At 32.5% G+C, this 72089-nt stretch overlaps 1 long non-coding RNA gene across 1 annotated transcript; it reads left to right on the forward strand.

Moving 5' to 3' along the window:
• The first annotated feature begins 26335 nt into the window (after window positions 1-26335).
• On the forward strand, window positions 26336-51399 carry LOC149408858 (uncharacterized). Its single transcript, XR_016305358.1, has 3 exons — window positions 26336-26468; window positions 39301-39349; window positions 51349-51399. It is a non-coding gene; the product is annotated as an uncharacterized LOC149408858 (long non-coding RNA).
• The last annotated feature ends 20690 nt before the right edge of the window (window positions 51400-72089 follow it).

The following is a 72089-nucleotide window of genomic DNA, read 5'->3' on the forward strand; positions in this document are numbered from 1 at the left end:
TAACGACCCCGTCCGAACCTTGTTTCACCTCCCTTATCCTGCCGAGCGGCCATTTTAAAGGAGGACTCCTGGTATCCTTAATGACTACCAGGTCATTTACTTGGAGGTTACGTGTAGCCTTGTACCATTTAACGCGATTTTGTAACTCTTGCAAGTACTCGGTATTCCAGCGCTGCCAAAAATGTTGCGTGATTTTCTGCAAGTGTTCCCAGCGATTGAGTCGGTTGGTCTTAACCTCGGAAAAATTATATTCGGGAATTGAAATTAGCGGTTCACCTATTAAGAAATGACCTGGAGTGAGAGCTTGAATGTCTTCAGGGTCTGATGATAAGGAACACAGCGGTCGCGAGTTTAGTATGGCCTCAATCTTGGTTAAAATAGTAGTAAACTCCTCGTACGTTAACGAACTATCTCCTAATACCCTCTTTAAATGATTCTTTACCACTCTTATGTTACCTTCCCATAGTCCCCCGAAGTGGGGACTGGAAGGAGGATTAAAATTCCATACTATTCCCCTTTCCGAACATGTGCGCATTATAAGTTCATCATCACGACATTTATTTAAGAATTTTTGTGCTCCAATCAAATGGCGTTTAGCCAGAGGCGGATTTGCCCTTAGGCCTATGTAGGCCCGGGCCTAGGGCGGCCAGATATTAGGGGCGGCCAATCGTGACAAAAAAGTCACAGATGATAACAAGAAATTACTTCCTAAGTACCTAAATATTGTACGTACGAAATAGCGATATGCAAGAGCGTGTTCACACACAGCACACAGCGCGCCCCCACGCCCCGCAGCCGCCCTCGCCACACCTATCATGCTCCGTCGCTCGCCCGCTCGCGTATTTCCAATCCCTACCGTGATTCAGTTGCGCTAGTGACTGAACCGCGTTAGGTATTGTTATTCATAATGGCGTGTTCACACACAGAGCTATAATATGCGTGGGATGGCGTATTTCACCATATTGTAACTGCCAGATTTTTGTTTTGAGTTCAGTTTTATTTTTATGTTAGATAATGCTTTACGTAAATTTTTTTACCAACGTTTTAATTTGTATTTTAAGTTTAGTTATTATATTCGAATATGTACCTTAAGTTGATTTTTATTTAAAAGAGGTGCTGATTTCTTTTATTTGTTTGGAGACTTAATAATAACTTTTTATCCAGCCCGTATCTGGCAACCCTAATTGTAACTGTGAAACACTTATATATTATTGTATGAGAATAAACCTGAAACTAGTTAAATAAATTAAACCTAAAACTGTTTTAAATGTTTTATTCAAATCCTTGAAACCTTAGGAAGTATTACAAACTAGCAGCTATTATAGTTAACTAAATTTCTGAATCGATTTCAATAAAAGTTGTCAATAAAGTAAATTCATTATGTTGTCTATAGTCTATATCAGGGGTCTCCAAACAACGGCCCGCCAATGTCATCAATCCGACCTGCGACAATCGACAATTATACAGTAATTGAACTAGCGAATTTAGCAAGCGTATTTTTTTACATTAATTCCACACAGGAGGCTTTGAGGAAAATATTTTCCCTCACGACCTATGTCATCTTAGGTGATGCTGTGTGGAGGGTCTTTTTAAGGAAGGGATGGATAGGAAGTTCTGAAAAGGAAAATGTATGAGGGGTGGGTAGGAATCTGGGGATTAGTGTGTCCAGGAGTGACATACGTATGAATACAATTCTTGATGACCGTCAATATGGTTTTAGACCCCAGATGTCAGTAACATCAAACCTCTTATGCATCTCAGATTTCTTATCACAAACTCTCGACAATCGGGGACAGGTGGATGTTGCTTATTTCGACCTGGAAAAAGCATTCGACAAGGTTGACATCGACATTCTTCTAAATAAGCTAGCTTCATTTGGTTTTTCCAAAAGACTACTCTGTTTTTTTGCTTCATATTTTCGAAATCGTAGACAGTTTGTTTATTATAATGGTTCCAGTTCTTTGGAATTCATAGTTTTTTCTGGAGTTCCTCAGGGGTCCATCCTTGGACCACTTCTGTTTCTGATTTTTATTAACGATATTGGTTCAGTCATCACACATTCGCTGTATTTACTATTTGCAGATGACTTGAAACTATATCGCTCAATAAAAAATCATCTTGACTGTATTCTCCTTCAATGTGATATTGACTGCGTCTCAAACTGGGCCAAAATAAATGGCTTGAACTTCAGTACACCCAAGTGCAATATCGTCTCGTATACAAGATCAAAGAAACCGCATGTATTTGAATATACAATCAATGAAATTATTCTCCAACACCTAAACCAAATCAAAGACCTAGGAGTTATTTACGACAGCAAACTAACTTTTCACCAACACATCGATGATTTAATAAGCAGAGCATACAGGCTTCTCGGCTTCGTAATTAGAAACTCATATCCGTTTCGTAACACAAAAACACTGACGTTATTATATAACACACTAGTCCTAAGTGTACTTGAATCAAACTCGATCATCTGGGCTCCACATGAATTAACATACACTTTACGCATTGAAAGAGTCCATAAAAATTTTTTAAGGTTTTTATTCTCGCGGCTCTATGGACGTTACCCTTGGCTTTACCCATCGATTTATATATTAGGCATGACCAATTACCACTCCCTAGAGACACGTAGAGGTATTGCTTTGCTTAAATATTTTTTCCAACTAATAAACGGTCACTTATCTAATAATGAGATACTGGCCCAATTAAATTTTTTTGTACCAGAGTCTCACTCTCGAGGACGTCATCACAATCTTCTATATAGTAGAGCAAGCCGCACTAATTTATTAATGAACTCACCTGTAGGGAGAGCTACGTACTTTTTGAATGCGGTAGATAAAAAATTAGATTTTTTTTTTGTGTCCTATAGCGCATTTGCGAGATTTTTGGCATTGCATATACACTGCATAAATGGTACAATTATAACGTCTTAGGCTTTATTACCTGTAATTGTTATAAATAAATGTACAAATTATATATAAATAAATAAATAAATAAATAAAACATCCCTCCAACTGCGGTGCAAGGCGATGGGTCAAGATAGTCCGGCTGGAAAGGTCAAAAGGCCTCCCTCACCCAGTCTCTCTCGATCCGGCCCGCCACGCAGCAGGTGGGCAGACGTATCCGCCGCCAAGACCTGGACAAATCTCACCCCATGAACCATGAATGATAATGGCAGGAAAATTAAAACGGTTTTCACCCTAGGAACTTACTGAAAAGTTTGGATACTCCTGGTCAATATGATGGGTACTGAGAAAGGGGCGGCTACATGGTCTGGGGCCTAGGGCGGCCAAGACTGCAAATCCGCCTCTGCGTTTAGCCCCAACGAAATTTGTACCACAATCAGAATAAATGGCTTGACAGATACCCCGTCTTGAAACGAATCTATTAAATGTAGCGATAAAGGCCTCAGACGAAAGATCCGAGAGTACCTCGAGATGTATCGCCTTCGTTGACATGCAAACAAAAATCGCAAAGTAAGCCTTGTATGTTTTAGCACCTCTGCGTTTTCCTTCCTTTATGCTATATGGGCCCGCTAAATCCACCCCTACACAACTGAATACGCGACTCGGTGTGACACGAGCTTCTGGCAGACTGGCCATGAGAGGAGTTGCTGGTAAGGCTCGCAATCGTGCGCATCTCACACATTTTGAGACTAAATTCTTTATTTTATTGCGGGCAAATATAATCCAGTAATTTTGCTGAATCAGGAACTGCAAGGTTCGTGATCCGGCATGCAAATATATATTATGGTAATATAATATAAGAAGCTCAGCTATTTTACTATTCTTCGCAAGGATTATTGGAAACTTAGTATTGTAATTTAAACGAGAATTGCAGAGCCGCCCGCCAACGCGAAGTAAATTCTCGTTGTCAATGAAAACATTTAATTTTTGAAAAGCCACTGTGGTCACCCCATCTCCTTTGAGCTTTCGGAATTCAGCAGGAAAATGAAACTGTTGATCGCATTTTAACAAGACCATAGTCGCGTGGTTTATTTCTGAGCAGGTTAGAATTCCACGCTTACAACCGCTCTTGCTCTGTTGCCTAGCATTGTTTATAAATCTGAGGGACCAAGCAACCACATTCACGAGACGTGTCCAAGATGAAAACCGGAAAAATCCTAGGCCCTTTAAATAGTCATGCGGCTCATAAACCGTTGAGACGTGAGACTTTACCTCTGGCAATTGTTCAACCCTTAATGTTTCCGGTAAAGCTAACGGCCACTTCTGTAACGACTGAACTAGCCACGGAGGGCCTTGAAACCATAATTCATTATCTATTATTTGAGGCGGATATAAACCGCGAGAAGCTAAATCTGCTGGATTCTCCTTTGAAACAACGTGATACCACCTTGCGTCCTCGACTTGATCGAGTATTTTAATTACGCGGTTCGCGACAAATGTTTTTAAGGTATGAGGAGGTGCCTTAATCCATGATAAAACAATTGTAGAATCCGAAAATAATATTATATCTGTAATTGGTATAAGAGTTTCAATCGACGATTTCGTCATTTTTATCAGTTTCGAAAGCAGATGAGCTCCCAGGAGCTCAAGGCGCGGTATTGACAATGTCTTCAGTGGCGCAACTTTAGATTTACTAGTAAGTAATGTCACTTTAGGGTGTGCTTCCTTCGTAACCAAATATACACAAGCAGCATAACCCAACTCACTAGCATCTGAAAATCCTACTAAAATACAGTTTGACTGTTTAATTGTATTGCAATGTCTAGGTATTTGTAAAAAACGTAACGATGGTAATCCATTTAAGAAATTTTGCCACAAAATGACAATATTTTCAGGGAGCGAGTCATCCCAACCTATCTTGATTTTCCATATTTCTTGCAAAAGGCATTTTACTTTGAAAACCACAGGGGTTATTAATCCAATAGGATCGAATATGCGAGCAACACAGCTTAGTATTGCACGCTTTGAAAATACCGTTAACTTTTCTTCCACGGAGTATGAAAAGGTATCCTTTTCTGGATCCCAAATTAAGCCTAAAATTTTTAACGAACCAGATGTTTCATCATTAAATACAACCTGACCACTTGAGTGGATCCGATGTTCACTCGGGATGTCCTTTAATACCGGCAGCGAATTACTCATCCATTTTCTTAATTGAAAGCCTCCTTTCGCAAGTAGTTCTTTCAGCTCCCTCTGAAGCTGAAAGGCGCTGTCTGGCTCCCAATCACCAATAACAATATCGTCTACGTATGTATCCGACAACAGTGCCTTGGAAGCTTTTGGGAATTGTGCACCCTCATCCTGCACTAGCTGATGTAAAGTTCTGATTGCCAAATAGGGCGAAGAAGTCACACCAAACGTGACTGTGCTAAGTGTGTATTGCCCTACCGGCTGCAAAGGAGAAAAACGCCAAAGAATCCTTTGATAGCTAGTGTCTTCTTCTCTTATTCGAATTTGCAAAAACATTTTTTGAATATCCGTAGTAAATACTACCGGGTATATACGAAACTTTAGTAAAATTTGTCCTATCTCATTTTGTAATTTGGGACCTGAATATAAACAATCGTTTAAAGAAATTTGTCGGTCTGATTTACAGGAAGCGTCAAAAACCACTCGAATTTTAATATCATTACTAATTTTTTGCACGACCGGATGATGGGGAATGTAATTGGTATTCCGTATCTCAGTCGATTGGGTAACTCTTGACATGAAGCCTTGATCTATAAAATCCTTCATATATTTACGATAATGTTCCGCTAAGGTTGGATTTAACGACAAACGTTTTTCCAAATTATATAATCTCTTAAGAGCGATATCATATGTACTTCCTAAATTTACTTCCGATTTATTTTTAAAAGGTAGCGCTACTACATATCTGCCACAAATATCCCGTTTAACCGTTGCCTTAAATATCTTTTCGCATTCACTGTCATCTTTATTATGAATAATTTCGTTAGAAATCTCTTCGACTTCCCAGAAACGTCTTACCGCGTAATTTAAGTCGTTGTTTTCGACTGCAGTTAAAGCTGACGTCACAAAAGCCTGTGTTTCATCTTTCATTTGTGCTACACATGAACCCATGACTACGTATCCGAATATTGTATTCACGGCCAGCAAATTACATTTACGGCTTGAAATACATCCTGGTCTCCATATTTTTGATATCAAGTCAGTTCCCACTAAGAAGTCGATATCGCCTGGAAATTGAAAATCTGGATCCGCCAGCTTCAACTGTTTGAATTCTTCAAACGGTTCATGCATATTAACGGGCGGAAGCTTGGACGTAATATTTGAAATAACTATCGCTTGTCCTGACACAAAAGAATGATTCTGAATGGGATATATTTTACAAGTAACTAAACCTTGCACATTGTTGACTATTGCATTATTGACCCCAGTGACAGTACCTAACCATTTCTTCGATTTTAATCCCAAAGCATTATATAATTTAAAGACATGAACGAAATTTCACTGCCCGAGTCAATTAATATTCTGGCGCGTTTTCTGTGTCCTGAAATGTCAAGGAATTCTGCCAGCGCGGTAGGTAAAATAGAGCGTTTTGTCACTGTGTACGCAGCATTACAGTTTGCTGAGTTATAGTTTTCAGAATCGCGGTTCGGTGAAGGTGACCTTTCGTCACTATGTAAAAGGGTATTGTGTGACTTGTTACAACTTCTACATCGAAATTTAGATCGGCAATTTTTAATTAGATGTGGATTTAAACAATTGAAACATAATCTTTCTCTTTTGACGAAGTCCCTCCTACTGTCTACTTGTAATCCAAGAAATATTTTACATTTTGTAATGTGGTGATCGGCTTTGCAATGATTGCAAATAATTTTCTTCGTGTAATCATTTTTAACAAATAGAACCCGTTTAGACTTACGATTTTCTTTTAAATCTGAAAGCATATTTACGCGGTTTTGCGTTGCCAAGAAATCAATTAATTTTTCGACATTCGGAATTTCATCCTTCTCAATTCTAGATTCAAAGGATCGCCGCGTATTCAAATCTATTTTTTGTAAAACAAAATGGCAAATAAATTCCTCGAATAATTTGTGTCGTTTTAGTTCGTATAGACCGGAAAGATTTTCACGTAAACCATTTAATATCTCCACATTGCTAGTGAAATCGCAATTTAAAATAGAGTTTGCATAGTGTATAAATAATGCTCTCGACTCCGAAAATTGATTTAATAATGTTTCCCAGGCTAATTCATAGTTTTCTCGTATTATTGGAATTGTTTTAACCAGGGATAATGCTGTGCCCTTCAAAGAACTTAGTAGGTAGTGAAATTTTTCAATATTAGTGAGAACTGTATTTTCGTGAACGAGACTCCTAAATAAATTAAAAAACGGAGGCCAATCTCTAATGTGGCCACTGAAAGATGGTATTTTTATTTCTGGGGCCAGAAAACTTCGTCCCGGGCGCTGCAATTCCTCGCCTGATGAGTCATTATGACCATTCTTATTCGCCTCGAGAGTATCACGCGCCGACGTGACCTCGAAGTACAGTTCATCAAACACACGGGAAACTTCCAAAATATCATTTTTTGACTCAAATTCGGGAAGTGAAACCAGGTCCGACAGTTCGCATTGTATGTTTTGAAATTCCTCATATGTCGACTCGATTTTATCCATTCTAGCCTTAAATTGACATAACTTTGAACTTATATTTAAATCTTTAATAAGATCATATGCGGCTTGTATACGCCCAAATAATCTTTGCCTTTTTAACTTTAAAGAACCAATCTTGGATTCATTCTTGTCCATTTTGAAATATGTACTGAAATTACTACCCACCTATGAAATGCAACCGCGGCGCGCGGTAAGAAATAATTACTACTTGAAATAATCTTTTAATCGTACGATTATTGAACCATTTACTATTTGAATACATGTTATGTTCATGTTATGTGCATATTATGATATGTTCATAGTATGTTTGTGTTATGTTTTTCTTTATGTTTTATAATCACATTTGTTTACTCCCATATGCTGTGTTTGTTTATAAGATTGCCAATTTCATAATTCTATTTTAAAAAACGCTACTAATTTTAGAAAAATCTTTGGTTTAATAACGAAAAGCGCCCACTTATATTGTACACAGGTTCCTATTTTTATAATTTTGTGATAATCTACTGTTACCAGCTCTGTACCGTTTATGTTAAGTATGTTATGTTTATGTTATGTTATGCTTATGTTATGTTTATGTTATGTTTATGTTATGTTATATTTATGTTATGTTTATGTTATGTTTGGTTTATTTATGTTACGTTATGTTATGTTATGTTGTTTTATCAATGTTGTTTTGTCAATTATGTCAATTTTATCCTGTAATTTGTTGTATTTATTAATAAGAAAAATGTTGTAATGTATGGCCAAGATCACTCTTAATGGGTGAAAGCCAAAATAAAGAATAAAAAAAATAAAAAAATAAAAAATTTTCTACGCAAATCTTATCCGGCTGAAGACCAATGTTTCGATAGCTCTTGAAAAACTTTAGCGTCTTGTCGGGTGCAATTGATCGATATACGGGAACGGGAATAGGAAGTTGAGGATGCCACCAGAATTAAGAGAAAGTCTTACCTTGTACTGGTATCTCCTTACAGCCTCCGCAGTAGCACCAAACTCACACAGTATTAATCTATTTCCGTCACTAGATATCGACCACGAAAGAAATGTCCATTGAAATGTATGACCCGAGACGCGTATGGGTAGGTGGTAGAAATTGTACTAGCGAGCGCCGGTCAGATCAAATCCCTATATCCCGATGGCAAGGTGGGAACAATAGGATGTAGGTAATAAAATAATTATAATTTCTTCGCGTTATGCCCGAACAATAACGATTATTTTTATAAGCAATAATTATTAGCCTGAAACACTCATCTACATTGAAAAATCTCCTGATAAAAGATACATGATGCCAACGGGACTTGAACCCGTGTCCTTTCGATTTCCAGTCGACAGCTCTGACCACTGAGCTTTTTTTTTTTTGTTTTAAATTGCCGGAAACCCGGGCGTTTATTGCAATTACATGTTTAATATAACAAATGTGAAAGTAACCCGCCTCACTAGAAGGTTTCTGTTCTGAGGCGGGTACATATATTTGTTTACACATACACATACATTTTTTATACAAATATAGACATATATCAATATATACATGGAGCTATAGCGGCTTATCTCTTATCCGCGAAATAATTCAATATATACTAGTGTTTCATTCAACAATTACTGCTTATTACATTTTATTCACCTGAAAACAACCAACTTTATTTTATATGAGAAAGGCATTGTAAGTGCTAACTCTCTCACTAGATGGCGTCGAGACAAATTGTCTACATTTTTTGGTGAAGATACTTGAACTTGTCAAATATTAATTATTATTTTTTTTGGTAAACTAATGTTTAAATCTCTTGTCACTGGGACGGATTTCTGTCTTACCGGAACAACACTTAATTTTTAATTAATTGCAAGATGATATTGTTAATTTGAAATTGGAATATAAGATCGACAAAAGTGAGGCATAATAATAAGGTCCCATTGGTCGAGCGGTTCAATACGTTGTTGTTGTTATTGTTTATTAAACCGAAATTTTCCATATTCCTTTCCAGAGAACCAACTTAAGCTTCTCCAAACCTATTGTGCCAATGTGTCGACTATATAACATCCACCGACTATATATTTGTAAAATTCCTTGAATCTCTTGTGCGACATTCAGTATCCATGCATAAATAAGCCTTTATCATTTCTTATTGCTGATCGTTGTTCAATATCAACCCAACTTGTTAGAAGTATTAGTTTTATCAATCAATCCTCTGTCGACTTCATCCGAAGACAGGAGAGAGTATTTGGTTGGATAAATTAAGATTAATTAATTTGTAGAAAATATATGCATCCGAAAATTTCAGGTCCGCGTTTTCGGTAAGAGAAATGGACTCTCATTCATACTTCGCTAGCGTCAAAAATGTACTAATCTAATTACATACATAACTACCTACTAATTAATTACTCTACTCCTCTCTTGTGAGATCGCACCTAGAATATGCATCTCCTGTATGGTCTCCGATTTATACCTGTAACTCACACCGCTTGGAGAAAGTACAAAGAAAATTTCTTCGATACGTTCAATTCAAATTGAGACAGCCTGTAATTGATATCTGCTATAATACATTAATGTCTGGTCTAAATCTACCACTTCTTTCTACCCGGCGAACTATTAATGACATTCTTACACTTTTTAAATTACTGAACAATCTCATAGACTGCCCTCAAATGTTACCTAAGTGTTATAAATTTTCGTGTCCCTGTTAAATCAACTCGACTCCACCATCTTTTCCACAGTGACAATCATAGCACTAACTATTTGTATCATTCACCATTGGCGCGTTTTCACCGCACTGCCAACACGTATACAGACCTTTTTGATATTTTCAAAACCTCACCGTCTTGCATCAAGGCAAAAATACTTGGTTGTGAATGTAACTGATATGTTTGTGAAATGTTAAATGTCTGTTTGTACTGCATCATACTGACATGTTCTTATTTATGTGTAACATATGTATGGTGTTCTATACATATACATTCCCCATATATACATATATGTGAAATGTATATGTATAGCATCAATATAAACTGCTTGCTTCAGATGTCTTATGGTGTTGGCTAACGGATGTATTATTTTAAATAAAAATGTTATTTTTAATTGTAAAGTCTCTTACAGCCCTGAACTGTGTACTTATAATCTAATGTTTCACATGACTGTAAAAGCCTTTTATGGCGTTTAATAAATAAATAAATAACCTAAATAACTGCCCGTTGGGGGATCTGCTATATCTAAGTACATACATAATCTAAATAACTGCCCGTTGGGGGATCTGCTATATCTAAGTACATACATAACCTAAATAACTGCCCGTTGGGGGATCCGCTATATCTAAGTACATACATAACCTAAATTACTGCCCGTTGGGGGATCTGCTATATCTAAGTACATACATAATCTAAATAACTGCCCGTTGGGGGATCTGCTATATCTAAGTACATACATAACCTAAATAACTGCCCGTTGGGGGATCCGCTATATCTAAGTACATACATAACCTAAATAACTGCCCGTTGGGGGATCTGCTATATCTAAGTACATACATAACCTAAATAACTGCCCGTTGGGGGATCTGCTATATCTAAGTACATACATAACCTAAATAACTGCCCGTTGGGGGATCTGCTATATCTAAGTACATACATAACCTAAATAACTGCCCGTTGGGGGATCTGCTATATCTAAGTACATACATAATCTAAATAACTGCCCGTTGGGGGATCTGCTATATCTAAGTACATACATAACCTAAATAACTGCCCGTTGGGGGATCCGCTATATCTAAGTACATACATAACCTAAATAACTGCCCGTTGGGGGATCTGCTATATCTAAGTACATACATAATCTAAATAACTGCCCGTTGGGGGATCTGCTATATCTAAGTACATACATAACCTAAATAACTGCCCGTTGGGGGATCCGCTATATCTAAGTACATACATAACCTAAATAACTGCCCGTTGGGGGATCTGCTATATCTAAGTACATACATAACCTAAATAACTGCCCGTTGGGGGATCTGCTATATCTAAGTACATACATAACCTAAATAACTGCCCGTTGGGGGATCTGCTATATCTAAGTACATACATAACCTAAATAACTGCCCGTTGGGGGATCTGCTATATCTAAGTACATACATAACCTAAATAACTGCCCGTTGGGGGATCTGCTATATCTAAGTACATACATAACCTAAATAACTGCCCGTTGGGGGATCTGCTATATCTAAGTACATACGTAACCTAAATAACGCCTTTGATTGAAAATTTCAATAGTTTTGATGTACCAAATGTACAAAAAATATATACCAAAAATGTACTTTTGAAACAATTATCTCAAAATACGGAATCCACACTAGATAGAATCTACGTAAAGTGCGCGAATGGGATTAGTCATGTGCCCGTTGGAAAATATGTTCAGTTCTGAAAAGCGGTAGATAGGCGCACCCACAGATTATAGATTAAACCATATTGATTTATGTGGAGAAATATGATGGATGATTATTTAACAATGACATCGAATAATTTTATAAAATAATATCATCAAATTGTTTACGTTTACTCAATGAATCAAATTTTGGTAAAAACAAAGTTGCAACAAGATAATTAATTATAAGATCAATTGTAAGATTTTTAAGAAATGTATTTCAAGATTTACTTTCTGATAAGATTCTATTTCATTAATATAATATATTATATTTTAATATATAATGTATAGAAGAAACCGACATAGTCGATGCATAATCTTACTTCATGCATATGCAAAGTATAGTTTATTTGAAATGACAATGTTTGTGAAGCCTTTTGTATTTGTTGTTTTTGATCCAGGTATTTTATCTGCCTTGTTTATTATATGATTGTGTTACATTTATATTTTCCCATACTAAAGGTCTCACTTAAGGGATTATTGATTTTCTTACAATTCAACATTTTTCTTTTTGTCTTTTCTCGAACCAAACAAAATTAGTGGTAATTGTATAGAGTCACCGGTAATTTGGTATAACGGTTAATTATGGCTTTGTACAGATTGGCATTTTTATCTCTTGCCTTTTTTATTTTTATATTTTCTTACACCTTATATACTTTGTAACTTTATACCTATGTCAATGGCAAATTTTGTGCCATAAACATAGGTATAAATAAATAAGACGATCTATGAATGTGATTGAAGCCTGGAGTATGTCCAGACCGCCTTGTTTGGCGCTCCATCCTCTCTGGCTACCCGCAGAAGAATCTATCTGATGGTATTATGGTCTATTGCCATGAATGACATAGTGTAGGTACCTATAGACTTGTATGTATAAGACGATCTATGAATGTGATTGAAGCCTGGAGTATGTCCAGACCGCCTTGTTTGGCGCTCCATCCTCTCTGGCTACCCGCAGAAGAATCTATCTGATGGTATTATAGTCTATTGCCATGAATGACATAGTGTAGGTACCTATAGACTTGTATGTATAAGACGATCTATGAATGTGATTGAAGCCTGGAGTATGTCCAGACCGCCTTGTTTGGCGCTCCATCCTCTCTGGCTACCCGCAGAAGAATCTATCTGATGGTATTATAGTCTATTGCCATGAATGACATAGTGTAGGTACCTATAGACTTGTATGTATAAGACGATCTATGAATGTGATTGAAGCCTGGAGTATGTCCAGACCGCCTTGTTTGGCGCTCCATCCTCTCTGGCTACCCGCAGAAGAATCTATCTGATGGTATTATAGTCTATTGCCATGAATGACATAGTGTAGGTACCTATAGACTTGTATGTATAAGACGATCTATGAATGTGATTAAAGCCTGGAGTATGTCCAGACCGCCTTGTTTGGCGCTCCATCCTCTCTGGCTACCCGCAGAAGAATCTATCTGATGGTATTATAGTCTATTGCCATGAATGACATAGTATAGGTACCTATAGACTTGTATGTATAAGACGATCTATGAATGTGATTGAAGCCTGGAGTATGTCCAGACCGCCTTGTTTGGCGCTCCATCCTCTCTGGCTACCCGCAGAAGAATCTATCTGATGGTATTATAGTCTATTGCCATGAATGACATAGTGTAGGTACCTATAGACTTGTATGTATAAGACGATCTATGAATGTGATTGAAGCCTGGAGTATGTCCAGACCGCCTTGTTTGGCGCTCCATCCTCTCTGGCTACCCGCAGAAGAATCTATCTGATGGTATTATAGTCTATTGCCATGAATGACATAGTGTAGGTACCTATAGACTTGTATGTATAAGACGATCTATGAATGTGATTGAAGCCTGGAGTATGTCCAGACCGCCTTGTTTGGCGCTCCATCCTCTCTGGCTACCCGCAGAAGAATCTATCTGATGGTATTATAGTCTATTGCCATGAATGACATAGTGTAGGTACCTATAGACTTGTATGTATAAGAGGATCTATGAATGTGATTGAAGCCTGGAGTATGTCCAGACCGCCTTGTTTGGCGCTCCATCCTCTCTGGCTACCCGCAGAAGAATCTATCTGATGGTATTATAGTCTATTGCCATGAATGACAAAGTGTAGGTACCTATAGACTTGTATGTATAAGAGGATCTATGAATGTGATTGAAGCCTGGAGTATGTCCAGACCGCCTTGTTTGGCGCTCCATCCTCTCTGGCTACCCGCAGAAGAATCTATCTGATGGTATTATAGTCTATTGCCATGAATGACATAGTGTAGGTACCTATAGACTTGTATGTATAAGACGATCTATGAATGTGATTGAAGCCTGGAGTATGTCCAGACCGCCTTGTTTGGCGCTCCATCCTCTCTGGCTACCCGCAGAAGAATCTATCTGATGGTATTATAGTCTATTGCCATGAATGACAAAGTGTAGGTACCTATAGACTTGTATGTATAAGAGGATCTATGAATGTGATTGAAGCCTGGAGTATGTCCAGACCGCCTTGTTTGGCGCTCCATCCTCTCTGGCTACCCGCAGAAGAATCTATCTGATGGTATTATAGTCTATTGCCATGAATGACATAGTGTAGGTACCTATAGACTTGTATCTATAAGACGATCTATGAATGTGATTGAAGCCTGGAGTATGTCCAGACCGCCTTGTTTGGCGCTCCATCCTCTCTGGCTACCCGCAGAAGAATCTATCTGATGTTGGATTATTTGGCGGGTTGGGAATAAGCCGAAGTGGCTCAGTGGTCCAGAGCGTCTGACCGGACATCAGAAGGCGCGGTGACTAATTATTGCCTATACTAATTTAAGTACATGTTTGTAAATTCCTACCTTGGCTTTGTGCTTATGTGTATATCCCTGTCTGTTTCCCTTTCTGTTTTCTCTACTTAACCTCCTTTTTCTATGTTTGTACTGTTTGGTATGTGAAACATATAATTTTGATATCAAAATACCAATGTAAAATTGTACCTATTAACTCCCACTTTGTATTGTAAATTCCTCCCGTCCTACAATGAGTTTTTTGACTCATTGGGAACACAGTGACCCGACATTATTAACACATTTTCTTCTAATGATATTACGTTGAAGGGTATAAAGTTCATTCAATTAATATTACATAAATAATAGTTAAAATTACCGTCCAAGGCCACCTGTATTATTGGATTACTAGAAAACGTCTCGAGATAATAAAATGATTGATCCAAGACTTATCTTGACTTTATTATTGTTGAAACGTTTTCAGTTGTGCAAAGAAATACTTAATTAAAGCGCCCCCATTTTATTCGTATAATTTTGTGATCCGCAGAGATAATAATTTTATCGGCGGAATTACGAATTGTTATTTTTGGATCATTTCGGCAATCAATCAATCGACTCGCCTGTTTTGGTTGCAATTCATTCAATGACCCAATGATTATTGTAAAATTAATATTTTATTTTATATTTGGAATAACTTATTGAGTAAAACCTCAAATTGTAACATTTTATAATTGAAGACAATATTAGCAGCTGGTAGAGAAGCGGCCCGGCAAGTCTTGGGCGAAAGTTCCAGATGCGCCAGTATTTTTCGTTTGTTGACCTCAACGATTTAATTTTGTTATCTTTGTAAAATAAGTTTTCTTTTCTTTTCATCGTTCAAAGCACAAACTACTTCAAACTAGTTTATTGGGACATTTCTCTTTTATTGTATTATTTCTCATATGTTATTACATGTTAAAAAAATATAGATTTGTAAAAATACACTTCAAAGATCGTACAGACAGTTGTCATTAAGGTGAAGATCAGTGGCGGTTCTTCCCTTAGGTCAATTGGTGTTTGACCCCCCAAAATTATAAGACAACAATAATAAATATAATAATCAATTATGTGCATCAAAACATTTAAAATGTAACGCGAAACAGCGGCGGCGGCGAGTGACTAGCAGTGACATCTGTTGTCTCTAATAGAAGCTTTCATTCACAAGTCCACACGATTCGCTGGGTCAATTTAAAGAATGTCCAATTTGGCATCTTCTGTCCCTACGCGCGCCATAGAATAAACGAGATGGCACTATACTTTTCGTCGAAGTAAAAATTAGCTTCCGAAGAAAGTTTAGGGACGCTTAGGTCATGACCGTGGGGGAGACAACACGGTGAATATTATATGTTTTACAGAGATGGTGACATAAACAAATGTCGTTTTTTCATTTTACACGCTTGTAGTGTGTGGAACAATGGTTGTTTTTCAATTGCATAGTTCGGGAAAGGATTAGAATAATTATTTATGTTGTTATCGATTTAGAATGAAACAAAACAAAAAACGTCAAAAATCATTGTCAAATAGAATCAAACACTGATTTTATTTATTTTAATGTTGTGGACAACTACATTAAAACTTAATATCTTAAAAATAATTTGCCGTAAGTACATGGATTGTGTATTTATTTCCAATTTATTATATTAACATAATATTTATTTAGAGTCCGCGACTCTAAAACTCTATAACAAATTGATATAGTTAATAATATATGGGCATTTTTCACAATATCAAATAAAGATTAGTCACACATTTTTTTCAAATGACCTACCACGACTGAATCCCTAGAGCCGCCTCTGGTGAAGATATAAGTGAAATCACTATTAAGATTAATCTTCACTACGAATCGGTATAGGTTATAAATACCAAAAATATACTATGGATACATTGAAGCTTGTTTTATCGTTTCGGTTGATCAGAATTTAAATAAAATTGTTAATTATGCCATGAAAAATATTGCCGCAAACTACTAAATGTTTTTTCATGAGTTTAATATGAACTGATATAAGAAACAACTTTAAAAAAAAACTTTTTTATTGTTAAGTTTATTTGCGACTGTTTCCCTTGATTAACTTTTTTTCGTTCTTATTAAATTATTCACAAAATAAATAAAAACAAATATTATCTGTTTACTATGAACTCTTATAAGGAACAATTTTTAAAAAATACTGTTTTATGGCTAAGTTTATTTGCTACCACTTGACTTGATTAAATTTTTTCCGTTACTATTTAATTATTCACAAAATAATTAAAAACCGCTTTGGCGCTTACGAAAACCATTTTTTGACTGAAACATTGTATTAAATTCTAATATTTCTGTTTTTAGAAGCCCGCGGAGAGTGGAAACGAACAGACGTTAGATCTTTGCCAGCTTTTTAACGGTTTTTTCCGTGTTGACATAACTTTGTCTAGGAGCAGTTTTAGTTCTCAAACCGTGAGGATAAGCTTGTGTTTTTTGAGATGTTATTATTTTTCGTGACCAAAATATTATACCTTCTCAATACATCTATTTGAAATTCACTTTCGTTTTCTTGAGAGAATGTATCAATGAAGTGGATTCTTGGGAGTGGAAATTAACCCACCACCCGCCATCCAATCGAGCTGAAACTCGGCAGATTGACTCGTTGTCGAAATATAATGCATTTTGGTGGCACATAAGTGGACATATGTGCATTAATCTGAAACTGGAACAACTTCTTGACCAACCAAATAATAATTATAAGTTTTAATTTGAATTTTTACATATCTTCTGATTACAGGTACATATTATTAGTAATTGATCAAATTCAAATTTTAATGGTACATACTCAGTATATAATTAAGTATTTAATTTCATAAAATATTATTAACAAAAAAATAAATTTTTCTTCTTTTACCATATCCTCTTAAAATATTATATCAGCATTCGATCCACCAACAGATTATTATCGCAATTTATTATGTACCTTCGCTTGCAACATTATCAGCTCTGTTTACTCCAAATGATTAAAATAACTCCATGTACTTATACCACCTACTACCTACTTATTAATCGAAATGTAATAATATTATTTTTTTAAATATTGAAGACAATATTAGTGATTTCTAAACGAAAATCTGAAACAGAAAAATCAGAAAAGGAAACGGTCACATCTGGGACACGAACCCAGGACCCTTGTCTTTCCGGGACAGTGCTCTACCGACTGAGCTAATGGGACCCTATTCCCCTCGGTCACTTTTAACTGTATCAAACTTCGAATAAGAACCACCAACATTGTCTTCATTTTTTCACCGCACATTTTTATTGGCAACTATCTTTATGTATGATCGCAAGATTCAACCCGAACTAAATGCAATCCAGACAGCGTCTTTTTTAGATAAACCTATCTTATTTTTTTTCGTTACCGTTTCCTTTTCTGATTTTTCTGTTTCAGATTTTCGTTTAGAAATCACTAATATTGTCTTCAATATTTAAATATTACAATTTGAGGTTTTACTCAAAAAGTTATTCCGATAAATAAATATTATTTTTATTCTTAAATTAATGTTCAATGTAAATAAATATATTCTTATATTTATTTACATTTACTATGTATCTAATTTAGTAACATTGTAGTCTATTTTCATTATCTATACTTTTGTTATCATGCTTTATACATTTTGTTTATTTCTTACTTTGTAAATAAAAACTTTCTATCTTTTCTTTACCCGATATAATATTGTATAGTAATGGCACTACTCCCCAAATCAAACACGAGAAACGTTTTTCTCTATTGAATTGGGTAGTTACGTTAAAAAGAAAACATTTTTATTGGAATTAGTTTTTTTTTAGTTTAACATATTTATGTTTTTATATAAAAGAAATATATTTTTAAATAAAAAAAAATTAAAAATTTACAGCAGTTAATATACGCTATAAATTTCGGTCCTACCAAATGGGGTTTTGGCTCAGTTGTTAGCGTGGTTAACTCACCATCATCGTCATAATTCCAGTCAACGTCAAAGGGTCATGATATTCCCTGTGGAAGATTTGTTCAACGTCATCGCTACAAATGTCCAGCTGTTAATGTCAAATGCAGTTCATGTCATTATTTTGGTCATTCTGCTAAATTCTGTTTTAAAAATATTTATTGTCTCAGAAATTTCAAAAATGTATACTTAGAGTCATCATTAATTACCCAATGATGAAAATATTTATTGCCCTGAGGGTCGTCATAATATTGGAACAATATGAAGTATTAATAATAAATAAATATTTAAGTCAAGCGGCACTTAGATATTAAAGTTAAGGAGAAGCTATAGTGAAATCACTATTTAGATTAATCTTTACAACGAATCGGTATAGGTTATGAGTACAAAAAAATGTGATATGGATACATTGAAGCTTGTTCTATCATTTCTGTGGATCAGAATTAAAATAAAATTGTTAATTACGCCATGAAAAATATTCTCGCAAACTACTAAATGTTTTTTCACGAGTTTAATATGAACTGATATAAGAAACAAATTAAAAAAAATTCTTTTTTATGGCTAAATTTATTTGCGACTGTTTCCCTTGATTAACTTTTTTTCGTTCTTAAAAAATTATTTATTAAATAAATAAAAACCACTCTCGCGCTTACGTCAAACATTTCCAGACCCAAATATTGTATTTTTGAAGAGTGGCAAAGAACGGTGAAGGTTTGTGTTTTGTGTTTGTTGAAGTTTGTGTTTTTTCTGATATTTGTATTTTTCGTGACCGAAATATTATACTTTTTAAATACAGCTATTTGAAATTCATTTTCTTGAATGAATGAATGAATGAAGTGGATTCTTGGAAGTGGAAATTAACCCACTATCCGACACCGAATCGAGCTGAAACTCGGCAGATGGACTCGTTGCCGATGATAATACATTTTAATGGCAATACACACACGTGGACATATACGCATTTATTTGACATTGTATTACATTTAAACAATAAATGTCGGTCCTTCCAAATTGGGATCTGGCTCAGTTGTCAGCGCGGTTGACTCAAGTCCCCGGGGAGGAAGGTTTAATCCTCATTAAAACCTTTTTTTAAACATTTTTTATTAATTAAAACAGATGAATTAAAGCGAAAAAAACTTATTTTGTTTTTAACAGTTTGATTTTTTAAATGTCCATCATCAGGGCAGATGTGTAATTTACAAATTAACAAATTACACATCTGTCCTGATGATGGAAACGTTGGCTAAAGAAGGAGGTAGCGCAACACGGCATAATACCCCAACAACAAATACTTTTGGCCGTGAAAATCTCAAATCATACCATTCTATTTTAGATAACGTGTGCCAATAATAATAATCTGAATATCTTATAAGTACTTACATCCTGTTGACAATCTGCTTATTTGTAGTTTAACGGAATAATACTTTATACAACAGTAAAACATTGTTGTTCCATTTGGATTTCCTGGAAACTCAAAAACCCAGGTAAACGTCTTGGAAAGAGTAGAAATGTATTATAGTAGATTATAATATGTATATGGTTTAAGTTTAAAGTGAACCTACATTTTATTTGAAATAAAAGATATAAATAAAAACTCGACATACAAATAAAGTATCTAGTTCCCACTGATGTTTTACAAAGAAGAAGTTTTATAAAAATATGTATTGAGCAATCAAAACAAAACCAAGGGCAAGTAAAAATACGGATGACTGTTGATTTATAAGAAAAATCTATCTTTTTCAGTGTATTTTAGCCAAGATTTGATGTGTTTTTTACAATAGTCAATATCTCATGAAAAGTTGTAATTAGTGTGTTGTACATTTGAGGGGAAATAAAATGAATATGCCTTTTGGCTAATCTGGTTTTGCAATGGGGTACTGCAAATACACAAGTGCTATGTCTTTAGCTAGAACGGTTATCATTTTTTTATGAAATTGTTAGAACGCCCATAAATAAATTTTAGACATTGTCCAAAATGAACAATTTGTTTGAAGGGAAAATTTTGAAGTTTTTACTATACAATCTGCATCTGTGCAGATAAAGAAACAATAGCGCGTGTTGATTTTACGTCCAACAGATGGCGCTGAAAAAAGTTCTTAACTGTGACAGGTGACATCTATATTATATAGGTATATAAAAACACACGCTTATTCGAATGCAACGTTTTGTCAAAATTTGAAAGCAATCGGTGAAGAACAAACGAACATTTATATTTTTATTTATACATATAGAAGATAATCTTAATATTTGATTTTTGATTTCCAACGTTTAATACTCGTATACTAATAATTATTGCCACATTGACTTTGTACTCCAAACAAATATCCATCAAAGGAATAAAATCAATAATGATAAGTTGATAAGGAACCTACTATGGAACCATTCGCTGATAATATCGTGTAAATTTAGCACTTGGTAACATTTCATATTTGATTATGTACCTACCATGTACATTAGGGCGGAACGAAATTTTTTTTTTCTAATTTTTATTTGGAATAGTTGTATTAAGTTGCCAATTGCCATCAATTAATTACCTCAATTAAAAATATCAAAGAAATATCAGACAATGGTAAAAGCCCGCAGACATCGAAAATTTACAAAAACGACACTTTAGGGGCTATTTGCGCGGCCTACAAAATAGTACAGAATTTATTAAAATAGGTTTATTTTTTTAATAACATATTCAAATATAGTTAACTAGCTATTGCAATCAAATATTTCTTTATTTTAATATACTTTGGCGCTGTTACAGAGGAGCAAAGTGCGGGACGAAACGGGGGGCGGCACCTGACAATCTACGAAATGCAGTGTTTTGTTTAAACTAGTGTCGATAATTGTCTCAAAGTGAAAGGTCGCGCGTCAATCATATTCACGAGTACTTATTGATAAACGTTTTTTAAGTGAATTAACATTACTTCTAGAAGACAAAATTAAAAATGTCAGATATTTTGTGTAAGTGCAGAGTTGAAAGAGAATATCCTACCTACGTATGAAAATGTAATGAAATTCTACGAATGAGTCCGACAAGACTTAGAAGTAAGGAAAAACACAACAAAAGAACCTCTGTTTTTGGAAATTGCCGAAATAGTTTGAACGAAAATTTGTCACACACAAACGAATCTTACAGTTACTAAAAAGTTATCACTCTAAGTGTTATAATTTGAAAAAGAAGAAACTTAAGGAAGAAAAGTTAGAAGAGTTAAGAGTACAAAGCAGAAAGATTTTTGACATAGGTGCAAGTAAATGTAAATAATTTGTAAGCTGTACTTGTTTGAGAGAAAAAAAAAGTGCCAACGGAGGAACAAATGATTTTAGAAGACCAACGCACTAACTGACTAATGGCTTTAGGAAGAACGGATCTTATCCAGAGTAAAATATTGCTGAATAGAAGATTACGTACTCTAAAACAAGAAATGAGGCATAATAGATAGGATGAAACTAAGAAGAATAAGACAGAAATTACGCGAGCAAATTTTAACCGAAGAAAGAGTAACAGAAATTCTTTCATTATATTTCGTTGCAAGGAAAGACAAGAAAAAGATCGAAGAGGCTTAGGGTGATTGTACAAGAGGAACATATTTAGATTATAAAAGAACCAGGTACTGTTTATGTTGGGTAAGGAGTTCCAACACCGGGCAGTGCAAGAAATATTGAAAGAGCTTTCCACAGCTTTTTAACGACTGAAAAGATATCACTATATGGTTGTTGGCTGTGATGGAACAAACACAAATACAGGGAAAATGGTAGGCGTGATTCGTCTTTTGGAAAACAGACTATCTCGTCCATTCCAATGGTTATTTTTTCTCTTACACGCCAATGAGTTACCATTGAGATATTTGTTTACCTATTTGGATGGCCCTACTGCAGGACCTAAATCATTTGCAGGTCAAATTGGTAAAGCATTAGAGATATGCGAGACGCTGCCGTTGGACAACTTTGAGAAGATAGAAGGTGAACTACCTCCACAAATATCCACAGATCTCAGTACAGACCAGAAATATTTACAAGAAATTACTACTGCTGTCATAAATGGATCCTTGTCTCCTGATTTATTACATAGAATCCCAGTTAAACTACCTCATGCTCGCTGGTTGACAAGAGCTAATTGCATACTGCATTTGTATATTTCTAAAGAAAATCCACAACAAAATCTTGTGACTTTAGCAACGTTTGTCGTGTTATCATACCCCCTGTCTGGTTTGCTTTCAAAACTCATTCATCCTGCAAAGATGGTTCAAATCATTTATGAAAGCTCATTAACAGCACTAGATATTTGTCCAACGAGTTGTTAGCGATAGTGGACCCTATTATAATTCGAAACAGTTACTTTGCTCATCCAGAAAACTTGTTGTTGAGTATGATAACAAATTCCCGTAAACACATTAGAGAACTCGCTGCAAGACGCATTTTAAAGGCTCGTCAAGTTAATACAAATTCTGTTTCGCGCATGTTTGAGGTGCCAAAAGTGGACTTAGATACATGTTTTTACATAGACATGATTGACTGGCAACAAAATATATTCAAACCCCCAATATTGATGAATATTTCCGATGAGCAGTTACAAGATCTTACTGAAAATGGAGAAGATACAGTGTTGGAGTTTATGAGACCACACCCAGACTGTGAAAGTTGTGACAGAAGCAGCTCTAATTGTATTCGACAAGACAAGACGAGAGGGGTTCATAAAATCTAAATTAGCATCTCGAAAACTCATGCCAAAGTTTGAGCCGAAAAACGATTTTTACTATAAAAATTATGTTATTCATACCAACATAATATTTTGAACCTGTGTTTACTTTTGAAATAAATGATTTCATTAATTAAAATCTGGTTTTATTTTATCATTATGCATAATATATTAAATTTACTTAATATTTTGTTTATAGGGTGTTTAATACAAAACGTCTATAAAACCTTAAAAAATAAAATTTCAAGTCTATGGCGGGACCTCAAGCTGTCGAGCTAGAACTTCCAAATTGAGAAGTGTTATTTACAATCACATAAAGCAACTTTTACCTGGTATTCCAATTCGAATTTCGAAAAAAAAAAATTATACAAAAGTGTTCCACCCTAATGTACATGTTATTTGTAATCAATTAAATGTTCAATTTTATTGGAATAACTTTGATGGTTATTTGGATTATACGTTTTAAATTATTGAAAAAGAAGATAATACTGATAAACATAAACGAAACAGAACAAGACACAGAAAATTAAAAAGTTGACGATCTCAACTGGGAATCAAACCCAGGATCTTTGTCTTATCCTATATAATGTAAAAATGTTAATGTAAAAGTTCGTTTCTTCAAAATCTTAAATCTACGAAAGCTATTCACAAATTGCTATGAAATTTTCACAAAACGTTGCATTTGAATAAGCGTATGTCTTTATATACCTATGTATGTAGATGTCACCTGTGAGAGGGAAAAACATGTGTTTTTAAAACAGCGCCATCTATTGGACGAAAAACAACACGCGCTTTTGTTTTTCTATCTGCACAGACAGACTGAGCCACAACAACGATTGGCGGGGTACAGCTAAATGACGTATAATAATTAGGTTCCAATAGCCGAGTGGTAAGACGATTCGAGGGTTCGATTCCCAGCTGAGTTACATATTTATTTTCTGTGTTGTTCTGTTTCATATTTCGTTTAAATTCATTAGTTTTATCTTCTTCTTCTATAAATAAAATGTATTTGGGCCAAAACCTAAACCCGCTTTCTCTTGATTTGTAGTCTAGAATCTGACAACTGAGGTCGTCAAGTGACTTTGTTTTAATTCAATTTTTATTCTTTGAAAATGTTAAATCTTGTAATTTTGTTCCGTTTGTGGCAACCATTTTCGCTTCATCGAATATCCGGCAGATCCAGACTAGGGTTTGAAAAACCCTCACCTTTTTAAAAACCCGCGGGATTGCGGGATAGAATTTAGAAATCCTGTGATATCCCGCGAGATTTTTATATAATGCCAACATTTCTTTACATTTTTCTTCATTTGGTATAAATTATCTTTTTTACCAGAACATTATAAAAATACATAGACAATCTGACAGTGGAAGTCATTTAAGAAGTTTTTTTGTCATCTTTTCATCATCTTCTGAGTTAATAATATTATAAAAATATGTTTAAAAGTAACATGATAAGTATTTTTGGAAGACTTCGATTAAAAATGATATCGTAAAAATAACGACTACCTATGGAGAGTCCTGTCACCCATACATAAACAGTAAACCAAAACAGTTTGGTGTAAAATTCAATTCCGCAAATGCCGCACAAACAAATCTCTCTAATTCTCGGGATTAAATATTGTAGAAATTGCTGGATACGGAATTGCGGGATTGCAAACTCTAAGCCAGAATCTAGTCCAAGTTGGTCATAAAATCTTTTATCTTTTCTTTTTCATTATAATTTTATTATCATTTATTATACCTACTGTTACTGTTACCTAGCAAACCGTAATTTGTTTTCGATAAAATATTTTTAAAAGGATCTTTTTCTTCTTTCATTAATCTGAAAAATAAACTATTGTTCATTTATGTACCAATTTCTTTACCAAAAATAGTTTCATCTAGAATTAATCTGAAAAATAACTTGTATCTCATTTATTTACTGATTATAAACTTTTTTTAAATTAATTTTAAGTTATCTTACATCGTCGTGTGTGCTAATAGTATTAGAAACATATAAACATTACACGCATTGGAAAACAATGGATCTTTATGTAAGTACATATTATATGTCACAAAAACATCAATATTTCAGGAATATATGATAATTAAATTCCTCTTTAAACTAAACCAACTTCTCAATCTCGGTAATTTCCTTCGCCAAAAATCTGTTTCTACTCGAATAAATCTTAAAAGTAACCTATTTCTCATTTATTTAACATTTTCTTCACCAAAAATCTGTTTCTTCTTGAATTAATCTGAAAAGTATCCAATTTCTCATTCATTTAACATTTTCTCAATATTAATCTGAAAAATAACCAATATTTCATTTATTTACCATTTTCTTCAACTAAAAAAGTTTTTTCCAGAATTTATTTGAAAAATAACGTATTTCTAATTTTTTTTTTTCCAAATTTACACATAATATGTTATGTTTATTACTAATGACTAATGCATGTATTTTTTTTACTTTCTCACTGCAGTGTACTTACTTCCAGTGGAAGCTCGTGACTTTTGGGTGTACTAGAGTGCTAACGTTATCAGAAAATTACATCATTGATGTTGTTGTAGCCAGAAAAGTCTTCTTATTAAAAATATTATTTTAAGAAATTCTTAAAACATAATCGGAAGTGAGTGCCTGGGGCGAATTCATATCGTGGAACCGGCCTTGTCATATTGGAAGTGAGTGCCGGGGGCGCGTGCATATCGTGGAACCGGCCCTGTAATATCGGAAGTGAGTGCCTGGGGCGAATGCATATCGTGGAACCGGCCCTGTCATATCGGAAGTGACTGCCTGGGGCGCGTGCATATCGTGGAATCGGCCCTGTCATATCGATAAGGAGATAAGAAAGATAACAGATTTATAAAATGGGTTCGCAAATCACTTTGAGCATTCTTTCCTCACTTCTCTGTCTTGTTGCATTATCTCCAACCAACTTGTTCCTTTTGATTTGTGATTCAATTCTATTTCAAATTCAGTGTGTTCCTGTGGCAGATCAGAAGTGATCCATTTATTACTTTGAAGGCTAATTCGTGTCCGATATTATTTGAGGTGAGTTTTTATTTGTTTATTTATGAATACATACAGGAATGTACTTGACTTACTTTAACCACTAATTCCTGATATTATCTGTCATTCCTAGTTATTACTAACTGATGATCAGATGCCACTAGACAGCTAGGGTCGGTGGGAGGGCTTGGGCTGTTACTCGGCTGACGATATGTGGAAGAATTTAAGAATTTAATAGTTATTTCCATTTTTCCTTACTTCATTTGAAATTGAACAAACATTTTCAAAAACGGTTTATTTGTGGAACTAGGAGTGGCGTCTTATGTAACTTTAGGATATCAGTTTACTTTGAAATGGGTAGGGACCAAAGATATTAGAAGAACGAGATGTGCTATGCGCAGTTCGTACTGAGTGGAATTGTTTCGCCGAGTGTCGCCGGTTTTGTTCACCAATACTACTGCACACCTTCGCTTACGCTAAGGCATCGCTAAGGTATCCGCACTAATACATAGAACAGATTTCTGTGCGTACACGTCCCGATACCGTTCAAAGTACCCTAATTAGGTAGTACTCCGGCTACAGTCCGGCGGCCAACATAGCATATCTCGTTCTTCTAATATCTTTGGTAGGGACAGATAACACCCGTAGTGATTATCTCGTAACGGAGTATGTAGAGATAAGAAAGGCAGCTAACCAGTGACGCATGCTTTTAAGGAGTGACACAATGATGTAATAATACTTATCATGGCTGCGCATTTACACTACAATTATTTGTTCATACTAAACACTTGTATATGCGAGTGGCATGTTGTTACATTTGATTTAATTGTAAAATTGATGAAGTTAAAACTTTTGATGAAATCGTAAAATTTGATGAAACTGTAAAATTTGATGAAACTGTAACATTTGATGAAATTGTAACATTGATGAAATTGTAAAATTTGAATTGCGGTAACACCTCAACCTAAACCTGGTTGCTGTAATTAATTATTTAATGTTTAATTTGTAGAAATTTTTAATTAAGTTCAGTTTCATGTTTTACTTTTACATATTCAATAAAACAATTTAAATAAGATTTACATTGTAGACCTTATATCGCCTTCGCGGACACTAAATATATACTTGTGACAGCCCTGGGACAGTTAAAAAGGTTTTTTATGAAATTAGCTATTCCATTAATTTTCAGGTATTTATCGGACACAGTAAATTCTTTTAAAAATAAGTTAATAAATGTTTGTCAGTAATTCAATAAATAAAATAGAATTCTTGGTCTGTTAATTTATTGTTTCTAAAATTTTAAAAATATTAATTTGGGAACGGTTTGGTTAATTAATAATAACTAGCTTTTTGCCCGTTGCAGGCAACTAATAATGATAAAGCAGGGAACAATTTGAAGTTTTTGGTAATATGAATTTATTGAAAAGTAATAAGAGATTTTTTTCGAAATTCGAATTTTTTTTTAAATTAGAAATTTGATTTTTTTTATTTGAATTATTTTTGAAAATATGAAACTTTTTGAAATTTGAAATTTATTAGAAAATTGTATTTTTTATTCAATTTGCAATATTTTTTGAAAAATGAAACTTTTTGGAAAACGAAATTATTTTTTAAATTTAAATTTTGTTGACGAACCACTTGAAGTAACCTTTTACAAAGGTGTTTTTAACTAACTTTTTAACATCCGTTTCACACGCCTCATTCACATTCATACATCGTCTCATACATACTCTTCTATTATTCTGACTCTTGACATGGCCCGACTCGAGTATCTGATTCACTTGGTCGTGCCATGTCTTCCTCGGGCGTACCCGACTTCTGCTACCATTCACATTTCTGTTTTATATTCTCCTTACATTCCTTTTTTCGCTCATTCGCACTAGATACCCAAATCGTCTAAGGGTCCGTTTCCTAATCTTACTCATTACGCTTATATCAGCCTTGCATTCTTTGCGGATCTCCACATTTCTCACGCAATCACACGTGGTTTTACACACATACGCCTCAGGGATCTCATTTCAACAGCATTCAGTCTACTTTAATTCTTTCTCTGCCAGTTCCATACATCAGGGTAGGTACCAGCACTCCATTGTGGACTTCTAGCTTCGTTCGGTCTGTTAGTATAGTTTTATCATAATACATTTTATAAAATTCGTTTTCTAAAAATGAAATTGATTCGTATTCATAATATGGTATTATATTACGGCAGTCAATCAAGTTATGTTTAATTACCAATCTTTGGTGAATTATTTTTAAAACTTGATGGTGCCTAAATGTATACTCGGACGGTGCTAATACAGAACATCCCGATATAATATGTTCTATAGTTTCCGGAAAAGCCAAACATTAATTATTATTAAATTACATATAATGAGATAATGAAAGCAAGATGCATTGGTACATGTTAAGGGGACATAACAGTACGTAAGTCCAATTATTTAAATATGTTAAGGTTTTTAATGTTTTTATGCATAGCACAAATGATAACAAATTATTATAAACATTAATTACACGCCTGAAATATTCATACAAATTGTAAGTATAAATAAATGTCGCCGACGGGAATTGAACCCACACCTTCAGATGTCCGGTCAGGTGCTCTGGACCACTGAGCTACGTCGGCTTATATCCAAACCTCCAAATAATTCAATATATACAAGTACTACAATCGACAATTACTGCTTACTATATTTTTTCACCTGTAAACAAACAAATTTATTTTTAAAGGAAAGGCTTTGTTAGTGCTGAATTTCCTACGAGATTTAATTATTTGACGGGTTGGGAATAAGCCGACGTAGCTCAGTGGTCCAGAGCACCTGAACGGACATCAGAAGGTGCGGGTTCAATTCCCGTCGGCGACATTTATTTATACTTGGGAGATATTTTCAAGTTGTATGGATGTTTCAGGCGTGTAAAAAATGTTTATAATAATTTGTTATTATTTGTGCTTTGCATCAAAACCTTGTCTTATAAACATTAGTATATAATTAAAAAAATAATTATATATTAACGACCGTTAAAAAGGATTAATGAGAAATCCTTCAGATAATTACATATGTCTGATATAAACATATTTAATATTTTGTAAAAGGTTATTAAAAATATGTTTTGCATAATGTGTTATTTTTCATAGTTAATATTTAAATTATTTTCTCTTTAAAGGTCTCCACCTTGAGCTCCCCCAGAAGCAAGTTCTAAGTCAGCAGTAAAGGTAACTAAATTTATTTATTATTTGACGACCTATTGCCCTAGTGGACTTTTGCGAATTTGTATATAAATTGTATTTTACTCTTAGCTACAGGGTGTTAGTTAAACAGGATAGTGTAGAGTATTTTTTGTATCGTGAATAGTGTATAGAAGCAGGACACACAGCATAATAGCAATTATGTATAATAAATCCTGAAATAGTAGACGAAAGCATGAAATAAACTATTTTGTACGACTAGCTTTTTAGTGAGTGATAAAATGTTTGAATGTGGATAAAGCAAGGAGTATGGGCTCACTTTAATATTCATGATTTGATCTTTGAATGTGAATGAAGCAAGACAGTGTATGCCTACTTTTCACATTCCAGTTTGTATGGTGCTACATTTTAAGTTATCGCATTTCGAATAATTCCAAGTAAGAAGCTACTTTGAATTTAACTCATTCTTGTTAGTAATGTGCTTATTTCTAATTAATTATCGCATTCCTGTAAGAAGGAATCTACAGTTATTATTCACAGTATTTTCCGTTATGTTTAATATCGATATCAATGCTCTTCCATCTTTGTCTACATTAGTGAGTTTGTTAGAAATTTTCACTCCTTTAATTACTTCAAAGTCTAGTAAAATGCCTTCTTTGATATTTCTATGTTTAACTTTAACCTTGTGAAACGTCTCTGATCTTCTTTGAAGCGTGTTCAGAACAACGATTGTTATTGATGTCGATTGTTATTTTATTTTAAAGAATAAATTGGTTTGTTTCATAATTTCTCTTTTCTTTATTTTTAGTAAGGAAGTCGTTCTTAATATACCGTCATGTTCTATGTTGATGTTAGATATAACGTGTAAAACGTGATTTATTTTTTCATTAAATTTAAGTTCAATAGTTCCGTCTATTTCGCAGTCGGATTCGGTTTCTGCGTTTTTAATTTTTTTATTTAATTATTAATGTTTATTTAGCGATCACTATTTTTATTAGATACATCTCTTTTAATGAGTGATATTGCTGCGCCTGTGTCTATTAAGAGACTAAAATTGGTATTATTATTACCAAACGGTATTTTAACATATGGCAGATTTAATAGTCTTTTTTTGTTAATGTTTACAACACGCTCCCCTGAGGTGATAACTCACAAAAGCGGCGCTATAAAAATTGTCGAATATTATTATTATTATATATTGTACAGCATATATCATACCATACCGTACCATCTTGTACATTGGGTTTAGTAGGGTTAGTTGTAATTGTTGGTTTGGCATCGGTCATGTTCTTTATTCCAACGTCGCGATGCATGACGTGGATCCGTACGCGTTTAAATGATAAATCGCATGAGAAGTTGAGGGTGTTCCTCTTTTAAAGTTTATCCTTTTACTTGGATCTTTTAAAAAACAGTTATCTACCAGATGTAATTTCTTTTTACAAAATGTTTATTCGGGCAAGTTAAGGATTTTCCTTTTATCAAAAGTTGTATTGCGTGGTACAGAGTTGTACACTTTATTAGGATTTTTATTGTTATTTCTTCTATAATAATCAATCTTTCTTCGTCGAAGGCGTCAATTAGATTTTTAGGCATCCGCTCCCTTAAATGTTTGTATTTATACCAATAATGAATGTTTGTAAAGTCAAGTCGTTTGTACTGGCGTATCTTCCTTCCAATTCCCCTAGATTAATGGTCGAGTGATTAAATAAGTTTTTAATTTCTTGACACATGTTTCTATTCTGAACATATTTGTTGCGATATCTTCTTCATGTTTTTGTTTAGAGCTTTGTTTAATAGAATTCTATTAGCTATTAATTCTATGTTTTTGTTTAATAGAATTCTATTAGCAGGTGTGTTTGATCTTTTGATTCTCAGAAATTAGTTGTTTAGAATTCTTTTAGTTGATCAAAATTTTCAATTATTTTATTAGAACATGTCGTTTGTGTACTGTCAGTTAGTTGTGATAAAATATAGAAGAGTTAAATTAGTTTCTGGTTTTCTTGAACCAGTTGAATCGCTCTTTCACAGATCTTAAATGGTGTTAAAATGTCCCTATTTCCACCGGCTTATTTTCTCAATATGGCTAAACTTGCATCTCTCCCTTTTACGGCGGAGTCGGCTTCCATTTTGTTTTGTTTTCTTTCTTACGAAAAATTACATTAAAAAAATATATACCTATATTTCTTTTATTATAAATAATACTAAATAATTTTATTTAAGTGGAAAGTAAATAAAATTATTTAGTATTATTAATATTAAAATAATAACTGGATTTAGAGCACCTGGTGAGCACCTGACCGGATATCAGAAGGCACGGGTTCAATTCCCGTTGGCGGCATTTATTTTTACTCGGGAGATGTTTTCAATTTGTATTAGTATTTCGGATGACTAATTATTGCTTATAATTATTTGTTGGCAATTATCTGATGTATTGATTAACAAACTAACTAATCGTCATGCCGTTTCCCGAAGGGGTCGGCAGATAACATTAAAACGTCACACAACTCTGTCTTGACATACACTGTTTTTTATATTAATAAATTAACAAAACTACAAAATGGTATTTTAAAAAGTAAATTGTAATGATTGAGCACATGAGATACGCAAATAAATGTATCTTTCATATTCTCCACAAAACAGTTGTACACAAATATAATATTACCGAAAAGATTAAAAATTTAGAACACAAAATTACAGTAAATGATAATAAAAATCAGGTGTAAATGAGTGTTGAAATGTGAAATACTCCAGAGTAAAATTATTCATGATCCGTTGCTTTGAATTTAAGTGTCATATTCATAATTGGAACTGGTTGTGTGAAGAACATTTCAACAGAATGTGTTAAAATAAATAGTCCAATTATGTCCTCTGCGTGCGAACCGTATCTAGATTTCTCTAATAAACAATAAACAATGTTAATCTCAAGTGACCTACCAGGTGAATATGGTACTGTATAACCTGTCTGTATAAAATGTAAATAATTAATTATTTATTTAGAATTTACGGCACAAGTGCCATTTACATACAAAGTTTTTATTTTATTTTTTTACATATTCATAGTGCAGTATTAAATTTTGTAAAAAGTAAAAAAGTCAGTAAAAAATCAAAGAATTAAATTTAGTTAAAACATAACAAATAAAATAACAGTAAAGAAAGAAGTAATGACAATAGCCTATTATGTAGTGACCTTATTAAAATAAGTGGCGTTAAAATGTGTTATTAGTGCAGCTTTATACTTTACAGGGGGAATATTAAAAGTATCTGCGATTTTAGCATAAAAGTTCCCAAGTGTGTGCAATCTATTTATAACTGAGTTATATCCTGAGACTGTGGTATAATTGTCACAATAATACATACTAGAGGACCTTGATCTAATGGTAGGTACATGAAATTGAATCAACATTAATATGTCTGGGCTATCCAACTGATAATTTATAATTTTGTATAAAAATACAAGATCAAATTTTTTTCTTCTATCACTTAACTTAAGCAATTTCAATGAATGTAATAAGAAATCATAATCTATAGTTTCTAACGGAATTCCAAGCCTAAAATTAATACAACTCAAAAATTTGCGTTGGACTCTGTCAATGGTATTAATGTGATTATTAAAGACAGGTGACCAAATTGTAGAGTTGTATTCTAGAATACTTCTAACGAGATGTGAACAGAATTTTTAATGTGTAGATATTTTTAAAATCCTTGGTAATTATTACTATAAAACCTAACATTTTCATAGCCCTATTAGCGATAGTAGTTATGTGAGATACAAAGCAGAGTTTCTAATCAAACATTATGCCTAGGTCAAGTATTTCGATTGCAGAGATTAAGTCAACATTACACAATGAATAATTATACATTATTGGGTGTTTAATTTTGTGGAACCTCATAACTTGGCATTTGTTAATATTTAGTTGCAGTTTATTACTAGAACATCATTTGGAAAAGTTGTTAAGGTTCTCTTGCAAGATTATGCAGTCGTACACATCATTAATGACCCTAAACAACTTCATATCGTCAGCAAAAAGTAAAACTTCGACAGAACCTAAGCGCAAGCCAAATACTAAGTTTGGTGATCGCGCTTTCGGAGTATCTGGGCCGAAGGCTTGGAATAAACTCCCTCCGGAACTAAGATCCATAACAAGTCAAACAGAATTCAGGTCTAAACTAAAAACTTACCTTTTTAAGCTGTCGTAGGGTAGGGCGGGGCTAGTTGAACATGATTTTGCTAATTTGACCCCAGAGTCGAAACTCTTATAGATATTTTTTTGTTTTCAATTTATTAAGATAGCTTCATTATCTGGCTTTATAATGTTATTCATGAAATGATATAATACGTTGACCTTATGCAAGATATTTTAATTTTCACGCAGAAGGAGAAATGGTTCAACTTGCCTCATAGGTGGGGTTAGTTGAACCACCCCACGGGGCTAGTTGAACAATATAGTGTCATATATGTGTTATTTAAATTTCGCCAATAAACAATTAGAAAATGTTAATTAAGTGTTAATCTCAAGTGACCTACCAGGTAAGTATTGTTCTGTATATTTTCTCCATAAATAGTTAAGTAATAACATAGATCAATGTAGAAATATATTATAAGTTTGTACAGCGCCCTTGAGGTGTTTTTGTACAAAAACGGCGCTATACAAGTCATCCAAGTATTATTATTATTATATTACTCACAATATAATATTTTGAAAGAAAATTATTTGAATTATTTTTTAATAATTAGAATAATCTATTCTATTGGAATAATCTCAGGAAGGCAGTTGAACTACAAATATACTGAAATTAGATAGCGCCGTTTAAACTAAAACACAGTATTACTTGAAAGCTGTCATAAAAACTGAAGATTGTTAATTTTTACACTACTTATATATTTATTGCTAATCATATATGTCTGTAGAAATAAATATTTTTATACATGTTAAAAAAATAAATTTTATTTCTGTACATTTTTAGATTGTCACCGATTTTTGAGTTTCAAATTACGATAATGATCCGCCCCATCACTAAAACTAGACAAATGACCCCAGCTGAAATCGTAAAAATTTTTAATCATTCATAAAAATTAATTTCGGGTATGACTTTAATTTGTTGAACGAGCACCATGGTTTTTCTTGATTAATGATTAATAAATAATGTATACTTTCACGATATTCACATAAATATAAACCAAACACTGCAAATTTAATACGAAACCTCACACTTTTTCTGTGAATTTGAAACTCATTCACTTTAAACATGCTATTATTTCATCAAAACAAACCAAAAAAACACACATAAGTCGTTCATATATTGAATTATAATAAAACAATATATAACATTGACATTTTTTAGAAATAATTACCTAAAACACAATTCTTTAACGGTCAATGGAATAATTCCGCCAATTTGTAATCATGCACTTTGTTGTTTTTTTAGGTTTTTTCCTTGGAATTGAGTATAATTATTATAGAAAAACTTAGAAGAATAATTATTTTTCTTTCTAACTGCAATCACATATCTCCCCGCATTATAAAAAATATATATTAAAAACTTTAATGATGGATGTCCTACATCCATTTAAATTCAGCTAAATTCTGGAGATCCCTATTATCTTACCTATATTTCTGCATTATTACGAATGGATTAAATAAATAATGCTGCGTTAGTTGAATGGATTAAAATAAATAATTATATAAACTACTTTTTAACTCACCTCCCTTATTCCTTTCAACTGATCTGCAATCGACGAAACAACTGCAATCCTAGTTACCTAATTAATGCAATACAAAAAGCTGCACATGTATTATTTAACATTATTACCAGCATTATACGTGTTAATATACGTTATTTTAAAAGTGTTCATAATAATTGATTTTAAAACATTAGAAAACGTGTTTATAAATTCATTTTAATTTGATATACAACTGACCCCGTTTACGCTCGACTTTCGAGATTTTGTGAAAAGTCGAATTGTATTGTACCTCATCACTATTTGTCCGCCATTGTTGTTATTGTATGTGACCGTTAGCCACACAAACCAAAGCGTTCTAGTTAATATTTTTACGGTTTTTATTTATCCTTTTTCATAGTTATTTTGTGCGTTTTATTCGATTTTTTAATAATTTGTGTAGTTATGGACTCTATAAATAGAAATATGTAAAGGTTTCTTTCTGTCCGTCCATTCGTGATTGAAAATATCTGATTTTAGTCGACGCTACAAAGTTATTTCATATGGGATGTGTTAATTGTGTTATTAAATTACCATATTTATAAAGCAATTCGTCACAGTGATGTTTTTAAGTAATATTGATGCCTTATGCAGGTATCTGTGTACTTGTTTTTACGATATTAATATTTGTTTTGATACAAAAATGAGTTCAAAATCTACAAATATTTTTGGACATTTCCTTTGTCGGAAAATAATTCATAAAGTTTATACATTTTTGAATATATATGATAATTCTCTTCTTAATTTTGTAAACAACATGAAATGTTGGTAAATTTTGGATAGGGCCTGACACGCTTATTACGAATAATTTTTAGAAAAAAACTTTATATTCGCCTTAATTACTATAAAAGAACACTTTTTGCATTTCGGGCGGCGGAAAATTATGCATTTTGATTTTCAATTGCATAAAACCAAAATTCACTTCGCGAATCGATGTGGCGACAACGCGACGCCATTAGGAACGCACTGTTATGTTGGTATCACTGATGCATTAACAAGAGCTAAATACGACCGTTGCTATCTTCGTGGGATGCCGAGGTTTGTGTAATATGGTTTGTGATACAAAGGAAAGTGCCCCTTAATAACGCCTGCTCGCGTCAAGGCAAGAAAAACATCCCAGTTTTCAACTAGTTTACCGGCTACGCTAGGTTTGTGTAACATGGTTTGTGATACAAATCAATGTATCAGTGATACCAACATAACAGTGACGTACCTAATGGCAGCTGATTGCCGCCGCATCGATTCGCGAAGTGAATTTTGGTTAACGCAATTGAAAATTTAAATTCATAATTTTCCGCCGCCCGAAATGCAAAAAGTGTTCTTTTATAGTAATTAAGGCGAATATAAAGTTTTTTTCTAAAAAATATTCGTAATAAGCGTGTCAGGCCCTATCCAAAAATTACCTAAATAATAAATCTATATTGAATTTAAAATACCTCAGAAATATTGTTAAAATTCATGGCAATTTCAATGTCGTTTGGGACTTATATGAGAACATATTTAAAATACTGAATGGTTAAACAAATGACTTGATTATATTCTAAATAAAACTGACTTATTGTGCATTCACCATCTGAAGATAATCCCGAAAGCAGCCTCTTCACCTACGATATCTAACTAATATCAGGAGATATTTGAAGAAGGAGCTAATATTAACTAGACTTCACTAATCTAGACATCTCACCATTGGTGTCTGAAGTGGGATTTAATATCAATATAAAATCTGAACCTTCACAGAACTTGAAAATGGACTATTTGAAGTATTGTTTAAATTTTGAGAAACAACCCGTCGTTCGTTTATTTTGCTTTGTCATCGGCATGTGAATTAACTTTTGATTTATTATGGATTTTAAAATTGTCGTTGAGGTACATAATAAATAAGATAGGTCCTAATGCAGTTAGTTCCCTGTGGGATGCAAAAATCCGTGGTCTGCGAACCGCTCAGAAAAACATTTAACTTGCTGTTTATCAAAACGGTTACCGGATAAATCATCACAATTATAATTCATCACATCTTTAAAAAGTTATATAAAGTCATGGAAAGTGATGAAACAAAAACTTTATTAACTGGGTTAAGTAGGTTAGGTTAGTTTAGGTTAGGTGAGGTTAAAAAAAAATTTTTTTCATCGTTTCTAATGACTTCATCACTTTGTAAAAGTGTGTTGAATTGTCACTGTGTTGAGTTATCATGGAACCCTATCAAAACATATCATTTTTGATCTACGTTTTAGCAGTATTTCGTTATAACAATGTTCGCCAAATTGAATATAAGCTTAAAATCTAATAAACTGTCAAAAGCTTTTCTTAAGTCGACAAATATTCCAGAGCATTTTTGTATTACGTGAAGATGTATAATATATAATATTTCAGATGTTAAATCTATTAGTTCTCAAATGTTAAATCTATAATAGCAGCTTTATTCCTGAAATGTTAATCTATTATAGCATCTTAAGCCATGAAATGCTACATCTATGATAGCATATTTAGCCCTGATATACTACATCTATGATAGCATCTTGAATTCTCAATTTAAATTATAGTTTCATCTTTGATAGCGTCCTGAGTCCTCTAATGTTAAATCTATGATAGCATCTTCAGTCCTCAAATGTTAAATCAATGATAGCATCTTTAGTCCTTAAATGTTACATCTATGAAATCATCTTGAGTCCTCAAATGTTACATCTTTGATAGCATCTTAATCCTGAAATGTTACATCTATTATAGGATCTTTAGTCCTGAAATGTTACATCTATGATAGCATCTTCAGTCCTGAAATGTTACATCTATGATAGCATATTTAGTCCTGAAATGTTACATCTATGATAGCATCTTGAGTCCTCAATAAAATGATAGTCAAATCTTTTTAAATTGATTTGAGTTTAAAATATAATTTTGTTTTATAAATTTGAGCAATTGTTTTATCATAATTCTGTCAAATATTTTGGCGATGTTGCTTAGATTGGGGTCAACAGATTTAAATATAGGAGTAATAATAGTTTTTTTGTAATTTATGGGAAAGTTGTCGTTTTCGAAACTTGTGTTTATGATGTGTGCTAGTCGTTTAAAAATGAGTCGCTTTTTTATTTTCGTATCCAGCGGAAGAATTCAGTTTTAAATCATTATTTTGATGAATCCTGGTTCGTTGAAGTTGTGTTCAGATGTTTTGTTTCAAATGTTTCTGGCTTTCACCCTTCAAGGGTGTTCTAGGACATCATTTAAAATTATGGAGAGAGGGAAGGTATTTTAAATATTCATTTTATATAATTCGCAAATTTCAAAATCATATGCAAGATTGAAATCGAGTTCAGTCTTCGAGTTCAGGATAAATATCAATATCTTAACAAATGTTATGAGACGGCCAACCAAAAAATATGTGATCTAAAGTTCCCACTTCTAGAGCACAGAATGTACAATCTGAGGAGTCAAGAACGTGAATTTTGAAAAGGTGAGAAGGAACGGAACAATGTCCAATCCGCATTCGCTTAAGTGAGGATGTTTATGTTTTGATGAATGTATTAAGTTAGAAATTTTTTGGGCGACCCTTTGACCTCTCCAACAGGTCTCTCGACCCATCGGCGGGTTAGGAATAAGCCGACGTAGCTCAGTGGTCCAGAGCACCTGAACGGACATCAGAAGGTGCGGGTTCAATTCCCGTCGGCGACATTTATTTATACTTCGGAGATATTTTCAATTTGTATCGATGTTTCAGGCGTGTAATTAATGCTCATAATAATTTGTTATCATTTGTGCTTTGCATCAAAACCTTGTCTTATAAACAATAGTGTATAATTAAAAAAATAATTATATTTTAACGCCCATTAAAAAGGATTAATGAGAAATCCTTCAGATAATTACATATGTCTGATATAAACATATTTAATATGTTGTAAAAGAATGTTCAAAGTTCTTAAAAATGTGTTTTGCATAATGTGTTAATTTTCATAGTTAATATTTAAATTATTTTCTCTTTAAAGGTCTCCACCTTGGGCTCCCCCAGAAGCAAGTTCTAAGTCAGCAGTAAAGGTAACTAAATTTATTTATTATTTGACGACCTATTGCCCTAGTGGACTTTTCCGAATTTGTATATAAATTGTATTTTACTTTTAGCTACAGTGTGTTAGTTAAACAGGATAGTGTATAGTATTTATTGTATAGTGAATAGTGTATAGAAGCAGGACACAGCAAAAAATAGAGAGTGATTAAATGTTTGAATGTGAATGAAGCAAGAAATTTATGCCTACTTTTCGCATTTCAGTTTGTAGGGTGCTACTTTTTAAGTTATCGCATTTCAAATAATTCCAAGTAAGATGCTACTTTGAATTAAACTCATTCTTGTTAGTAATGTGCTTATTTTAAATTAATTATCGCATTCCTGTAAGAAGGAATCTACAGTTATTATTCACAGTATTTTCCGTTATGTTTAATATCGATATCAATGCTCTTCTATCTTCGTCTACATTAGTGAGTGTGTTAGAAATTTTCACTCCTTTAATTACTTCAAAGTCTAGTAAAATGCCTTCTTTGATATTTCTATTCTTAACTTTAACCTTGAGAAACGTCTCTGATCTTCTTTGAAGCGTGTTCAGAACAATTCGATTGTTATTGATGTCGATTGTTATTTTACATAGAATAATTAATTGTTTTTTTTTCATTACTTATCTTTGTTTTATTTTTAGTCAGGAAGTCGTTCTTAATATCTCGTCATGTTCTGTGTTGATGTTAGATATTACGTGTAAAACGTATTTTACAAGCAATAATTATTAGCCTGAAACACTCATCCACATTGAAAAATCTCCTGATAAAAGATACATGACGCCAACGGGACTCGAACCCATGTCCTTTCGATTTCCGGTCGACAGCTCTGACCACTGAGCTATGGCGGCTTATCTCTTATCCGCGAAATAATTCAATATATACTAGTGTTTCATTCAACAATTACTGCTTGTTACATTTTTTCACCTGAAAACAACCAACTTTTCAGGCTAATAATTATTGCTTGTAAAATAATTGTTATCCTTTGTGCTATGCATAAAAAATCTTGTCTTTAACATTAGTTTACCAAAAAAATAATATGTGTAAAACGTAATTTATTTTTTCATTAAATTTAAGTTCACTAGTTTCGCAGTCGAATTCGGTTTCTCCGTTTTTAATTTTTTTATTTATTTATTCATGTTCATTTAGCGATCACTATTTCTATCGAGTACATCTCTTTTATTGATTGCTATTGCTGCGCCTGTGTCTATTAAGAGACTACAATTGGTATTATTATTACCAAAGGGTATTTTAACATACTGCAGATTTAATAGTCTTTCTCTGTTAATGTTTACAACACATATATTTGACAGCATATATCATAACCATCTTGTACATTGGGTTTAGTAGGGTTAGTTGTAATTGTTGGTTTGGCATCGGTCATGTTCTTTATTCCAACGTCGCGATGCATGACGTGGATCCGTACGCGTTTAAATGATAAATCGCATGAGAAGTTGAGGGTGTTCCTCTTTTAAAGTTTATCCTTTTACTTGGATCTTTCGAAAACCAGTTATCTACCAGATGTCCTTTCTTTTAACAGAATGTTTAATCGGGCAAGTTAAGGATTTTCCTTTTATCAAAAGTTGTATTGCGTGGTACAAAGTTGTACACTTTATTAGGATTTTTATTGTTATTTCTTTTATAACAATCAATCTTTCTTCGTCAAAGGCGTCAATTAGATTTTTAGGCATCCGCTCCCTTAAATGTTCAGAAATGTTTGTATTTATACCAATAATGAATGTTTGTAAAGTCAAGTCATTTGTACTGGCGCATCTTCCTTCCAATTCGTCTCGATTAATGGTCGAGTGATTAATAGAAGTTTATAATTTCTTGACACATGTTTCTATTCTGAACATATATGTTGCCATATCTTCTCCATGTTTTTGTTTACAACTTTGTAATTCTATTAGCAGGTGTGTTTGACTTTTTGATTCTCAGAAATTAGTTTTTAAGAATTCTTTTAATTGATCAAATTTTTTAATTATTTTATTAGAACATGTCGTTTGTGCCTTGTTATTAAAATGCAGAAGTTATTTTTGGTTTTCTTGGTCCAGTTGAGTCGCTCTTTCACAGTTTAATAAAAATGGCTTTTTTGGAATGATTAACTTTTTTCGAAATATTTTCTTTCTTCTAGTGGTGAAATTAAGCAATTCGATTTGATGTTTTCGTATCTGTGGACACAGTCTTTTCAATTTGTAAAAATTGACAGAAACCAATGGTGAGATGTCTAGTTAATATTAGCTCCTTCTTCAAATATCTCCTGATATTAGTTAGATATCGTAGATGAAGAGGCTACTTTCGGGATTATCTTCAGATGGTGAATGCACAATAAGTCAGTTTTATTTAGAATATAATCAAGTAATTTATTTAACCCGTAAGTATTTTAAATATGTTCTCATATAAGTCCCAAACGACATTGAAATTGCCATGAAATTTAATTGCCATTATTTTAAATTCAATATAGATTTCTTATTTTTACTGTTGAAACATTGATATTTTTTTATCATAAAATTTAAATACCTAACTTGAAAAATGTTTTTGAAAAAACCTTACTTATAAACGTCAATAATATGTAGGTAATACCACATTTAGAAAAAACTTCCCTTTGTTTACAATATTAAGAAGAGAACAATCATATATATTCAAAAATGCATACTCTTTATGAATTATTTTCCAACAAAGAAAACGTCCAAAAATATTTGTAGATTTTGAACGCATTTTTGTATCAAAAAAAATATTAATATCGTAAAAACAAGTTCACATATATATTTCTACATTATGCATCAATATTATTTATAAACATCGCTTTGACAATTGCTTTATAAATATAGTAATTTAATAACACAATTAACACATCCCATATGAAATAACTCAACTTTTAAGCGTCGACTAAAATCAGATTTTTTCAATCACGAATGCACGGACAGGAAGAAACCTTTACATATTTCTATTTATAGAGTCCATAACTAGACAAATCATTAAAAAATCGAAGATAAACGCACAAAATAACTATGAAAAAGGATAAATAAAAACCGTAAATATTAACTAGAACGATTTGCTTTGTGTGGCTAACGGTCACATACCATAACAAGAATGGCGGACAAATAGTGATGAGGTACAATACAATTCGACTTTTCACAAAATCTCGAAACTCGAGCGTAAACGGGGTCAGTTGAATATCAAATTAAAATGAATTTATAAACACGTTTTCTAATGTTTTAAAATCAATTATTATGGACACTTTTAAAATAACTTAAACTAACATTATAATATTAACACGTATAATGCTATAGTTAAATAATACATGTGTGACTTTTTGTATTGCATTAATTAGGTAACTAGGATTGTAGTTATTTCGTCGATTGAAGGTCAGTGGAAAGGAATAAGGGAGGTGATTTAAAAATTAGTTTTAAAAAATGATTTATTTTATTCCATTCAACTAACGCAGCATTATTTATTTAATCCATTCATAATAATGCAGAAATATAGGTAAGATAGTAGAAATACAAGGTGTCCGGGGAGCAAAGTGCACTAACGGGAGGAGGTGTTGTACACATAAAAAGATGAAAAACATTTTTCTAAATTCCAAAATTTTAAGATAGTTTTCAGGTTAAAAAGTTAAATGTGTATGGAAAAAAAATGGATGAAAGAATATTTTCGTATCTAAAAAACAATTAAATTTCTAAAATATTTAATATTTTTTACTTCTACAATCATCTAGAATCCCGAAATAAATTCAATTTACCCCCCGGACACCTTGTATAAGTAATAATATTAAATGCTTCATTATCTTCCTTTTTTGTAACATATAGATATAATGATGTCCTCACTGGGATCTCCCGTGCAGAGGATTTCATTTAATTATTATTTTTTTCAAATGAGTGTGGATAGTATATAAATATTTATTTCAAAAATTATGACGTGCTTAGCACCAATTATTTGATTTATTGATTAACAAACTAAATAATCGTCCTGCCGTTTCCCGAAGGGGTCGGCAGATAAAATTAAAACGTCACACAACTCTGTCTTGACATACACTGTTCTTTATGTTACTAAATTTACATATCAAAACTACAAAATAGTATTTAAAAGTAAATTGTAATGATTGAGCACATGAGATACGCAAATAAATGTATCTTTCATATTCTCCACAAAACAGTTGTACACAAATATAATATTACCGAAAAGATTATAAATTTAGAACAGAAAATTACAGTGAATAATAAATAATAATAAAAATAAGGTGTAAATGAGTGTTGAAATGAGAAATACTCCAGAGTAAAATTATTCATGATCCATGAACTCAAATTTGCTTTGAATTTAAGTGTCATATTCATAATTGGAACTGGTTGTGTGAAGAACATTTCAGATAAACGATAAAAAAAGTTCATACTCATAATATAATATTTCGAAAGAAAATTATTTCAATTATTTTTTCATAATTAGATTCTATTGGAATAATCTTAGAAAGGCAGTTGAACTACAAATATACTGAAATTAGATAGCTTTGTTTAAACTAAAACACAGTATTACTTGAAAGCTGTCATTAAAACTGAAGATTTTTCATTTTTATACTCGATTTATTTTTTGCTTAACATATTTTTTTAAGTCTGTAGAAATAAACATTATTTTACAATGTTAAAAAATAAAAAAATTATTTCAATACATTTTTAGATTGTGACCGAATTTCGATTTTCAAATTAGGATAATGATCCGCCCCATCACTAAAACCAGAAAAATGATCCCAGCTGAAATCGTAAAATTTTTAAACATTCATAAAAATTTATTTCGATTATGACTTAAATTTTTTGAACGAGCACCATGTTTTTTCTTGATTAATGATTAATAAATAATGTATACTTTCACGATATTCACATAAATATAAACCAAACACTGCAAATTCAATACGAAACCTCAAACTTTTTCCGTGAATTTGAAACTCATTCACTTTCAACATGCTATTATTTCATCAAAACAAACCGAAAAAACACACATAAGTCGTTCATATATTGAATTATAATAAAACAATATATAACATTGACATTTTTTAGAAATAATTACATAAAACACAATTCTTTAACGGTCAACGGAATAATTCCGCCAATTTGTAATCATGCACTTTGTTGTTTTTTTAGGTTTTTTTCCTTGGAATTGAGTATAACTATTATAGAAAAACTTAGAAAAATAATTATTTTTCTTTCTAACTGCAATCACATTTCTCCGCATTATAAAAAATATGTATTAAAAACTTTTATGATGGATGTCCTACATCCGTTTAAATTCAGCTAAATTCTGGAGATCCCTACTATCTTACCTATATTTCTGCATTATTATGAATGGATTAAATAAATAATGCTGCGTTAGTCGAATGGATTAAAATAAATAATTTTATAAACTACTTTTTAACTCACCTCCCTTATTCCTTTCAACTGACCTTCAATCGACGAAATAACTACAATCCTAGTTACCTAATTAATGCAATACAAAAAGCTGCACATGTATTATTTAACATTATTACCAGCATTATACGTGTTTATATACGTTATTTTAAAAGTGTTCATTATAATTGATTTTAAAACATTAGAAAATGTGTTTATAAATTCATTTTAATTTGATATACAACTGACCCCGTTTACGCTCGAGTTTCGAGATTTTGTGAAAAGTCGAATTTAATTGTACCTCAACACTATTTGTCCGCCATTGTTGTTATGGTATGTGACCGTTAGCCACACAAAGCAAAGCGTATTTACGGTTTTTATTTATCCCTTTTCATAGTTCTTTGTGATTTTAACTTCGATTTTTTAATGATTTGTGTAGTTATGGACTCTATAAATAGAAATATGTAAAGGTTTCCTCCTGTCCGTGCATTCGTGATTGAAAAAATCTGAGTTATTTCATATGGGATGTGTTAATTGTGTTATTAAATTATTATATTTATAAAGAAATTCGTAACAGTGATGCTTTTAAGTAATATTGATGCCTTATGCAGGTATCTGTGAACTTGTTTTTACGATATTAATATTTTTTTTATACAAAAATGAGTTCATAATCTACAAATATTTTTGGACATTTCCTTTGTCGGAAAATAATTCATAAAGTTAATACATTTTTGAATATACATATAATTATGATAGTTCTCTTCTTAATTTTGTAAACAACATGAAATTTTTTCTAAATATGGTGGTTCTAAAAATGTTTCAGTAAGTTTTTTTTAAAACATTTTTCATATTAGGTATTAAAATTTTATTGGGTAAAATTTCGATCGCGCTGGCCTCGCTTATTATGAATATTTTTTAGAAAAAACCTTTAGATTCACCTTAATTACTGTACGACACAACTTTTAACCTTCGGGGCGGTGGAAAATATTGCAATAAAAATTTCAATTACGTAAAATTAAAATTAGCTTTCGTTTTGTGAAACGAGGCCGTCCATTTTCAAACTTTATTGTCAAATGTCATTTTGTTTTGTTGGTATTTCTGTTACTATAGGACGAAACGAACGGCTAGAAGTAGCTAGAGACAATCGCGCGGGCGTTTTTTTAATGTTAAAAAATTCCGTCAAATTAGTATTTACCTAATATGCATGCATTGTGTGCGTTGTGATTGAAATTTATTAGCTGGATTTTATTTTTTTACGTTCAAATTTTATTTAAGTTACTATTTCTGCGATGTTGAGCGGCTACGCTAAGTTTTTGTAACATGGTTTATGATGAAAAAGATTTTTTTTTTTTTTTTTTAATGTTCTTTATTCAGTAAAGTTTATACATTACAGTAAACGGGTAAATTTTTGGCCACCACACTAGGCACATGCCCGTGTTGTAGTGGTCAATTTTATGTTAAGTATAATAATACAAATTAAAAATAAGTTGAATGAAAACAGAAAAATATAAAAATAAAATAAAATAATTTATACATCTAAAACAAGTATGAAGTATAAAGGAATTAAAAATAATGCAAAATATCTACATAAGTTTAAGATATATGAATATAAAAAATAGGTGTGGAAAACAGAAAAATTTAAAATAATATAAAAAGTATATCAAAGAGAATACATATTATTGAATTAAAAATAATACAAGGAGCATGTATCAAAAAAAAATAAAGAATAAATAAAAAGAAAAAATACAAGTACATTTGTGTAATTAAAATAGAATTAAAAATGTAGTAAAAATACAAGTACATTAAGTACAAGTGTATTTCTAAAAAAAGAATACAAATACAATATAAAATCAAAGAAAGTACTATTTGGTAAGAAAGTAGGGATAAGTTATATCTTGATGAGCGATTTGCATGTGCGTGTTATGGTAACATAGGTGTATAGATATATATCGGCAATTTTTGTGTAAATCCACGTTTGAGCTACGGCTAAGGATATGTACTCAAATATGGTTTTTTTTTTTTTTTGTAAATATATATATATATACACTTACATATATATACATACACAGACATGCATATACAAATACATTCATATGCATCTATATATGAACACACACAAACGTAATGTGTATTCACATATATACATACATATACAGATACATGGTTAATTTTATTATAATGGTTTATTAAAATGCCCCCTTTATACCGCCTGCTCGCGTCAAGGCAAGAAAAACATCCCAGTTTTCAAATAGTTTAGCGGCTACGCTAGGTTTGTGTAACATGGTTTGTGATTCAAAAGAAAGTGTCCCTTTTATACCGCCTGCTTGCGTCAAGGCAAGAAAAACATCCCAGTTTTCAAGTAGTTTAGCGGCTACGCTAGGTTTGTGTAACATGGTATATATATATCTCAAAAACCTAGCGTAGCCGCTAAACTACTTGAAAACTGGGATGTTTTTCTTGCCTTGACGCGAGCAGGCGCTATAAAGGGGGCACTTTCTTTTGTATTACAAACCATGCTACACAAACCTAGCGTAGCCGCTAAACTACTTGAAAACTGGGATGTTTTTCTTGCCTTGACGCGAGCAGGCGCTATAAAGGGGGCACTTTCTTTTGTATTACAAACTTAGCGTAGCCGCTCAACATCGCAGAATGGTTAACTTAAATAAAATTTGAACGTAAAAAAATAAAATCCAGCTAATAAATTTCAATCACAACGCACACAATGCATGCATATTAGGTAAATACTAATTTGACGGAATTTTTTAACATTAAAAAAACGCCCGCGCGATTGTCTCTAGCTACTTCTAGCCGTTCGTTTCGTCCTATAGTAACAGAAATACCAACAAAACAAAATGACATTTGACAATAAACAAATAAAGTTTGAAAATGGACGGTCTCGTTTCACAAAACGAAAGCTAATTTTAATTTTACGTAATTGAAATTTTTATTGCAATATTTTCCACCGCCCCGAAGGTAAAAAGTTGTGTTATACAGTAATTAAGGTGAATCTAAAGGTTTTATCTAAAAAATATTCATAATAAGCGAGGCCAGCGCGATCGAAATTTTACCAAGGTAAATATTCGGAATCGCTGGACAAGGGTTATATGAAATATTTATATATAAAACCTTCTGATTTACCTTAATTTACTATAAAAGGAATCTGACTGCATTTGGGATATTTTTAATTTTAGCATTTTAATTTTTAATTACGTAAATCGAAAATTCACTTTCGTTGTATGGAATGACAGCTGGAATGGTTTCTGTTGATAAAATTTTCTTTTGTTTGTATTCCTGATACGAGTAGCTAGAATTTGAATCATTTCAGAATGCAAATTCTAGTTAGGTACTGTTTTAGCCAAACTCGAAAAATAAAATATTTTTATGTTACTTAAAAAACTTAAATTATTTATATTTAGGTATTATTATAATTATTGTTTTATTTAACCTAAACTATAGTAACCTAACCTATAATAATCAAACCTAAACTAAACTAACCTATATCCTAACCTAACCCAAAATAATCCAACCTAACCTAACCTATAATAATCCAACCTTACCTAACCTAACCTATATCCTAATAATAATCGAACCTAACCTATAATAATCGAACCTAACCTACAATTATCCAACCTAACCTAACCTTAATCCTAATAATAAACCGACCTAACCTATAATAATCCAACCTAAACTAACCTAACCTATGTCCTAATAATAATCCAACCTAACCTATAATAATCCAACCTAACCTAACCTAAAATAATCCTACCTAACCTAACCTAACCTATAATAATCCAACCTAACCTAACCTATAATAATCCAACCTAACCTAACCTAACCTATAATAATCCAACCTAACCTAACCTATAATAATCCAACCTAACCTAACCTAACCTATAATAATCCAACCTAACCTAACCTATAATAATCCAACCTAAGTTAACCTATAAATGTTGGGGAACCTTTAATAACGCCTGCTCGCGTCCCCTTTAGAGTTATATCCCAGTTTTCAAGTAGTTTGTGGGCTACGCTAGGTTTGTATAGACTGGTTTGTGATTTCATTCTACCTAATCCAACCTAACCTAACCTAACCTATATCCTAATAATAATCCAACCTAACCTAAAATAATGGAACCTAACCTACAATATTCTAACCTAACCTATAATAATCCAACCTAACCTATATCCTAATAATAATCATACCTAACCTATAATAATCCAACCTTACCTATAATATCCAATCTATCCTAACCTAAATCCTAATAATAAACCAACCTAACCTAAAATTATCCAACCTAACCTATAATAACATCACCTTTTTTAATTTTTCTATTTTATAAAACATACCTAAATATCTTTATTTTATTTTTCGAGTTTGGCTAAAATAGTACCTACCTAGTATTTGCACATGGTAAAAAATATAGCCACTCGTATCAGGAATACAAACAAAAGAAAATTTTATCAACAGAAACCATTCCAGCTGTCATCCCATACAACGAGAGTGAATTTTCGATTTACGTAATTAAAAATTAAAAATATCCCAAATGCAGTCAGATTCCTTTTATAGTAAATTAAGGTAAATCAGAAGGTTTTATATATAAATATTTCATATAACCCTTGTCCAGCGATTCCGAATAATTACCTATAAATAATAAATCTATATTGAATTTAAAATACCTCAGAAATATTGTTAAATTTCATGGCAATTTCAATGTCGTTTGGGACTTATATGAGAACATATTTAAAATACTTAAGGGTTAAATAAATTACTTGATTATATTCTAAATAAAACTGACTTATTGTGCATTCACCATCTGAAGATAATCCCGAAAGCAGCCTCTTCACCTACGATATCTAACTAATATCAGGAGATATTTGAAGAAGGAGCTAATATTAACTAGACTTCACTAAATCTCACCATTGGTGTCTGAACTTGAAAATCAACTATTTGAAGTATTCTTTAAATTTTGAGAAACAACCCGTCGTTTGTTTATTTTGCTTTGTCATCGGCGTCAAATAACTTTTGATTTTATATGGATTTTAAAAATGTTGTTGAGGTACATAATAAATAAGATAGGTCCCAGTTAGTTCCCTGTGGGATGCCAAAATCCGTGTTCTGCGAACCGCTCAGAAAGACATTTAACTTGTTGTCTATCAAAACATATCATTTTGATCTACCATTAAACACTATTTCGTTATAGCAATGTTCGCCAAATTGAATATAAGCTTAAAATGCTGTCAAAAGCTTTTCTTAAGTCGACAAATATTCCAGTGCATTTTTGTATAACGTGAAGATGTATAATATATAATATTTCAGATGTTAAATCTATAAGTTGTCAAATGTTGTATCTATTATAGCATCTTCAGTCCTCAAATGTTAAATCAATGATGGCATCTTTAGTCCTTAAATGTTACATCTATGATAACATCTTTGGTACTCAAATCTTTTTAAATCCTTATTGATTTGCGTTTAAAATATAATTTTATTTTATAAATTTAAGCAATTGTTTTATCATAATTCTGTCAAATATTTTGGCGATGTGGCTTAGATTGGGGTCAAAAGATTTAAATATAGGAGTAATAATAGTTTTTTGTAATTTATGGGAAAGTTGTCGTTTTCAAAACTTGTGTTTATGATGTGTGCTAGTCGTTTAAAAAATGAGTCGATATTTTATTTTCATATCCAGGGGAAAAAATTCAGTTTTAAATCATTATTTTGATGAATGCTGGTTCGTTGAAGTTGTGTTCAGATGTTTTGTTTCAAAGGTTTCTGGCTTTCACCCTTCAAGGGTGTTCAAGGACGTCATTTAAAATTATGGAGAGTGAGAATTTATTTTGAATATTCATTTTATTTAATTGGTAAATTCCAAAATCATATGCCAGATTGAAATCGTGTTCAGGATATTTGTTTAGAGAGAGACAACCAATGTGATCTAAAGTTCCCACTTCTAGAGCACAGAATGTACAATCTGAGGAGTCAAGAACGTGAATTTTGAAAAGGTGAGAAGGAACGGAACAATGTCCAATCCTCATTCGAATAAGTGAGGATATTTATGTTTTGATGAATGTGTTAAGATGTTATAAGGATTGGAATATGATGTATATAAATCCTCTGAAGTCGAAGCTGTGTCTGTTCTTTTATTTTTATATTTGCCGATAGTTAAGCTAGAAAATTTTGGGCGACTCTTTGACCTCTCTAACTGGTCTCTCGACCCATCGGTGAGTTAGGAATAAGCCGACGTAGCTCAGTGGTCCAGAGCACCTGAACGGACATCAGAAGGTGCGGGTTCAATTCCTGTCGGCGGCATTTATTTATACTTCGGAGATATTTTATATTTGTATGGATGTTTCAGGCGTGTAATTAATGCTTAAAATAATTTGTTATAGTTTGGGCTTTGCATCTAAACCTTGTCTTATAAACATTAGTGTATAGTTAAAAAATAATAATATATTAACGCCCGTTAAAGGATTAATGATAAATCCTTCAGATATTTACATATGTCTGATATAAGCATATTTAATATATTGTAAAAGAAAGTTTAAAGTTCGTAAAAATATGTTTTGCATAATGTGTTATTTTTCATAGTTAATATTTAAATTATTTTCTCTTTAAAGGTCTCCACCTTGGGCTCCCCCAGAAGCAAGTTCTAAGTCAGCAGTAAAGGTAAATAAAATTATTTATTATTTGACGACCTATTGCCCTAGTGGACTTTTGCCAATTTGTATATAAATTGTATTTTACTATTAGCTATAATGTGTTAGTTAAACAGGATAGTGTATAGTATTTATTGTATAGTGAATAGTGTATAGAAGCAGGACACACAGCATAATAGCAATTATGTATAATAAATCCTGAAAAAGTAGACGAATGCAAGAAATAAACTATTTTGAACGACTAGCTTTTTTACCCGTTGCAGGCAGCTTATTAAATTATTATTAGTAGGATGCTACTTTGAATTTATCGCCTTCCAGTCAATTGATAGGAAGTTAGATGCTCCTTCGAATTGTACTTATTGTTATAAGAAATCTCCACTTGTCGCATATCAGAGAGTAAAGATCTACTTTGAATATATCGTCTTCCAGTTTGTTAATAGTAAGTAGGATTTTACTTTGAATTTATCGCCTTCTAGTTGATTGATAGGAATAAGGATGCTACTTCGAATTTACAGCATTCTTATTATTATTATTATTATTTTTTTTTTTAATATTTGTATGTTTTTTACAATAAATATACAATTATACATATTATACAGTGTTATCAAGGTAAATAATAATAGCTTTTCCTCACCATAAAGAGACAAGGCTCTTGTGTTTGGTGAGGGAATTCTAGCTCAATTATATGGAATCATGTAAGTAGGTAAATAATATATTTGCAAAACCAAAGGGATAAGTAAGAAATAGACAAGATTTATCAATAATACAGTTTCAAGATTTGAAGGAAATAATAATAAGAGTAAGATATGGACTTTTATAGTAGTTTTAGGTAATTTTTTAATTTTATTTTAAATTCCTGAATATCTTCAATATTTTTTAGATATAATGGAAGGATGTTAAAATATGTTATACCTAGATAGAGATAGGTATTTTGTGTGTGATTTGTATTAAGTTTTGGGATTTTGATAGTTTTTTGATATCTTGCTGATGAATTGAATTGTAAGTTATTTAACTGTATTTCTTTATAAATTTGTAGAATTGAATATTTTTTATATATATTGTCTATTGTGGGTACATTGAATATTGAAAAGAGAATCTCAGTAGAAAATTTGGATGGTTTTTTCAATATTACTTTAATTATCAATCTTTGAACTATTTTAAGTGGATTTAATATATTGTTATAAGTTCCACCCCAGCCAATAATACCATATTGTAATATAGATTGTACAATTGCATAGTACACTCTTTTTAGGTTTTCTAGTCTAAGAATATTTCTAAGTCTTATAAATATATAAATACATTTTCTAATTCTTTTGACAAGTTCACAAATTTGTTTTTTCCATTTAAAATGTTGATCTATATATATACCAAGATATTTAATTTCAGAAGTTAGACTGAGTATAGAACATTCTTGATTGCAATTAGTTCTGTTACATTTAAGTTGATGTATTATAATTTTTAATACTGGTATTGATTTTAATTTGTTGATAGAGAATGGGATACATTTTGTTTTTTCAGTATTTAATGAGAGGAGGTTTTTATCGAACCAATTTTTCAGTATATTAATATCAGTATTTGCTAAGTTATTAACATTATTCCAATCAGTACCTTCAATTATTATGACAGTGTCATCAGCATAAGATATTATTTTTCCATTTAATCTTTGATTGAATATGTCATTTACTTAAATGATAAACAGTAACGGTCCCAGGACTGTAGCTTGAGGTATGCCGAAGTGACTTGTTTTTTGTTGACTAAGTACATCGTTGATTTTTACGACTTGAGGGCGTTTGAAAAGGTAGCTTTTTATCCATTCTATAGCTGTACCACTTAATCCAATGTTTCTTAATTTACTTATAAGTTTGTCGTGTGATATGCTATCAAAAGCTTTTTTAAGATCTATGAAAATTCCAATGCATTTTAATGATTTATCTAATGAATTATGAACAAGACTAGTTAATTTTGCAATTGCATCCTGAGTGCTTCTACCTTCCATAAAACCGAACTGATTTTCATTAATTAATTTATTACATTTTACAAATTGGTTTATCCTTTTTTTAACTATCTTTTCAAAAATTTTTGCTATGTTCGAGATTACTGATATGGGTCGGTAATTGCTAACTTCTTCTGGGTTACCAGATTTAAATATTGGAGTAATGGTAGTTTGTTTGTAGATTGATGGAAACACTCCGCTTTGGAAACTTACATTTATTATGTGTTTTAACGGTTTAGAAATTTGATTTTTAATATTTTTTAAAATATTAACTGTTATTCCATCAAAACCCGGGGCAGAACCTCCTTGCATACCGTTTATAATTGATATTATTTCGTTCTCTGTGGTGACTTGGAATGTTTCTATATTATTGTCAGTATCAATACTACAGTCTGGAAATGTTATATTTGGGTCAGTATGAATGAGATTGGCAAGATTTTCCCCTACATTCGCAAATAAGGTGTTAAATATGTTTGCAGTTTTTGAGGGATTTTCTTTACAACATGTTTTCATGTTGTCATGAAATATAGTAGCGATGTCGTTATTCTTGTTTTTTTTTCTTGTCAATTATTTCATTTACAACTGTCCACACTCTTTTACTATCATTTTCAGCCTGATTCAACTTTTGTTTATAATACTTTTGTTTTGTGTTTTTTATAATATATGAAAGTTTGTTTTTATATGCTTTAAAATGATTTAGTAAATTTATATTATTTGGTTGTTGAGTAGTTAATTTGTAAAGAGCTTGCTTATGTCGTACAGATACTACTAAACCATGAGTAATCCATGGTTTTATAGGTTTCAAGTTCGACACTTTGGATTTGGTTATTATATTATTATTTGTCGAGTCATTTATGCATTTAGATATTTTTTCTTCAAACATTTTACAACATATATTGACATCATTACATTGTAATAATTTATTCCAATTTTCTGATTCTAATTGGTGTTTTAATGTATCCATATTAAGTACTTTTTTGAGTAATTATTTTGTTTAAATAATGGCAAAGTTGGATTGCTTAATTTATAGTTAAAAATACACGAATAATGATCAGTGATAGATGTATGAATGACAGCTGATTTTATATTTTTGATATCAGGAATATTTGTAAAAATGTGATCTAAGCGTGAAGGGCGTTGACCTTTAACATTTCTAGTATAAGAATTTATGCACGATAAATAATTGAGTTCTGCTAACATATTTAGATATGTGTCTTTATCTTTACTAGAATAGTCGTTTGCGATATTTAAATTCATATCTCCAACAATAATGGTATTTTTATTTCTAAAATTTAACAAAATATTTTTTAATTCATCTATAAATTGAGGTACTATCGATGTATGCGTGCGATAAATTGCAATAATGTTGTAATATTTATTTACGTCTTTAAATTCTATATTTAATATGTTAACATTACTAACATTAATTATTTCTTTAATATTGAGAACATTATACTGGTTAGAAATAAATAATCCGATACCTGAGTTTTTGTTTATTTTGTTTATTGTCGCATGGTATGTGTAGCCTGGAATAGTGTAATTGATTTCGCCTGCAGAGTGTGTCTCTGTTAAGACAATCAGGCTCGGGAAAAATTTTAATTCTTTTAATGTTATAACTAATTCATCCATGTTTCGTTCTAAACTTCTAATATTTGTATGAAATTGGGTAAATCCTTTTTCAGTGCAAATTAAGTTAAAATCTTTCATAGATTGACATAAATTTTCTTCAATATACATTTTTTTATCTAATGCGTTACATAAAAAATCATTCATTTTTAAAGTTTTAGATTAGAGTTTAAAGAAATGAAATTTACCGTATTATTCATAGTCGATGCGCTCTCTAGCTAGTTGAAGCATTTTTTGCCGATAGAGACATTTCATGCTATCAACTCTGTGTTCTGTAGAATAATTCATATTAAATCTTTTGTTTTGAACACAGCAATTGTTGCATGTTGGAGGTTGTTCTTTATTTGCACATTTAGACAGAATGTGCTCCTTGAGCAGTGAGGGCAAATGGGGGGCTGCGTCCTGGCGAGACATCTTTGCGCTGTGTGGCCGAACTTAAGGCAGTGGTAGCATTGAGTAAGCGGGTTACAGTCTTCTATGTATACTCTTTGGAATTTGATGTTTATTTTGTTTTTTTCTAGTAGCGTTTTTCTTAATTTACCGGTTGTTTCGATAATGTAGTTAGTGGTGTCGTTTTCTTTTCCTTCATTGTATTTGTTTTTTAATTCTTTGATAAGCTTGATGTTGTTTTTGTCTTCCAGGGTTAATCCTTCATTTTGTTGTATAATTCCATCTATTATTTCATCTTCAGTCAATTGGCATTGCAGTCTTTTTAACATTAAACACGGTTTCTTTTTTTTAATTTCTTCGGCCAATATTTCTTTTCCAATTACCTTATTTATTTCTTCGGTTAACTTTTCTGCATCTTCTTTTTTTTTACATGAAATCAGTAATTTTTGCTCTCCGATTTTTTTTACTCCATTTACTCCAACTTTTATTTTAGTTAAATTAATGTTTTTTTGAATTTTTATTTTTATATCTTCGGCCTTCAAGGTGTTTTTAGATGTAATTATGATGGCGTGCTTCTGTTCTGGGATGTGTGCACTTGTATTCACGAAGTTTTTATTGTCACCTAATACATTTGCATATGTCCTTTTGTTATTATTATGAATTTCTTCTAGTTTCTGTGCGTAGTGATGATTGTTTTTAATATTAGTTTCTTGTAATTCTATAATCTTTTTTTGTAGGTTTATTAGTTCATGTTGAATTTTTTCTTCCAGTGATATAATGTTCTGTTCCAGTGTTAATTTTATTTTCGAGTCCTTTACTGAAGTAATCTTTAATGTTTTTAATAATTTCTTGAGTTTCCATATTGGATGGAATGGAGCGCCCAGGTGGGCGAGTTATTAATGTAAACTATATTATTTGATTTACTTGTTACAAAATTACGCGACTGTACTCCTTCGATGCGGAGCGAGAATCATAAAGGGACTGGGATACGGTCAAGCGGCTTGATCGCAAGCACGTAGTTTATTGTCTATGGCACTTTGTGACAAGCATTTTGACCGTGTACCGAAGCTGGCTTGCAAGCATTGCGCAATTCTACGTGTTTGCGGCGGGGCTTGATGCGAATTTATATTTTTGTGGGAATAGACAAACGACAATAGACAAATAAATATCACGTATCATAAACAATGATATAAATTGAATAAAATTGTTATAAAATAGGTACTTAGTTATTGTTTTTGTGTTCAATTTGTAGAAATCCATCTAATTTAAAAATACTGGAAGTATTTTAGTATTTTTTAATAATTATGACAGCGGTTTTCAAGGTCATTAATAATCAAACTGTAGAATAAATCATTTTCTGAATTTTCAATGGAGAAAACATATTTTTTGTATGAATACCGCACAAGATATTCATACAAAAAATAGCTGTAGCCTGTAATACACTTTGCAAATGCTCATGGGTAAAGCGGTACCTTAACTTGTACCATTCTTGACACCAAATTCGTTTCTTTTTATTATTTTTATTCAAACATAAAGCTAACGTAAGAGCCAAGAACGCTTTGTCTTTGACAGATTCCATTTTGCCGCGAGTCACGAAATGACAGGAAGGCATAGAAGTACATATACATAGACCACCACGAAATCACAGGAAGGCGTGGCCATGCTTGACGGAGAGGCTTGATGCGGGCTGTCAAGCCGCTAAGCATAGACAATAATAGACAACAATAGACAACAATAGACAAAAAAACTACGTGCTTGCGATCAAGCCGCTTGACCGTGTCCCAGTCCCTTTAGAATTATTAGAAATCTCCACTTGTCGCATTTCAGACAGTAAAGTGCTACTTTGAATATATCGCCTTCCAGTCAATTGATAGGAAGTAATATGCTACTTCGAATTTACAGCATTCTTTCGTGTTAGGTGCTCCTTCGAATTGTACTTATTCTTATTAGAAATCTCCACTTGTCGCATTTCAGACAGTAAAGTGCTACTTTGAATATATCGCCTTCCAGTGAATAGGGTTAAAATTTGAATTTATCTCTTTCCAGATTGTAAGGTATTTCGTGGAATTTATCGTATGATGAGTATATAATAATATCATATCTTTTTAGTATGATGCTACTCACGAATTAACCGCATTCCAGTTAAAAGGATGCTTATCTGATTTATTCCCAGTCCAGTTGGTAAGGTGCTACTTTGAAATTTCGCCATTCGCTTTCAATATATTATATTTGTTTTGTCCATGGTTTTATATTAGGAATTATTGGTATTATTTAGTTTAGATAATTTCATGAAAGATACTCCAAAATATTGCATACAACCTTATTATTAATCCCTCGGGTTAATTTGTGAACAGTTGGTATTATCGTTGTGTCTCCCTTACTCTTATGGTGAGAAATATGATTTCAGAGGTGTTAGAAAGAGAAAATCCCACGCTTCATATTCAAATCTAGACGTTAACTACATTAGAATTAAATTGTCCACCTCTATAAACCAAAGGTTCTGACCGCACTTTTAAAGAAATGTGTGAAAGTTCGTGAATTCTTATTAATTACTTTCATATTAATCGACGAAGAAGTGACGTAATTATAATGTTTATAATTGAAATTAGTGTTCTTTTTGGTTATCAGTTAATTAAGTCCAGTCTTTAAACGAATAATAAATGTAATCCTCTATTTATATATAAGAAATACACTCACACTCTGACAGCATATGCCAGAGGCCTGAAGGGTGCAGGTTTCAATGTACTTAATTATTTTTTTAAATTTATTTATTTCATCAAAAAATTACAGAATATTTAATATATCATTATTAAGTTATATAACTATATGTAAGTTAGTAGCAGTTTCTAATAGAAGAAGAAGTAAATATGTATTTAAGAGTGTTATATAGAAATGGCATAATATACTATATTTTAACACTATATGGTCGGGCATTTTACCGCCAAATCGGGGGCGAAGCGCGGGTGTTTTTTTAAATTTTATCGCCAAAATTAGACTTTCCGCAAAATATTCATATCTTATGATGTATTTGATATTTTTCTATGAAACTTTCAGTGTTTTACTTTAAAAAGATGTCTCTATTTATTTACTTAACAATGTATGTGTAATTCCCTTTTTTATGAACTAAAACTTTCTACTTTCTTGGGAATCATAGAAAAAACAGTATTTCACAATCTAAATAACATATCGAAATTTATTCATTCAAAATTACAAGATTATTTAGAAATTTTCGATACATATAAATAAAACTATAACCTAATAGTGCTTCAATGTGTGATAGCGTTCGAAACACTTTCCTTTATGCAGGGGCACATTGCAAAACATGCACATGTACCGCGTTTTTTTTTTAAAATTTTATTGAATAAATAGTTAATACATATTAACAAACAAGTCCTGCTAAGCCAATTGAATTGGCTTGTCAACAGGTGCTTAAAGTTTACTTACATATACATACATTTTTATAAGTTATAATTTACATTTTATATATACAGAATCAACAATTTTTTCATACAATTTTTCATACATATTAAAGTAAATATATTTTTTCCGATAGCCAATTTTTCACCATATATTTAACCTTATTCATAGACTTACATTCCTTTATAGTGTCAGGTAATAAATTAAATATCTTCGGTATGTTGTATTCAAACGTTCTCTGTCCGTATTTATTATTAAATTTCGGAACTATTAACCCGTCATTGCGCGTGAATCTAGTACTGTATTTATGTTCTAATTTTTCTTTATGCTGTGGGGTAAATATATTCTGAATTATGATTTTTTGCCATAGAATAGCCTTAACAGGTAAAATTTTGGCACTCTGAAACAGCAACGGTGTATTATGTCTCTGTTTAAAAATATTAGGGACGACTAGTAATTTTACAATTGCGTTTTGTACAACTTGGACTTGTTTCAGATTGGTTATACTAGTATTTCCCCATATGGTTAATCCATATCTTATAATAGATTCTGCCATTGACATATAAATTGCAATTTTTAGATCTTTATGTGATATGACCAATGCCGTATCATCTGCGAATACAAAATGTTTAACAAAAGAGAAAAGTTTTTTCATAATAGTTACATAAATTATATATAGTATAGGTCCCAATATGGAACCTTGTGGAACTCCTGCAGATACATTCTTTGTTTTACTAAAAGTATTATTTATTTTGGTACATATTTTTCTATTTCTAAGATAATCTTTAAATGAATTTAACACATTTCCTCTTATTCCAATTTTTTCTAAGGTTTCTAGCAGTTTTTTAGAGTTAATTGTGTCAAAAGCTTTAGAGTTATCGATAAATAACACAATAACATGTAATTTATTATTTAATTGATTATTTATGTAATTGGAAAAATCTTGCAGTAATTTTTCAGTATTTTTTTTTTCTTCGAAAGCCATATTGATTTGGAAAGATCCAAATTGCATTTATGTAACATGTTGCTGATGCTATCCGAGAAGTAATTCACAAAATCATTTGACACAGAATCCTCAGTTCTATCTTTTAACATATATCGTGTTATTGTTTCATCACAATCGTTTTTGGGTGTACGTCCTAAAATATTATTTATCTCATCCCAGGTTTTTTTTGTATCATTAAAACAGTTTTTAAATTTATTATTATAGTAGTTAGTTTTATCTTTATTTATAAGTTTATTGACAAGGTTTTGTGATTTTTTGTATTCTGTTTCATATGTTTTGTTTGTTGTTGTACTTTTCCAGTTTTTATATTGTTTATCACTTGTATTTATTTGACATAATAATTCACTGCTTACCCATTCATTTATTGCATAAGGTCGTGTTTTCGGTTTTTGCACTATCGTTTTAGAACTACTCTTGTAAAATTTATTAAATAAAGATTTTATTTTTTCATATAATGAAATACAATCCTTCTCCTCTATAAGTTTACTCCAGTTATAATCTCTGATATGTCTATCAATATCATTTTGTGAGATGATTTGAATATACTTATTTGCAAAGTCTACCTGACGTTTATGAGATTTTATATTAATAGCAGTGATAAAATGATCGGCAATATTATTTTCACAGACGCAAGCAGTTATTTTCTTGCCTCTAAATTTGGCAAATATATGGTCAATACACGTGCGAGTAATTTGTCCATTTAATACAGCTTCTCTGGTTTCTACATTGATGCATTTAGTTAAATAATGGTTAGAAAGTAAGTTTTCATATAAAGTTACAATATTATCTTGTTCATCAAGCAAATTAAGATTTATATCTCCAAGTAAGATAATATTTTCCTTACTATTAATTGTCTCAAGATATGATGATAATTCCGTCAGAAATGAAGATTTACTGAAATTAGGAGGTCGATAGATAGCTATTATATTGACTTTAATTTTGTCCTGGAGTATGAGCTTTCCTGTTATATTTTCAAAATGTATTGATTTTAATGTTTTTAGTCTAAATTCAAATTTGTTTCTTATATACAATATAATACCTCCTCCTGACTTATCAGTCCTACAGTAATTATATGCATTATATCCAGGAATATTCTACATACACATACTTCCCGTTTGAACAGATGTTTCACATAGCATCAGAATGTCAATATGATTCAAACAATTAAGTAAATATATATGCAATACATCCCAATATTTTTGTATTGATCTTACATTTAATTGAATACAAAAAAGATTATCAGACGAATTTGTGTTTTGTTTTTTTTATCCAATCTTCTAAATTATTTACTGAACTACTTTCTATTTCGTTATCATTATCTATATAAGAAAAATTATTCTGCGCCATTTAATTTGTGATGGTAATTAATTATTTTCTTTTTTTGTTTAACAACAAATGTGTTTTGAGTATAAATTGAAGAATTTAATGTTAAATATTTAACAATATAAAAGTGATTGTATTTGAAGCTAATTGGTACAAGTACTTTTTGATAAAGGCTTAATAAATATAAAATAAACTGTATGTTCACATCTAGTGTTATTTCAGAATATTTAAACAAAAAATTAAACGCTGTTTTTATAATTATGAATGTGAAATATAGTACACAGTGAATAAATGCATGTTTAAGTAAACAAAAAAATGTTGAATGATATTACTATTCAAAAAATAATGTAATATAATAATGTTATTTTTGTTAGTTAATTTGTGATATTTTATAATTTTTATAACAATATTTATGTAATAAAATATAATAACACTAAATCTACTTTGGGACAGGTTTAATCTTATTTCTAGTCAATATTCTATTTTTTCTTTTGCTAAAAAGCTCATTTTTTATACACAATACATTTCGTTTTATCGTTTGCAGAATGCCTGATGTCAATATTCCAGTTCATTTTTTTATTTTTTTTATCACAATTTTTACATTTAGGTTCTTTATCTTTGTTAGCACAATCTTTGTAGGAATGATCACCAGCACAGTGTGTACACAATGGTTTGTCCTTTTCTTTATGAAGACACCTGACAGAAGTATGTCCAAAGCCCAGGCAGTGATAGCATTGCACTAGAGGATGGGCATCCTCTACTTGTATTCTCTGGTATCCCACATAGATTTTACCGGTATATACTAATACTAGCCTTCTTCTTATTTCAGTACTAACTTCTATTATGTAATTAGATGTGTTATTATATTTGTTTTTCAAGATCTTTTTTAACGTCATCTCAATTTCTGGTTTATCTATCATCACATCCTTGATATCTTCATTCTGTTGGATTATATCTTGTATAATATCATCCTTATTACAGTCATTAGCAATGCCCTTAAGTATTATAGTTGGTCTTTTCTTTTTAATTTCTGTAGCACTGATGTCTTTGAACTCGTCTCCAATAGGTTTACTCATTTTTTCCGCATTGTACTTTGTCGAACATTATTCTATTTTTAGATATCGCATTATTCTATTTTGCATTCTATTAACACCAATTACTTTGGCACCAATCTTACTTAAGTTAATTTTCTTCCTGATTTTATTTTGTATATTTTCTGAAGATTCCTCAGCATTGTTCGATGAAAGTATTAATTTGTAATCACTTTTCAATATTTTATTTTGGTTTTCAGCTACTTTCCCGTATCCAAATGTTGGTTCGATTATTTTTTCCTTTGCTTCAGATAACTGAAGAGTTAGATGTCCCATCCAGTTTAATATATCACTTGTTTTCGTTGTAATTAAGTAAATTTGTTCTTTATTAAATGTATTCACTTTATCTTGAACACAATTCTCTAAATCATCAATTGCCTCCTTCGCAGAATCCATGAATTGATGTGGATTCATTTTTTTTTAAAGTAAAAAACACCGTTTTTATTAAGGTTCTAGTTATTTAGGATAAACTTAAAATTTCATTATGTTTTACTGTTTATTAATTGTTTAATTCACTAAATTGTCGTGTCTTATTGTCCTTTTTTCACAAACAATGAAATTGAGCACAAATTCACTTTTTTTTAAATTTAAAAACGCACAAACAACGCACGATCGCGAAATCAATGTATTCTGCACTTTTTAATGCTTAAATATAGCTTTATTTGCGTTTATTTCTTTAAATTTGTATGAGCAAGGATGAAACGTCAAGTCTGTATGTAGATAAAATTATTATTGTTTGTGTTTTAAACTCATTATATTGACAGGTAGATAGATCGGGTACCGTCGACAATAGAAAACACATGACCCCGCACCCATTTGGAACCCCTTTTTAACAAGTTTCCCGCTCCTTACCGCTTTGCGCAACAAAACGAGTAAACTCGTCTCCCGCGTCTTACTGTAAAAGGCGTATGACGAGTTTTCTCGTTTCCCACAAAGAATGTGTTAAGTTGTGCATAATCTGCCTCACTAGGCGAACCTGTATTGAGACTAATTATAGTTCGCTCTCCTTTTTAATTCTCTGTTTTTAAACTAGAAGCAGTTTACTTCATTCGCATAATTTCATCCTCATCAAGACCAACTAATTAAATATTAACCAAGTTGACCTCAAATGCATCAATATTAATATTATATTATGTTTTTAGTCTTTTCATGCTAAATGATGTTTTAATAGAATTACGGATATCGGAGTATTCAGGTGTCAGTCGTCCCAAGAGATACTCTCTAAGAGATAGGTTCTCTTCCCCCATTTACTTGTTCTTTTTAAAGAGTTCCAACCGTCTGGAGCCAGGTAGACTATGACATCCCCATGCGGGGTGTGTTGTGATGGTGAAGGTGGTGGGGGAGTACCTGGCTATTCAGATATAGTCACCGAACATGTATTTCAAGCAACGTATCAATAATGGTATGGTGGTCTTACACCAGGGCGATACTGACAGACAGCGAATCTTCCATTCTGGAACGTGCCACAAATATGGGTACCTTAAATTATTTAAAATGATTAAATTGTGAAATATCACAAGTAAATAAAGTAAAATTAAGTTGAGCACGCCAGGATTTGAATCTTCGACCTCCAGATTGCTAGTCGAGAGCCTTACTCCTCCACCACGGAGGACTTATAGGAAGGCATTACTGACTTTTCTTGTGCTAATTGAAAGCTAAAGTTTCAGTTTTTAGTTGTACTTTTCTTATATTTCAGTGACCAAAGCTGAGGAAATGTTCAAAATCCCGAAACGCGCACCTAAAAAGGTGGCCAAGGCTGACGAGAAGGATGCTGTGTCAGACGAGGCGAGAGGATCGGACAAGAACTTGGAAGGAAGTGACTCTGCTAACCAGAAGGGGTCTCTTGAAGGTATGTTTGTTTGTTTGTACCTACCATGTACAGATACTTGTAAGCTACAGATCGCAAGAAGGATGCTCCATCAGACGAGGCCTTTAAACCGTCTTTAATCTCAAGGAAGACATTGTGTATTTACTTACCACGGTAGAATAGCACTAGTGCTTTACTCCATTAGGCTCCACTGCATGTATTGTATGTTCTTTAGCGCAGTGAAGGCATCTTTGTGATATACGGCCGAAGCGCCGGCTATGGTTGTTCTTCTTTGTATATTTATAAATTACGTTTTTCTAACTAGAAATAGACTTTAACATAAATATTAATGACGCTTTTATTAAATATAGGTTTATTTAAGATAAAAGTTTACTATCATGACGTATCTAATGCATGAATACTATGTGTTTCAGGAACAGGAAAAGCCGTTATACAAATTGACGAAAATTTGCTGTTGACATCTTCGCGATCGGAACAACTGGTAGTTGACCTCCTCGATTCCTTGGAGCCATGTCCAGATGACCTACTGAATGTGGAGCCACACCCGAGCAACGAAACCCTGGCTACGTTTGCCGACCTCATCTACACCAAGAAGAAGAGCGGAGAAAAGGATGCAGTATACGGGGCTAGAATGCTGAAGGGTAAGTTAGATGGCTGGAGACTTCTGACGACCGCCAACAATTCCGGCTTGACCAATGGTTACAGCGGAGCCGCCTTCTATCACACCGGTTTGCAGCAAGTCGTGGTGGCCCATCGCGGAACCGATCCTTTCTGCTCTGGAGCAGTGTACACAGACTTTATAGGAATCTTCGGCACAAAGTATACATCGTGTATGAATTCCGCTATAACCTTTGTGGATTCGATACGTCAAGTCATTCTTACAGCAAACAACAAACACTATACACACTCACACTACACACTCACACTTACAGGCCACTCCCTGGGGGCGTGGCTTGCTCAGATAACTGCTTTCTCTGTCAAGTATTTAGCCATTACACGTGAAGGAAGTCAAACTAGCTTAAAAAAGGACCCCGGGGTCGGTATACACGCGAAGACCGTTGGTTTTGATAGTCCGGGGGCCCGGGATATGTTGGACCGAGTACTAGATGATCTTTACGACAGGTATGGGATGAATGTACCCCGCTTAGATGGGCTGGACATAACTATCTTCCTGTCGGCCCCCAATCTTATCAACACCTGCGGTGTTCATCTCGGAAGGATGTATCGCATTCTTAACAAGGTATCGAACTTCACGTGGATTGATAAGCATACCATTAAATATACTTATAATACTCACACAATGAAAAATTTTGTCGATGCATTAAAAAATGAAGAATTGAATATAGGTGAAGTGGTGGATTGGGCTAAAAAGAACAAAGAGTACAGGAAACTTTTTAACATCTTGAAGTGGAAGAATAATTACCACGGACAAGCACAAGTTACTAATTATAAAGCCCTAAAAAAAGTTTTCCGGTATGCGGTCAAAACCCAAGAAAAGGTTAATTATTTTACAGTTTTTTCAGAAGTCGAATTGACAATGCTTTACAGAATGGATATATTACAGGAACAGAGTAGCGAATTGAATATTCTAAATAAATTTGTCAAAAATAAAAAACTTGTTTATAATGAGAGCACCAAATTGTTCCCCAATTTTGTTTTGGATCATTATAACAGAACAATAAGATGCGAGTCTTTGACAGAACTCTGCAGGCGCCTGAAGCAGCTGATGCGCTGGCTGAAGGAGGGCTTCACGCAGGCTGTAGAGGATCAGATTAAAGAGTTAAAGCAATATACAGACTTCATCTATTACGTGGAGGGACAGAGCTACCTCGATTCGTTGCCCAAGTGTTGGCTGGACTTTACGGGTTCCGACGGTTTCAACGAATTCCTAGTTTCCAATGAGGAGCGCGTTCTCTGCCTAGTCACAAGTAGTAAAGATGTTGCATTCAAGATGAGCCAACTTCGGAACATCCTTCATCAAATCAGCGACGGAGAAGGAAGAAGCAACGACTCCTCAGACGGGTCCACCAAATGTATTAGTAAGAAACTATACACATTTATAGGATGGTCCCAGCTGCAAAAACTTCTAAATCATGGTTGGCCCGTTGAGAAAGACTACTTGATGGTGGTAGACTGCACTTCTTCCTCCGTTACTGAATGTAAACAATTAATTAAAGACGTATGTTCCAAATCACTGAAACTTGTATTGATTGTGTCAGAGTCAATTCACACACCCGATTCATCTAAATTCAGTAAAACAGTTCACTTTTCCAGCTATATTAATTTTTCGGATCTAACTCCTGACTCACAAACAGTAATGTATAATCGAGATAATGTTATAACTATGGGGGGTAAAGAGTATAGTTTTGAAAGTTTCCTAGGAGAAGAACGTTCAGTTTGTAAAATAGATCAGATCCTAAGTTCAGACACCTTGAAAAAATTTGCAACAATCGAAAACTATACTATTGCCTTAGAGGACACGCGTCCCACCCTCAGCGATATACAGATGCCTTTCTTTAAATTAAACATAAAAATTAGTTTAGAATCCTTTATTAATTATGTTAAGTCCTCCGACACTGACATCCTGGTGGTGATGAGTGGGTTGAGCCCCAAGGTCCTGGAGACTGAGGCCGTCGAGGGAGATGTGCAACTTTTCTATAGAGATATCTGCAAGAAGAACCAGGATAAATGCATTTACCTGTTAGAAGTGTTAGGCAGAGGTGTGTACTGCAAGGAAATATTTGATAAACGTTTTTATTTAGACAGGAAATTTCTTCATAGAGCATTTATTGACGTGAAGGAGTTTGCAAAAACTGAACATGCCGATGACCTGTTTGTTATTGACACTGAGGTAAACAAGAACTCACTCATAGAATTGGTAGAGAATTGCATTAAAGAGAAAGAGTTCACAGGTAATAATATACTTATTGCGACCCTAGAAGAAGAGGTTAGTGTTATTCAAAAATATGTTAGTAAACGTATCCATTTTGTAAAAATTTGTCAACACGCGGAAAGCTATAAACTAGAGTGGCGATATTCCCACGTTTCTGTGGAGAGCCTGATACCCTGTATGTACACAGACTCCAGTGAGCCGGTAACTGAAGCAGATTTGAGCAAAACAGACAGAAACTTGGTAATCATAGCTGATGAACCAGGTATGGGGAAAACAACTTCCCTCGCCAACTTGTCGAGACTCGTGGCTGCACCGTGGGTTATCTATTTAGAATTGAAACATTTCCAAGAGCATATAAGAGATAAATTATCAGATCCGCTGACTCCTAAAAGCGTAGCAAAGTTTTTGTTAAGCAAGTGTCGCTCTCAGGCTGTCAGTTTATTAGAGTATTTGTTAGAACAGAAGACACATTCCAAGCGGGTCGTAATACTGTTAGACGGATTTGATGAGCTGGATGATTACATTAAAGATAAAGACAAAGCGAGTGCCAAACAGAAAATAATCAAGCTCCTTATTTTCTTGAAATATATACCAACAGTCCAAATATTCTTGACAGCTCGTAAATATTTGGAAAGTTCATTAGAAAAGGACTTATGTAATTTTTGTACATTATTTGTACCGTTTAGTGAAGAAGAGCAAAATAACTTTTTAGTTAGGATTTGGCGTTCCTGTCTCTCTCTTGAGCTGGAATATAACGAAGTGAGAGAGGAACAACTAAAGGACTACGCTGGAGAGGTGCTACGACAAGCAAAGCTAGTTCTCGGTTCAGACACAACCAGCTTCATGGGGGTTCCCCTGCAGCTAAGGATGTTAACGGAAGTATTCAGGCCGACAGGGGATATGTTGCATCAGTCTCGCGAAGTTTTATTTAAACAAATCAATATTGAAACTGCGTCAAATCTTTACAGTAAGTTTATTTCGTTAAAATATGAAATTTACTTTAATGATAAAACATGTCTAGGCGTAGCGGCAGATGAACTTATAATAAATTATTTAATTGACGGTATAACCGAAACGCACGGTAAACTAGGATTTAAAACATTCTTTCCGGATTTTTATGTTAAGAACTTTGACGCCATTGAAGACGAGTGGCTAAATAAATTAAACAGAGTTGGTTTGGTTCAAACAAACAGTGATGGAGATTTCCAATTTGTCCACCGTACTTACGCGGAGTACTGCTGCGCGGTAATGGTGGTTTGCTGGCTCCAAAAACGAACGCTCCATTGCAGGTATGAACTTTTCAAACAAATACTTTTCCCTCAAATACTGCTTCATCCTGACAGCAGGATCATCAGACATTTCATGAATGCGCTATTAAATGAAACACGAATGTCAGAGACTGCACTTGAATTAAACGCCAAATGCATTAGTCAACTGTGGCTTGAAGACAGAATGGTATTTAAGAACGAGGAACACCAAACAGCTCTGCACATTGCAGTTATAGAAAAAAACGAACACATTATCACATTTCTAATCAGTGGATTCAGTACACAAGAAGCTTTGGCCTCTTTTATGACACAATATGACTTTATGCACAAAACAGCACTGAATTTGTTAAATACACCTAAACAACGTGATTTGAGTGGACATAAGTTAGTATTGGACGAAATAACAAAAAATATTTTCCACCGTGTAACTTGTTCTAATGAAACTAAGGAACAAATCTTTTTTGCAAGTTTATTTAAGGGAGGTTTTGTACGCATTGTTGAAACTGTGGAAACAGATTTATCTGATCCGGATATTGAAAATTCTCATGAAACTGTGGTAAAGTTATTTTTAAAACATTTATTTTTTATCGAATTCAATGAAAAAATCGAGATTGAACCCAATGTTATTAATTTATTTTGTCAAGTTATTACCTCAAGTTTTATCTCAGGAATAATTAATAGAATAAAAAAAGTTAAATCAGTATTTGCACCATTTAGAGAGGCTGTTTTAAATAATAATATTGAATTAGTTAAAAAGATATTAAAGAAATTACAAAATAATGTTGAACGTTATTATTTATTATTGAATACATGCGAAGATAGGTCAGATAGGTTAACTGCCCTTCACATTGCTGCAAGGGAGGGTCACCTCGATATGGTTAAACTACTCGTGGAGCAAACTGTTGTTCCCTTTACTGAATGGATGGCATGGAGGGCTATAATGGGGCAGACTCATCTACATATAGCTGCTGGGCGGGGTAAACTGAATATAGTAAAGTACTTAGTGGAGCGCGGAGCAGACATTCATATAGACTATGGATTCTGGTCTGTTCTGATGTATGCGGCCTGGAGTAGAGACATACCAACTGTAAAGTATCTCCTTGAAAAGGGTGCTGACATCCACTATACAAATAGGCAGGGTGATACTGTACTACATGGCGCGGTAGAAGGGGGATCTGTCGATGTAGTAGAATACCTCCTGCAGCAGGGGGCGGACCCTCACAGGGTAAACAGGGGGGGACAGACGGCACTTAATGTGGCATCGCAGTATGGGAAATTGGCCATCGTGCAGCTGCTGCTGGAGAGGGGAGTGGATGTTAACGCGAATGGTGGTAAAGCTCTTAGTGAGGCTATTGGGTGGGGTAGATGGTCTATAGTGGAGGTTTTAGTAAATAAAGGAGCAACCGTTAAAGATAGTCAAATAAAGGACGATTTATCCGAATTTAAAGAAAAATATCCGAATTTCGAATTTAAAGAAGAATAACATTTTTTTTTCTAATATTTTACAGATTTTATTTTAAACATTACAATTTTCAACTACCATACTAGAGTATCATACTACCATTTAGAGTTCATTGAAGCAGAGTTACAGACAGACAGTTGTTTTTTACATTTGTATTTTACAAAAGTATTCAGTTTGATTTACAATTTTTCAATATACAAAGGTATTAATGTAATGTAAATCTTTTTGAAGTACCTATTGTTACATAATGATTTGATTAGTTACAATAGTGTTATAGCGGTTACGTATTGCAATATGAGTCACACTTTCTAAAGCATTTTCACTGAGTACATTTAGATATTCTGTAATTACACTCTTTTTACTATCCAATATGTTTATGTTAATGGAACAATACATTTGGTTGATAATTGTATGTGTTTCAAATAGTGTTGAATCTTCCATGGCGTGGATTTAATAACTGATCAAATAGACTTGAAACGTGTTTTGTTATTTATATTAAATATATTCCTTTATATCACTTTTCATATTCTGCCGTTATTTCCATTTTGTCATTGTTCGTCAGTGGAGTTTTCCATTCGTCTCCATTTAATAATTACGTTTGCTGCTTTGGAGTTTGTTCTTTCGTAAAGTCTCCACACCTTTTCAATGTTTTCATTATTTACGTTCAATTTCTCTGCTCTTTTTTCATCTCAAGACCAAATGTTACAATTTTAGTCCGCTTGTTGGATCTCTTGTATCCGGTATTCTAGGTATTTTAGTTAATTTTATTTTCTTTTAGTTTTTTCTATATGTAGTTCATCCTATTTGTTAGATAAGTCAGTGTCTCCATGTCTTATAATGTTAATTTAGAATTTGCTTCATTTCTGTAATATTTTCTTGCTGCTCGTCTTGTGCTCTTGTGTGATGTTTATATTTGCATTATTATCTCGGTGGCAGTTAGCACAAATCCATTCCTTACCTACAGGAATGGCGATGTTTTGGCAATTTGTGGAAACCACAGTCGCTGTATAATTCACTGTCCTTATTTCTTGCACTTCACCATCGTGAGGTAATTTGAGCGTTTCTTGTTGTTTTCTTTCACTTTTATTGATTTGAATGATCGCACCGTGATTAACACTGTTTGTGTTCGCTGAGAGACCGCGACACGACTTAATAAGTTGAAACAATTGAATTCAAACAGACGTAAGAACCCTTGTTATAAGTTATAAGTACTTGGTATGGATGCGTTATTTGAGCAAGCAAAACACACAAGTATTATTGGTAGGTAAAGCACAGACACACACACAGACAACAGGTGTTTTATATAATGTATTATATTAGTCCCTCTTCTGTTAATACTATTGTTCTATGAAAACTATTTATTGATTTATGTTGTTTATTTGTATTTGTTCAATACATGAATGGATCTGTATCTTTATAAGAGTACCTATCCTACATCTGATGTGAATATTATTATTGAGGCAAATTGTATTTAATAACTTACATTTAGTTTCAGTAACAGTATAGTCTCTGTAATGCAAACACAACAGACACTTCTCAAATGGCTAAATCGCCCGTTGAATTTTTGATAATGATATTCTTGCAACCAATTGAATTTGAACCAGAAAAGATGCCTCAAAGCAACCGAGGCCAACAGCGGCGGATATAGAAAGTATTAAATGAAGAGTTCTTCTCCAGGAATTGATAATATCAGGATGAAAGATATTAAAAAACATATTTTAATCTTAGATAACCCATTTTATAAATAGAATCTTATTTCAATTCCCCATCACTTAAAATGTAGTATTATAAGACCTATATATTTATATTCTGTATTGGGTAACTACAGACCAATTAGTGTCTTACCATCACTAGGAAATTACTAATCGTTTCTATAATAGATACTAATCGTTTCTATAATAGATACTAATCGTTTCTATAATAGATACTAATCGTTTCTATAATAGATACTAATCGTTTCTATAATAGATACTAATCGTTTCTATAATAGATACTAATCGTTTCTATAATAGATACTAATCGTTTCTATAATAGATACTAATCGTTTCTATAATAGATACTAATCGTTTCTATAATAGATACTAATCGTTTCAAAAGAATTGCTGCTTCAAACATTTGCCAACATGATAAATAATGCATTCAACTGTAAATAGTCTTATTTATTATTTTAGATTACGCAAAAGCCTTTCATACTATTGATCATGGTAAATTACTTCAAATACTAGACATTATAGGAATAAGAGGAAAACTACTAAAACTTTTTGAAAATTACTTAAACAACCAATGTATGAAATTAAAACTCTTAAACTCTTTAAGCAAAAAAAAAAAGTTTTAGCCGGCGTTCCTCAAGGTTCCATATTGGGTCCAATTCTGTATATTATATATGTATCTTTTATTAAATACAT

Source organism: Hesperophylax consimilis, unplaced genomic scaffold (assembly GCF_061612785.1).
Source record: "Hesperophylax consimilis isolate HC1 unplaced genomic scaffold, BYU_Hcon_1.0 scaffold_48, whole genome shotgun sequence".
Taxonomy (NCBI): domain Eukaryota; kingdom Metazoa; phylum Arthropoda; class Insecta; order Trichoptera; family Limnephilidae; genus Hesperophylax; species Hesperophylax consimilis.